This window comes from Ammospiza caudacuta, chromosome 3 (assembly GCF_027887145.1).
Source record: "Ammospiza caudacuta isolate bAmmCau1 chromosome 3, bAmmCau1.pri, whole genome shotgun sequence".
Classification (NCBI taxonomy): Eukaryota; Metazoa; Chordata; class Aves; order Passeriformes; family Passerellidae; genus Ammospiza; species Ammospiza caudacuta.
The window spans coordinates 114972125-115043423 of NC_080595.1; the positions used below are offsets into that span (position 1 = coordinate 114972125).

Consider the following 71299-nt stretch of genomic DNA (forward strand, 5'->3'; position numbering starts at 1 on the left):
CCACGGGGCAGATCTGAGCTGAGGTCATGGCAGAGGACCTTTACCAGCCACAGGACACAAGGACAACAAGAGGGTGGCTGAGGACACGATGATGTGTGAGGGGGAAGAACTGCTCCAGGGTGCATGTGGCTGCTGACCCCTCTGGAAACATGGGGTGGGAATCAGCCTTGGCTCTGCAGCTGTGCTCCTGACAAAGGAAGACAACCCCATGGAGGGCTGCAAGGCTGTCTGGGCCATATACAGGGGCCTGCAGGTCTGTGGGGGGTCATGCTGAATCCATCACCCTGGAGGGTCAGCAGAGAATCTCAGAATCTCTAAATCCCAGAATCCCAGAATCCCAGAATCCCAGAATCCCAGAACAGTTTGGGATTGGAAGGGGCCTCTGGAGATCACCCAGTCCAACCTTCTTGCTAAGGCAGGATCACCTGTAACAGGTGACACAGAAACACAAGCAGGTGGGTTCCTACTTTTTTTTAATGTCTCCAAAGAAGTAACTCCACACCCTCCCTGGGCAGCTGCTTCAGTGCTCTAACACCCTCCACATAAAGAATTGCTTCATCATAGTTGAGGTGGAGCTTCTTGTGGTTTATTTTATGTCCATTTCTGCTCATCCTGTGGCTGGGCACCACTGAAAAGTGCCTGGCACCATCCTCAGGCACCCTCCAAGCCTGGGTGGTGCTGAAGACAACCAGGACAGACACCAAGCCCAGCAGGCCTCAGCCAGGTGTGCCTGCTCTTAGAGACACAGAAATGAGGAATCCCTTGCAGATTTGCCAAAATTCCCCCTCGCCAATTCCCATTTTCCCTTCCCAATTCTCCTCCAGCTATAAGGGCAGGAGATGGAGGTGGAGCTCCTCAGGTTTGGGGCTGGGAAAGAAAAAAACAGTGTCAGGTTAGATGGAGTGCTCTGAGCTTTAGGACAGGGCCTCAGCATTTGGTGGGCAACATCTCTTTGCTAAATGAGCTTCACTTCCTATCCCTGTGAAAAGGGAAGTTGCTCTTTTAGAAAGCTGCTGTTGTCCACCGCTGAGGTGGGAAGGAGGAGCTACCATGAGGTGCAGCAGAGGCTGAGCAGTGCTGCAGTGTCTGCCAAGTCATCCTTGGAGCAGGGGGACAGCATGGCAGCTCCAGACAGAAACCTGCCTTTGCTCTGACACACATTCCCACTGCTGACAGCAGGGAAAGCCAGCAGCTGCAGCCACCTGCTGCACAGGCTGTCCCAGGGATGGCCGCAGCTCAAAAGCTCAAAAGCAAGAATTCAAAATCAAAATGACTGAATGTGGTGTGGTTTGCCCTGCTGCATCCCAGGGAGTATCTAAGATGTCTGTGTGTCACCTGGAGCACATCCCTTCATCCTTGGGCCTCCTCTGTTTCCTTCAGCCTGGGGGTCTCATAGCCATGAGATGGAGCTTCTGCAATCCAGAAGCCCAGAAAATTTGCATCCTCAGCCCATGAATGTCCTCTGAAAGAAGCTGGAGGGGGAACCCTGAGAAAGCTTGTGAAAAAGGGCACTAAAAAGGGAAAAAGTCTCTCATTTGCAGCTCCCAGTCACTCCAGATGGGCTCCATCTGTCCCTGTTCCCCCAACCTGAAAGCACAGGCTGGGATCTCACCTAGACAAGCAGGGTCCTTCTGGTGGTGGCTTCCACCCTGCTCTCATACATCAGCCCCCAGATGTTCTCCAGTGTCTTTGCAGGCCCTGACATGAGTGTGAATTCATGGAATTATAGAATCACAAAACAGTTTGGGTTGGAAAGGGGCCTTAAAGGTCATCCAGTGCCATCCCCTGCCATGGGCAGAGACATCTTCCACTGTCCCAGGCTGGTCCAAGCCCCGTCAAACCTGGCCTTGGACACTTCCAGGGATCCAGGGGCAGCCACAGCTTCTCTGGGCACCCTGTGCCAGGGCCTCACCACCCTCACAGGGAAGAATTTCTCCCTAATATCCAATCTAAACCTGCTCTCTGTCAGTTTGAAGAAATCCTTGGGAAAGCCTCCCTGCAGATGACCCCACAGCCCACCAGGATAACCCCACAGCCAGACTTGTGCAATGGTGGCCCCTGCACGGCCTCCTCACTCAACAATGCCCATCCCATGGCGTTTTATCCATTTCACACTGAACCAAAGGCATTCCTGTTGGGATTTCTGCTGCAGAAACACCTCCAGCTTTGAACTGGGTCCACTGAGAGGATGAAGGTACCTTTGCTTTCCCAGCTGGTTCCCAGAACTGCTTCCCCATGCTGCTGCTGCACATGGGCAGCTCATTTCCTCTAGACTTTGTTTTCATGGGCTGGCCACGTTTTTCTCTTCCCTTTTAGGAATGAGTAGTCTCCTTTACCATCAGAACCTCCCTGTTCCGACTCCTCTAGCAGATGAAAAGCTTATTTACAGTGTCCTGCTGCTCTTGGAAGATGCTGGTGTTACAACCAACCCACCAGACTCCATTTTGAGAGTTCATTTTCAGAGCTCTCCGAGGGCTTTTTGAACTCTAAGGCAGCATCTCAACTACTAAAACTGGCAATATTGGGGTTCCTTCCCCTCTTAAAAATTTGGTGGCTGCATCCAAACCCCTGGTGATCCCCATTCTACAGGAGCTGTGGTGGTTCCTGGATTGTATTTATCCATGTATGTTTATTATGTTTATTTAAAATCTATCCTGATTTCACTGGCCCTCCTGTTGGATCTTTTCTTTGCAAGAGACAGGCTATCTCTTTTTCACTGATTTGAAGAAAAACAGAAGATTTTCCCTGATCCCAGCCCTGTGTTTGGGATAACACTCAGACACAGGCACCTTCACCACCCTGAGTTCAGGGTGAAGATGGCTCCCTCTTGTTTCACTACCATTATTTATTATTAAATCCCATTGGTTTTGCAGGGATATCTTCAAGAATTGGGATGAAAATGCAGGTTTTGCTTGATGGCAATTGGGAGATATTCTGCTAGTAATTGCCACAAAGACATTTTGTCTGGATCCCGTGAGGAAAAGCCTTTTTGGACAGAGAAAGTGACTCCAGGCCAGTCCTCCCTGCCAAGCTTGTTCTACACCCACAACATGACTATTCTTGACTACTTGCAGCAGCCAAGACCTTGTCTCAATATTATTTCCTTTCTCATGCTCGTAAAGAAAGAAGAAACCCATTACTTTTTAATCCTTTACGCCAAAATTAGAAGATTAACTCAATTTTCAGAATTAAAATAATATCAAAACATCCTTAGGGTGCTCAAAGGAGACAGAAATGTGGCAGAACAAAGCCAAACCTCACAACCAGGTTTGTTACAGAAAGTCATTATTTATGGCACTGAATTGATGGGGTTGATCCACTCTCAGGTTACCTCACATTTGATCTGGCCTGAATTTATTGCCTCAGAGATGGAAGAATCTTATTTCCTTAAGTTTCTTGCTTTGCCAGTGCCCATCCTCTGCCTGGCACCAGCACTACTGCACTAAAAGAACCAGGATTTCTTCTCACCTGGTTAGGACCAGGCTTGTACAGAGTCCCACATTCACAATTCCCTTCCACTCACAGTTATTATTCCTTGGCAGACCACTCAGTGACTTTTAGAATGCTTTTTCCAACTTTTTCACCACAATTTTCAGGGGGAAAAAAGCATTCCATAGGAAATCACCACCTCTCAAAAGGTTCTGTCACACAAACCCCACGAATATTGGCACCTTTCACTGGAAAAAAAGAATATTAATTGTTCAAGTCTGCTGCATTAATGTCTCAAGCAGCTGTGCTCTTCTTCCTCTGCTTCTAAAATGGTCAAGGCCAAATATGCAAGAGACAGCCAGGAAAAAATTTGAGATAAAAGTAAATTTAAAGCTTTTCTATCAATTTCTCTGCCTGCTTAGATTGGCATCACTTCTCCCTCTTTCCATCATGCATTACAGGTGATGCCTTGATTTTTCCACAGGTCGAATTTAACCTCTATTCAAAGCCCACTTCTCAATCATCGACCTCCCACAGACACATTTTGAGAGGTTCTGCCCCAGATTTCATGGTCCCAAGTTGTTCACAGAACCCTGGATGCCCCCAAGGCTCAGGTGCTGGGCAAGGACCTGTCTGGGCTGAAAGAAGTCTGGCAGATCCTCTGCACCAGGAATTTTGTTATGGTTTTCCTTTCCTACCCCAGGTTTCATGGAGAAGAGAGACCTTCCATAAATGAGGAAACACCATCCTGTAGTAAATTGGGACCATGGGGACCTGGGCATGGGGCCAAGCACCTCTCTTGCCTCTTGGCTGTAAGGTCCCTTTATCAAGGGACAAAGAGTTTTTCACCCAAACTTCATCCACCAAAACCATTCCTGATTCTGCCATCACCGAGGCAGACCAGACATCCTGGAGGACACTGAGTAATTTTTCATTCTTCTCTGCTCGTTAAGTAGCAAAGAATTCATTTGTGAGCCATGTGTTTATTATTTCTACTGTGTCTCCTACGTGCCTGACACACAGGACCCCAGGGGTGCTGCTCGCTGCTTTTTGATCAGCAACACATTCCATGATTTCCAGAGGAGCAGAAATCATCAGTGAGATTGGGTCACATTTGGAAAATCATTTTATAAGTATGTAAGTAAATAAATGAAGAGGGGGGAATGCAGGGGGATGATTCTGAGAAGTGCATTTCAGTTCAGAAGCCACGTGTATTCCACAGGGTGGTAGAAATGTAGGACTGGCACTACGAAGGTCATTAATCACAGAGACCCCCCCCCCCCCCAAATTGTACTTCAAAGCTCTCAGTGATGGAAATTCCCACTGCTTCCTATCAGTCTATCCCAGCCCTCCAATTCCCAAAGCCTTCAAATTACTTCCTAACAGCCACCACTAATTTCCTTCACTGAAAGACTCACCACTGCCTGTCCTGCCCATGGTGGATGTACCACCCCTGGAAGTGTCCAAGGCCAGGTAGGACATGGCTTGGAAAAACCTGGGATGGTAGAAGGTATCCCTGCCCATGGCAGGGAGTTGGAATGAGCTGACCCTCAAGGTTCCTTTCCAACACAAACCATTCCATGCTTCCATGGTGGGCTGCAAGTTTATTCCCTCCCTCTTTGCTGTGTCTCCAGCAAATGAAGCAGCATCATTTCTTGCAGTAATTCCACACAGTTCAAACTTCCCACACCTTTACTCAGCCATGTCCCTCTCCTTCAGGCATTTATCACTGGGTTTGAACGTTTGAATAGGCAAGGCCACAACATTTTTGAAATTAAAATTGACCAGCATTAACAAAGACAAAATTGCTCTGTAAAACCACAGAAACATTGTTCTCCTGCTCAGTTGCAGCTTTTTCTTGGAAAAAATTATAATTGAAACCCATTTTTTTACTTTATTACAAGGAACTGCTGTGGTTTGAGCTGGGTTTTTGGTGGTGGGGGAGATATTTTTGGTTGGATATTGTGATGGATTCAAACCTGGTATGGAAAACAGGCTGACCTGTGAGAAGCAAATGTCTTATCCAGCATGAAATATTGGAATTCTGGTTTACATTCCTATTTATGTTTAAGCTAGAGCCATAACGCTGCACAGCCTGCTTTGTGATGTCCATTGGTGCAACTGCTCCTTCCATAAGCAGCATCAGGACCCTGCTTGCCAAGACCTCTGCAAGGGGGAATTTCATCCTTTTTTACCCCCACAGCTACTTCTAATCTTGCAACGTGGAGTCAGCCTAATGAAAAAATCTGACTTGCACCACATGGAATTAAGACATGGATGGAAACTTTGGGGCTGGCAAGGATTCCAGCAGGATTTAGCCCCAGGTGCCCTGTAAGATTTTTCTGCCTGTGATAGAACCCCTGCAGGAAATGATTGACTGCAGGGGAACTCACCCACATGGAGGCAATGCTTGAGTGCCTCCAGAGGCTCGTGAACCGTGGAGGAGCAGTGAGGAAACTCCTTTTTTAACACAGATGGAATGGAAAGAATGAGAGAAAGGAAGGAAGGAAGGACGGCAAATAATGATGAAGTAACAGCGTGCCCAGGAGCTCCTGCTCTGCTCAGCACATCCCTCTGAAATCCATCCATGTGAATCCTCCCTTTCCACACCTGCCTTAGATGACAAAAAGCCTGGGCTGTTTCTGAAAATATCCTCAAGGTCATTTTCAGATGCTGATATGCCCATCAAGGTGCCACAGAGAATTAAAGGTTGAAATATGGGTCAGGAATAAAGCCACAAAGCAGAAATAAAGGAGCTGATAGCTGTGTTTGAAAGGGACACACAGCCCAAATTATGAGGGAATGGGATATCCATCCTGGGATATTGTGGGTTTAGTTATGAGGAGCTGGGAGCACACCATCTAATCTGAAAACAGCATACCAGAACACTCCATGCTGATTAAATTGAACATGGGAAATCGTTGAAAGAGAAGATGAAGCATAATGAGCTGCACTTTTGCAAAATTTTCATTTAAATATGCCTTGGGTGTTTCCTTCTCCACCAGAAAATTCAGGGTTTGACTTTGCAATCCTCACAATAGCCCTGTATTGGCAGAACAAAACAAGAATGGGCCAGAAGGGTTTTTTCTCTGACTTTTGGGCACCAGTACAATGAAAAGGCTGCAGGAGGTCTGGGAGAAGAAAGCAGAATACGAACGAGAAACCAGAAGCTCTGCAGTCCCCAAATCTTCTGATAAAAATGACTTAAACCTTGACAGAATGACTGACTGAGCATATTAATGAGGGTGCCTGGGCTGCCCTGCAGCTTTCCTTTCCTTATTCCTCATTTCCATCTGCCTTCTCCATCTCCATCTCCAGCAGGTCCCCGAGCCGGGACCATGTGCGTGCGCTTTGCATGCAGCAGGAACCCTGACTGCTGGCAGTGCCCTGGTTTTGCACTCTTAAAGATTCATAATCAATTAAATATCAGAGCAGCCCATCACGAGAGGCAAGAAATAGCCCCAGATTATGAATGGGGTAATTAAAACACTTTGAAGAGCATTCAGTGGGGCATCATTGGCCACAAAGCCCTGAGGACACACCTAAGGAGGTCTGAGATGCAAATACCCCACAGCACAGCAAGTGCTGCTCCCTCCCAAAAGTGCCACAGCAAGCACAGATATTCTGAAATATCTGTGCTTCACCTTAGAGCTCTGCAATTTTGAGCCTGACCTAAATTTTAATCAGGAATGGAAGTTATAGGCTTAGTGCAGGTTCTGGGAAGTGACCAGGGTAAAAGCAGCAAGTCCACTCTTCTTACAGCTCTGCTGGAGATTTCCAGCTTTGCCAAAAGCATTGTCTACAGCCAGCGTTAACTTTGCAGTGTTTTTACCATCTTCAGTGGAGGAGCTGGTGAAAACAAAATATTGCATCCAGTGAGACCATCTAAACCACCTGTGGGGTGGAAGAAAGCAAAAACTCTCAAAAATTCCAAATATGCCTCTCCACAAACAGGGAATTAAAGATTTGACCCTTCCCCGCACTGTCTGCAGCACCCAAAGTTGCTGTGTTGGAAGCTGAGTACCCAAACTTCAACCTCCCCTCAACTTCAGAGCTGAGTCCCTGATTTCACCTTCTCCTGCCACTCTCATATCCAAGAAATTCAGTTGGATGAAACTCACTGACTCCTGGCTATCATCTACTTTCACTATTTTTAAGAGGAAGAAGGTTGACCTGTGCCTGAGAGAGAACCCACTGGGTGAACGTCTGACTTGGTGCATCAGTCCCACCTCAGAGCATTCCCAATTCCAGCACTGGGAAGCTGCCAGAAGGAAAGACAGACACACCCCCTATCCTGGTCCACAGCAGCAGTTTGGCTCATTGGACATCCCACCCTAAAGGCTTTAATAATCACTGGGCCAAATCTTTAAATATGTTGGAGGAATATGCCCAGTGGAGCACCAGACAACAAACAGGCAGCAGGAAGGAAGGAAAACTGCTGGGAAAAATCATTTGCACTTACCTTGAGAGTCCTGTGTTCAGATTAAATCATATCCCACTCAATCTTAGCTGTCCACCAAAGTCGAAAAACCCCTTCCAGATCATCAGCTTGGGACCATCAGCTCCTTCTGATGAGTTCCAATCCTTGGAGCATGCAGAAAGAGAAAACCTTAATTCTTCTTGTTGTCGTGTGTTGAGTTGCTGTTGGTGGTTTCCTGTTGCCAACAGCTGAATGACAAATGGAGCTGGTTTGCTACACTTAGAGCACTGGAGGGCTGGCAGTGTGACCACACTTCTCTCACTCTACTAATATTAGAACGGGGTCTACCTTAGAGGAACCCACAAAGGCTCCTCAGGCTGAAAGACGTGCAGTCCTGCTGCAAACAGGGCCCTGAGCTGCCCTCATTCAGGCTGGGGTGATGTGAAAGTCAAGTCCTGGAGCCTCAGGGTATAAAGCTGGTGTGAAAATGGGAGGAGAAACATGGGTCTGGGGTTGTGTAAATTGGCCCATTCACAGCTCAGAGCAGCCTGAGCCAATGGAAGGGGTGGGGTTATTTATTGCACTTGACTTTCAGAGAGCTTATCACCAGTCAGGTTCGAGTCTGAGAAGTTTCTTTTTTTGTAATCAGCTGGGTTACGGGGCTGTAACCTCACTCACTTTCCATTTGAGGTTCTGTTTCTGCTTCAGGTCTCACCTAAAGAGACAGGCCGTGTTCTTCCTCCTTTCTTCAACGAGTACAAGACAGCTGATGCCATTTAGGGCACAGGGGGAAGAGCACAGGAGACAGCTGACAGCACATCCTGGTATCTCTCTATTGCTTGTGTGAGAGATTTTGTGAGATCTGCCTTCCCTGTGTGTTGTGCCATTAACTGCTTGTGGTTCTGCACAAAGCTCTGCCTGTGCTGAGCACCCAGAGCCCATCTGGAGCTGCTGTGGGTGAGGCCCAGCTCAAACCTCACTGCTCTGGGGCATTTCACTGCCTGCCATTCCCAAGGAGAGCACCAGAGAATCACAGAATGGTTTGGGTGGGAAGGGAAAATAAAGATCATCATGTTCCACCATGCCATGGACAGGGACACCGTCTACTACCCCAGGGTGCTCCAAGCCCTGTCCAGCCTGGCCTTGGGCACTTCCAGGGATCCAGGGGCAGCCACAGCTTCTCTGGGCACCCTGTGCCAGCCCCTCACCATCCTCACAGCCAAGAATTCCTTTCCAATGTCCCATCTAACCCTGCTTTCTGACAGTGGGAAGCCATTCCCTGTGTCCTGTCCCTGCATCCCTTGTCCCCAGTCCCTCTCCAGCTCTCCTGGAGCCCCTTTAGGCCCTGGAAGGGGCTCTGAGCTCTCCCTGGATCCTTCTCCTCTCCAGGTGAGCACCCCCAGCTCTCCCAGCCTGGGTCCAGAGCAGAGGGGCTCCAGCCCTTGGAGCATCTCTGTGGCCTCCTCTGGAATCGCTCCAGAAGCTCCAGGTCATTCCTGTTTTTACCATGCAATGCTGTGAAGCTCCATCATCCCCATTTCCACCCTCATCCCCAGAGTTCCAGACCCACCAACTCATCTGAAGGCCAGAAAGATGTTGAGTGTCACCTCCTGATCCTGCTGGATTATGGATAAAGTCCCTGTGTGACCGTGTTCACAGGGGTCCCAGGATGAGGGAAGAGATGAGGATGTGACTCCATGTTTCAGAAGGCTGATTTATTATTTTATTACATATATATTATATTAAAACTATACTAAAAGAATAGAAGAAAGGATTTCATCAGAAGGCTGGCTAAGAATAGAAAAAGAATGATAACAAGGGCTTGTGGCTCGGCTCTCTGTCTGAGCCAGCTCACTGTGATTGGCCATTAATTACAAACAACCACATGAGACCAATCACAGATGCACCTGTTGCATTCCACAGCAGCAGATAATCAATGTTTACATTTTGTTCCTGAGGCCTCCCAGCTTCTCAGGAGGAAAAATCCTTAGGAAAGGATTTTTCATAAAATGTGTCTGTGACACCCCTGCCCGTTGAGACAAGGAGAAAGGAGAACCAGCCAGAGCCTCATGAAACAGGACAACAGGGATCCTGTCTGAGATTGGCTGAGCAAAGTTTATCAGCTTTTTTTTTTTTTTTTTTGAGATGAGGGATGAAAATATTGTTTAAGAGAAGGTTGGATCTTCATTCTTGATCCTGCAGTTTCAAGGATCACCACTGGCTGAGATAACACCCTTTTTCTGATGGATTTCTGCAGGGGAAGCTGTCTGGAGGCAAATTCCAAAGTTTGGATTTCTCTGGAATAATGGACATTGGGAGTGCTGCAAACATTTGATTTTATGGCTCATTCATCAGTCTGAACAAACAGCAAAAAAGAGGAATCTAACAAACAGATTTCAATTGCTGTTCGCATTTTAAGGTCCCCAAAATACTCTGTTTGATTTAGAAATGGAAAAAAATTCAAACAGCTGGAGTGAGAGAAAAAAAAAACAACATAAACATCCAATTATTGGTCTTTCATTTTATTGTTCTGTGTTGAGGAGATTGTCCAGATTCTGTTTGTCAAGCCACCAGCTGCTGAGGTAGAACTGTGTTCCCTGACCATCACTTCCAAATCCAGGGAATTCCACCCAGCTCTTGCTGCAGGAGGGAGCAGAAGGTGAAGTGACAAGGGAGGGAAGCTGCAGCTTGGACTCCCCCATTCATTCACCCCAGCTTAAAGCAAGAGTCTGAGATGGGCTTTTCTTACCTTTCCTTCCTCCCAAAGCCTAGGATACAAGTTCAGGGCAATCACAGCATTTTTAAAGGTCCCTCCAGTCCTGTGGGTTCCGGTGATGAAGCCTTACTGGGTTGACAGAGGTTGACAGAGACTGAAAGAGGAATTTTTATTCATTAGCACTTCTGGAGTTAATTTACAAGAAATATTTTGAGTGAAAGTAGAACTGAAATCTCTTTTTTCCAGCAAAGAAGAGAGGTGGAAAAAACATATATCAGTCTTGATATTTTTTAAATTATTTTTATTTTTACGGATTGCTGTAATTAATTGTGTTAGTTGGTTTATCAATGGAAAGCCACTACAAATCAGTCAAAAATCTTTGGACAGGGTCTTGCTTTTATTTGGAAATTATTTCTAGTTCTTCAGGTCTTGGGGAAAATTTTTTTACTTGAGGGAGAAATAATTCAGTAATACACGCACAAAGTTAGTTATGGAATCACCAAATGGATTTACTTTTACCTTTGAAAAAACCAAATGGGCTGAAAATTCCCACCATGATTTTGATAGGATTTCAGGCACAATTGTCCTTTGTTAGGTCTTTGATGTTTGACTTACCTGGGAGAAACCCATAGAGAAAATAAAGTAAATACCCCAAGGAAGGATCCTGATCTAGTGGAAGGTGTCCCTGCAGATAGCAAGGGGACTAGGTGATCTTTAAGGTCCCTTCCAACCGAAACCCTTCAATGATTCAATGCAGACTGACCCAGGCCAGTGCCAGGTCCCTCAGAGATCCATGGAGATGAGCAGCCAGGTGGCCACAGCTGACCCTGCAGCCCCTGGGGACACCATCAGGGTGTCAGCATCACCTGGGGACCTGCTGCCCTCTGGAGGTGCCTCTGCCGTGTTCCCAGGTTGATTTGCTCCCAGGTGATCCTCCAGCCATGCCAGAGGACTTTCCTGGTGCCAGTCCCTGTGGAGAAGGTGGAGGCTGCTCCTGCCCAGGACAGGATGATGATGGTTGGGAGCACCACGGCCTCCTCTTCCCATGTTTGGAAGGCTGAGCTCCAGGGAACTGTAGGATCACAGAATGGTTTTGGTTGGAAGGGACCTTAAAGACCATCCTGTTCCACCCCCTGCCATGGGCAGGAACAACTTCCACCTTCCCAGGTTGCTCCAAGCCCCATCCAGCCTGGCCTTGGACACTTCCAGGGATCCAGGGGCAGCCACATCTTCTCTGGGCAACCTCTGCCAGGGCCTCCCCACCCTCAATATCTCAATATCTTCCCAATATCTTATCTAAATACACTCTCTCACAGTTTGAACGCTTTCCCCTTTGTCCTGTCACTCCATGTTCTTGTCCCAGCTTCCCTATTTGTTCCCTTTGGGTACTTCAGGAACTTTTCTCTACAGGGACTTTGCTTTAGGGGAAAAGCATTTATTGGAGGACCAGCTGAGGAGAAACCATTGATGCTTCTCCAAGATTCCAGCAGTGGTCCCACAGAACGGCCACACAACCCTGCCAGGAGATCCAGGTCCTCCATGCTTTGTTAGCAGGATACCTGCAGGGAGAAACCACCCAAATCCAGCAGAAAGGGCAAGAAGCAGAAGGTTCAAATCCAAACTGAGTTGAGCTGCTGCTGTTGTGATAAAGGAATGGCCATTTCTGCTCATTTTGGGGGGTAAGAGGCAGCTCAGAAAGTCCAGGTAAGATTTAGGGGGCTCCAAGGCACCTTACAGAGTTTGTGGTGTTCAAATCAGCAGAGAAGTCTGGATGCTCCATCCCTGGAAGTGTCCCAGGCCAGGCTGGACAGGGCTTGGAACAACCTGGGACAATGGAAGGTGTCACTATCCATGGCAGGGGGTGGAATAAGAGGATCTTTAGGTCCCTTCCAACCCAAACCCTTCCATGATTCTACAAACTACCACTGCAGCAATCTCCAGCCTGGGCTTTGAAAAACCTCATCCCAGCAAAAACTCAGGCTTGGATCTGTGTGTTCCCAAGGATTCAGCAGTCCTCTGGAAAAGCTTCTGTGCCCAGGGATGATGTGGGAACTGGCAGTCTCTGGAGCTCTGTGGGCCGCAGAAAGGATTCTTTGTGTCTGAGGAAAAGGAAAAAATACTGAGCCACAGGTGTGGACAGTGATGGTGTTGCACAGTTTTATTTTGACTGATCACACCTAATTTCAGGTGTACATTGCAGGTGGTTGGTGTTAGAGTATCACCAGTGGGAGCACCACTCTCCTTCAGCAGCTCCCCACCAGTGTTTTTTGGATGAACACAATTTATCCAAGATAAATCCAGGCCAAAAAACATTCAAACCCATGGACTGGCTTCAGAGGGATGTGGCCGCATCCTTTCACTGCTATCTCATGGCAGCTCGTTTGAAATCCATTACGCAACCAAATTAAAAAGAAACATTTACAGAAGAGGGAGCGGGTGACAGTGTGTGGTCTGTTCCTGTGAGGGGACAGACAGACAGACAGACATCCAGTCCTGAGAGCAACGCCTCTGCTGTAAACTCCTCCTGACAGACCAGGGCTCTGACCCTGTCTGGCCACATCCCTGAGATTCAATGCCCCTGGCTATCAAATCTGGGTGGCTGAATCCAACTTGTTTGTCAGGAAGGGGCCCCAGTTGTGGTCATTCCCAAGCCATGTCCTGGGATTGCTCATCCCACACCAAAACCAGGCCGGGGGCTGTTTCATTCTGTGCCTGTCTGATCCCTGGTGCTGCTCGGTTCACGGGCACAGACTCAGTTTCGATTTGGATGAGATGATGCTGAAAATGTTGAACCTCCACGAGCTTGATGGATCAGGCTCTGCTCTGTGAGACCCAGAAAAAGGAAAACAGGAATGGGCAGGAATTAATGCCCAGGAAGTTCCACCTGGACATGAGGAAGAACTTTCCTGTGCAGTGACTGAGGACTGAACAGATTGCCCAGAGATGGAGTGGAGTCTCCTCAATGGCCATATTCCAGAATGATCTGGACACAAACCTGTGCCCTGGGATGGGGAGGCTGGACCAGCTGACCCACTGTGATCCCTTCCAACCCCTCTTGGGATTCTGGGATTCCTTTTGCTGCTAAAAGCTCCTACAAGTCTTTATCAGACAGTTTTAACACACAGCCAAGAACTCTTCCATCTCCCTTGGTACCTCTCCATCATCATCAGCCTTCAGGTGCCTCCCTGCAGCACAGTGAGAGCTGATCACCAGGCTGAGTTTGCATATGCAGATCTGAAATCTGACAAAAAAAAATGGATGCTGGCAAAAAAAAAAAAAAATTTTTGAAAAAAAAATTGCATTTTCATCAGAAATGTGGAAGTGCTGCTGTTCATTCCGAATCTGCATTGCTGCATCCAGGACACCCCTTCTTTTCTGCACTCCAGATTTCCAAACCCTGTGCAGGCACAGCCTCTAAATTCCTGTGGGGGTCTGGGGTACCCCTGGCATTGGAAGGGAGGAGGGAAATCCCAGCCCTCCCATGCTGGAGCTCAGGAAGGGGCTGTAAATCTCCCTGGTGCCCTCGCGGGTCGTTCAGGCAGGAGGGGGAAGGGCGAAAAAAAGGGAATAAAAAGGCTGGGAAGGGGTTTCTCTCACAAAAGCTGAATGTGGGAAGGGGCCTGCATGGTTGGGGGTCGATGGCAAGGGAGGGAGGAAGTGGCAGAAGGAAGTGGTGGAAGTAGGGGAAGGAAGGAAACAAGGAAGGAAACGAGGAAACAAGGAAACGAGGGAGGAAATGTGGGAGGAAACAAGGAAGGAAGGAAGTGTCGGAAGGAAGTGTCAGAAGGAAGGAAGTGTCGAAAGGAAGTGTCGGAAGGAAGTGTCGGAAGGAAGGAAGTGTCGGAAGGAAGTGTCGGAAGGAAGGAAGGAAGGAAGGAAGGAAGGAAGGAAGGAAGGAAGGAAGGAAGGAAGGAAGGAAGGAAGGAAGGAAGGAAGGAAGGAAAACCCCCTCTGTCCCCTGCTTTTGATTCTGGACCCCACTCAGCTGGGGCACTGCCTCTCTCTATCCCTCCGCTGAAGCAGCTAAAATGGTTTCCAGCCTCTCTGGGGCAGCTGTGGAAGCAACAGGAGCTTCCCCAGCACAAAATTCAGGCACAGGCTGGTTCCTGAGCTGGTTCCTGCCCGGGGATGGATGGTACCAGTCAGGGGAGCACCACCTTGGGGCTTCCTAGAGATGCTGATGCATCCTTGCAAAATCCCCCTTGGCACCTGGAAAACGTCATCCCAAAGCTCTCCCGAATGCCAGAAGACTCCAAACTCTTTGTGGGGCTGATATCCATGGAAAGAAACACGATCAGCATCAGGTTGGTGTCGGGAAGAGCCACAGATTCCTTCGGGCATCTCCTGCAAGCCTCGAGGGTACCTGCCCTCCTCTGGACCGCTGCATCCCTGCTCGAAAGCATCGCGGATGTTCCTCCCTCCCTCTCCCGGGTGCCGGAGGATGTGTTTAGGACCCGGGCTGAGCAACTCCTCCTCCCTTCCAGGTCTCTCCAGGGTTATTGCTTGGTGGGAGGTAGGTTCAGGACTCGGTGGTATGAATGAAAGCGAGAGAGAGAGAGAGGAAATCGGCGCTGAAAAGCTCAAACTGGAATAGCTCGCCTGTCTCCAGGCAACAGCCCTGACGCAACCGCTGGGGAAAGAAAAAAAAAAAAAAAAAAAGAGTCCCCTAAATGAAAAAAAAAAAAAAAAAAAGGCAAAAAAAAAAAACCCCAACAAACCAACCACCACACGCACAGATTGCTGGAGCGAGACACAGAGGAGGAGGAGGAGGATGAGACAGGCTCCGGGAGGAGGCACTGGTGACACCGCTCTGCGAACACCAACTTGGGGAGCCGAGGTGCAAGGAGGGAGCCGAGATGTCCCTGCCATAATCCCGATCCGACTCCAGCCCCGGTAAGTTTTGGTGCTGGTGGTGGCTTGGGGGCGACAGGGACAGCCAGCACGGAGCTGTGGGGGACCCCGGGGTGGTGGGCACCGCACCGGGGACTGGCGAGCCGCTTCTGCTGTGATCGGGTTTGCAAAGTGTCCCCCCCTGCAAGCGACATTCCCTGGAGATGGCTCTCCATTGACTGGGAATGTCTGAATCCTCCTTTCCCGTGATGTTTGTGGGTTTTCTCTCAGCTGGGAGCAGCGCGGAGCTCCTCACCCTCTCCAGGAGAATTTTTCTGATTTTTTCCTCGCTGGGTGAGGTGTGACAGGGGAGCGGATGCCCTGGTTTCGGGACCATCACCTGTTGCACCCTCTGCCCCCAGCCTGGGATGTGCTGGAGCCCCGGAAACCTTTTCCGAACCTGGAAAGGTTGGTGGGGTTGTGCAGTGCAGACATGGTGGGATGAGCCTCGCAGGGCGTAGCTACCTCTGGGTTTTGAATAAAAAAAAAAAAAATAAACCTGCTCCCCCTGGTTTTTGAATGAAAAAAAAACCCTGTGCTGAGCAGAGCAGGTTTCCACCTGCTCGGGTCTGGCCCTCGCACCTCACGTTTACACCGAGAAGGGGAAAAAATATAAAATAACAGAATCCAGACAGAACTTCTTCAGATCCCTTTATAACAGCTTGGGGCTAATTGTTAAAATAATAGCGCCAGCTTGCAGCACGAGTGTTTGTGCCCGAACAGCCCGGGGTGTGCAGCATCCCCATCCCACAGCCACAGCCACCTCTTTAAGGACATCCCTCCCTGCATCCCTGCGATGCTCCCCCTGTTATTCCACAATCCGGAGCTTTCCTACATCGGAGACCTCAGCAGAGGAAGCGGGGGGGGGAGGTGGGAATGGATGAAAAGCAAGTTCCTGGCTTCCAGCGAGGAGCTGATTCCTCTGGCTTTGTCTGCTCGTCCCCTGCATCCCAGGAATTCCCCACTTTTCCAGCGGGAACGAGCCTGTTTTGGCTGCCGTGCTTTTGCTCTGTGCCAGCCATCATTTCAGCACACGGGAGCTGCTGCTGGGTTTTTGCATCCCAAATCTTCTCTGCTTTCAAATTCCCATTAAATTCCCCTCCCCATCCTTCTTGGAGGGGGTTTGTGCACCACAAAAATCCACCAGAACGGGAGGAATCCGGCTTGTAACAGCCCCGCAGCCATTAGGTGTTGGCAAAATGTAGCAGAGACGCTGCAGGGAAAAATAAAAAAAAATAAAAATAATCAGCCTCAGAGCAGCGTAGCCCTTCTGGGGGGAGGGAGAGGAGGGTCTGTTTGCAACCAGCTGATCTTAAATGGTTTTAAATGCCACAGTGCAGCTCAGCACTGGGAAAAGACAGGTCTGAGGACAGGGGTTGGGTGATCATGGCTTGGATAATTGGATGGGACAGGGGGCATGTAAAGGGGATTAGGGGGTCACCGAGGGGCTGACCCCACTCCCCTGATGGTGTTAACTTGGAGCCTGGGGGTCTCCAGCGACCCTGGCGTTGTCCCTGCAGGGGCTGAGCTGGGTGCTGGGCAGATTGGAGCTCAACAAAACAAAACAAAACAAAACAAAAAGGTTGGGTTGTTTTTTTTTTTTTTTTTTTTCCTGTAAACACACCCTTGCATGCTGCATGTGGGGGAAAAATAGCTCCCCGTGCTAGTCTCCTGGGAAGGGAGCATTTCTCAGTCTGCCCTGGCTCATTCCCAAGGAATCCCAGCCCTTTTCATTACCCTGGGCACACAGGCAGAGCAATGAAACGTGGCCATGCCTGGGGTGGCAGTGGGAAAAAAGGGGGAACAACCAGCTGTGCCAAGCCACAGGTGCTTTGGGGGCATCTCTGGGAGCAGCTTGGCTGTGCCACCTCCAAATTTAGCTCCAAAATCTGCTGGGAGCATTGGGCAGTGCATGGAGAAGAAACCTTGCCCATGATCCATGGCTCCACAGAGCTCAGAACACACCAAGGTGGACATGGTGACTTCACCAAGAGCCTGAAAACTTCCCTTTGCTCCTGCTCCTTAATCCTTTTCCTCCTGAGAGGAATCCTACCTGGTTTGCGCTGGTGGGTTGTAAGCACTGACCCCATTCAGCTCCCCAGTTTGCAGCCACTTCCAGCTGACTGGAAGACTGGTTTGCTGGAATGCCAAGGATTTCCACACAAAGCCTGGAAATCTGCTGATCCAGGGGAGCCTGACTGGTCTGAAAATGGAACTGCAAGGGTCCCTGTGAAGCAGGCAGCAGCCCCAGCCCTGCTGCCTCACCAGGAGCCTGTGTGGGGGATGCAGGAGGGATGAGGTGTAGTCGGGCAGGAAGGTGCAGATGTGTTTATTGAAACAGGTTCTGACTCTGCCTGTGATGCTGGAAATGAGCCAGGGAGAAGTGCCTCGGGGCAGGGAGTGCAAACTGGTCCCCTCTAATCTCACAGAATCACAAAATGGTTTGGGCTGGAAGGGAGGTCCTTCCATAAAGCTCATCCACCCCCTGCCATGGACAGGGACACCTTCCACTGCCCCAGGTTGTTCCAAGCCCTGTCCAGCCTGGCCTGGGACACTGCCAGGGCTGGGGCAGCCATCTCTGCATCCCTCCACTCCTCTGATGGATTTTCTGCAGCCCCCACTGCCCTCCCCTGCTCCCTTGCAGTGTTCAGAGCTCTTTCTGGAGGCCATTTGGGGGAAGGAGGATGTGCTGGAGCAAACCCTCATCTTGCTCCAGGTCATATGTGAATGGAAAGCCCCTCTTTTTCCCTTTTCTCCATTTTTCTGTGAATGCCATGTCCACATTATGCTTTTAATGCCCATTTTGGTCCCATCAGTTCTGTAATTTTTCCACGGAGAAAGGAAAAAGCTCACAGACAGGAGTGTGGCCAGTAGGTCTCCATGTGCTCAGTATCACTGAGGGCTCTGCCATGGCTCCTCCAGCATGGGCAGAGCCCTTTCCATCTTGTCCCAACCATCCTGAGTAGGCAGAGAGCATCTTGATCCTCACACACCAATTCCAGCCCTGGAGCTTGTCCTGGCTCCTCGGGATCAGACAGCTCTTCCTGGTGCTGGGATTTTGTCCTTTTGAAGGGAGGGAAGCTGAAGGTCACCAGAGACCATGCTGCTTTTCTGCAGGGGAGGATTTCAGCTGCTATAGAAGAGGATTGGGTGGGTAAACACCGAATAATAAAATCCAGGGAAAACAGCTCTCCTCGGGGTCAGTGGGATGCCCAGGGATTTGTTCTCCACCTCTGCAGGGCCCTTGTGCAGAGCCAGCAGGATAAGGGGGGCTCTGGCAGAGTGAGGAACCCCCAGCTCACCAAATCCACACAACACAGCAGCTCCTCTCCTGACAGAGCTCATTCTGGCATGGAGAAGGGAATTAATGATGTGCAACCACCCTTAAAGGGATCCACCAGCTCCAGGGAGCTGCAGTGTTGATCCTGATGGGTCTCTCCTTCCCTCAGCCCATTCCTGAGGCCTCTGAGTCTCTGTTGCCCTGAGGATGCTCTGGAACATCCATCCAACTTCAGCCTTACTCCATTGCTATGGCAACCCCTTCTCACAGGCATCTCCTCCTCCTCTCTGCCCCTCTCCCAACCTGCAGCAGACACCCAGGGGGGGTCAGAGACCTCCAGGGGGGTCAGTCACCCCCAACCCATCCCTGTGTCATTGCTGTGTGTCTTGGTTTGGAAAGACAGGTGTCTGCTAAGGAAGGCAGGAGCCTCCCCTGAAATGGAGAATGCAAACCCTCCTCACCCCTCTGAATTGCTATAAATTTTAAATTAAGGGGCTCTCAGGCAAAAATATGGGAGCAGGAAATAACAGTTCTTTAATAGGGAAAAGAAAAAAAAAAGGATAAAATAAACAATGCAGCATGCTAGAACAACACTGACAGAGTCCGAACACAACCTGACACTCTGTGGGTCAGGGTGTTGGTGGCAGTCCAATTGGAAATGTGGCTGCAGCCCTCCTGGAGTGTCAGGGGTGGTTCTGCTGGAGCAGGGATCCTGTAGAGATGGAGAGAAGGATGTATTCTTCCTCTGAAGATCCAGGGAAAGAAGAGACAGCTGCTGTTCCTCTGGGGAATCCAGTGGAGAAAGCCGTGCTGGTGTCTCAAAAACCTCTGGATTATATCTGGGTAGCAATGCTCGGCTCCTCCCTCTGGGCGGAGCATCTTCCAATGGGATGCTGTAGTTCTCATCAGCCATGCAGTGACATTCAACAGTCTGTTATCAGCAGATGTCTCTCCAGAGGGAGGAGTGATTGTGGTCACTCAAAGAGAGACATAAAGCAAACTGCCCACTTGACAAAGGTAATCTGCCATACAATGGTAATGGAAAACAACTTGAACTGAAGATTGCTTCAACACTGTGCATGGAGAGAGGCAAACACTGCTCTCCCTGCACACCAGGCACTGTCCCCCACCTCTCACTCCACCTCGGTGTTCCTTCATCCCACCTGTCCAGGCTCAGGGTCCGCCTCTGCTGCTGGGAGCTGCAGAGCTGGATGGGGGATGCTGGCAGCTTGGATTTACTCCAGGGGTTTCCTCTGCAGGACCAGGGGGTGTCTGAGTGATCCCTGTGCAAACCTACAGAGCAAATGATCAAGGGAAGCACATCCCATACTCCATGGATCACAGGGAGTGTCCGTGCACCCACTGGAGTGGGAGCACGAGCACCCAGATGAGACCTGGGGACACCAGAGGTGAATTCTGAATTCTGTACATCTCTGAAAACCCTCAGAGCTTTTTCCCTGAAGGCCAGTTGTACAGACTGACTTCTCAGTGAGAGGGAAACTGAGGCACAGAGGGGCTAAGGTGCTTTCTGAAGGTCATTCACAGGCTGAAGCGTTGCCTCTGCCCTGTTCGCTCCATGCCAGAAGTGTCATCTATGGTGTGTGTGTGGCAAAAGAGCTTCTGTCAGCTGAGATTTTCTCTCCTATCGAGGATTTTTTGCCTTCCCTGCTTGCAGAGGAGCAGAATTCCTCTAACACACACTCCTGCAGCCACTGCTGCTCCTCTGCAATAAGAAATGGTGTTACAAGAATCCACAGCTCACCAGGAACAGTGAAGGAAGAAGAATTGCTCTCCACAGCTCCTCTTGGCTAATTGTTGAACTCCCAGTTTAACATTCCTGTTATTTCTCCATCCCAGGCTGGTGCTTCTGCTGATCCCTTGGGGTAGGTCAGTTGACTTCTCCAGTGGAAATCTAACACCAGAAAGAAATTAAAGGGGGTTTTTGTTGTTGTCTCAGTAACCTATTGTGTTCTGTGCTTTCAGGATTCATCTAAGGGAAGGGGGGATTCATCTGAGTGAGGTGTGAGCCAACCCTCCCCCTGTTTTGGGGTTGAACTCGTTACCCCTAATTAGGAGTGGCACAAGCTCCCTGTGGCAGGTGTGATAATGAGACAAATCAAGGATTAATCACTTAAATCCCCTCTCACAGGCCGGCCCAGGGGGAGCCAAGCCTTGGGCAGGCAGATTGGGAGGATGTGGATTTGAGCCAGGGGCAGGTTTGTTCCTGGGAGTTTGGGAGCTCTCAGGGTTTGTGTTACAGCACAAGGGCATTTTTCTCACACTTACAACTTTCAGATCTCTTTCTCCACAGCAGGTCCTTGATCCAAGTCCAAGATATTGATAGGAAATTAGAGGTGGCTTCCTTCTGCCACTTCGGAGTTTGGACAGGCTGGAGAATGCTGCCAATTTAAGGGGCGTCCCTGCAGAGGGAATGAGATTTTTCATGTTACACCAGGGAGATAGAGAAGGATGGGCTGAATCAATGCTGCTTTTAGGGCAGAAAAACCAAATCTCCTCCAAAGCTGCTGGGAGTTGTGGTGACAGGGAGGGGGAGACGTCAGCAGGGTTGTGACAAAGGGGATGCTCCAAGCTGCTGTTCTGTTTTCATGGTCCAATGCTCTAAATGCTATCTGAGCTGTGCCCAGGGCTCAAATACCAGGGGCCATTGCCACCCTGAGGATTCCACACATGCTGAGAAACAGGACAAAAGAGTTTGTGTTGGGCTCTGTTTTGTAGCTGTGGCATTCAGAAAATGATAAAAATATGATCTTTGCTGGGGATTAGCAAATCCAGTGTGGAACTGCAGCAGGCTCTGGGATTGCTGGGTTTGGGCCACCCTCAGCAATCTCCACAGAGGTCTCGTAGGATAGAGAAAAAAAATCTCAGAAATGAGGTCTTTAGAGTCATTACTTGTTTTCCTTTATTGATTTGGGGAGGCTGGAGCAGGAGGAAAGGTAAATTCATCGACATGCCCTGAGCCCTGCAGAGAACTCTTCCACCCGAGCAGCCCAGTGCTCTCCCCTCTCTTTTCCAACAGAAGGAGGAAAATTGTTGCTGTTCCAGGCACGAGAGCTGTTGGCTCCAACCTGCCAGAGTGTCTGTGTGTGCTCCTTTTCCCTGTAAAACTCTCATTAACATAAATAGGAGCAGGAAGGAGACCACAACATGAGTAATCCTCCACCCCCACACTGTCTGTGTGTACGCTCTCAACTCCTCCTCCAGCTCGTGTGCCCCCCACACAATTGTTGGGATAAGTCTTGCTCTCACTCAGTGTTTATTTTAAATCGAATCTTCTTGCTGAAAAGGTTGGAGAGGCGTAATTATGGTCTGGATTTCAGAGCTGCACATGCCTCTGTGAGAATGGCAGGCAGAAGAATGGCTGAGTGACTCTAGGAAGCTGCACACATCCTGCCTGGTTTTCCAGGCACCTCACCAGGCAGGCAGAGGAGTGTTTTGGTTTGTGCCTGACGTTCAGAGGAGAGCTCTGGATCTATTCCTAGCTCAGCTAGAGATGAGCACACGACCTTGAGAATGTCTCCTATCTGATCCTGCTGGCAAATGAACACAGAAGCTGCCTGAGCTTAACTCTTGAGGAATTCTCTGCCCCTCCAGGTCCCAGGGTTTGTCAGACCAGCTGTGGGCACAGCTTCCATGGTGCTGACAGGAGGAGGAATGGGGAGGAAGCTCCTGGTTTCCCTGTGCTGCTGCTCCTAAGGGTGTTTGCAAGGGACCATTCCCACTGGACAAACTGGGCATGGCCAGTAATGGAAACCACAAGTCCAAATCTCCCTGGGTATCTGAGCCCAGACCATGCCAGCACCCCAGGGAGTTCCTCACCTGGCTGGGACCAGTAGGCCAGGAGGGAGCTGAATCCTCAGTCTGCAGCTTTGGCAAACCCAGATCTTAAACTGGAGGGTAGTGTGGTGTGGGGAAAAATAAATCCTTTTTTTCCAGTTCTCCTTTTGACTCAAACTCCTGGGAGAAGTTTGGGTTGGCAGAATCACAGAATGGTTTTTGTTGAAAGGGACCTTAAAGATCCCACCTGCTACCATGGGCAGGGACACCTTCCATTATCCCAGGCTGATCCAAGCCCTGTCCAACCTGGCCTTGGACACCTCCAGGGATCCAGGGGCAGCCACAGCTTCTCTGGGCACCCTGTGCCAAGGCCTCCCCACCCTCACAGCCAAGAATTTCTCCCTAAAATTTAATCCAAACTTCCCCTCTTTCAGGTTGCCCTATTTCATATGGACCTGATTTGCCCAGATGGGGAAATGTGGGTTTGCCAGGCAGAAAATCAGCAAAACCAGACATCCCAACCTCCAGGAACAGCCACTGCTGTCTCCAGAGGACTTTGGGGTCTGGGAATGTGTCCTGGCCTCCTTGGCCACCCTTCTGTGGCCCCTGGAGTTAAGATTGGAGGTGTAGGTAACCAGAGCTTTGCTGAAAGCCAGAGCCTGTCTGTTCCTGCCCCAGAGCACTCAGATAACCGAGGTGAGGTCACCCTCCCCTGCAGCACCTTGGCACTGAGCCTCTCCCAAAACCCTCACAAGAGCTGTCTCTCTTTCCTCACTCCCTTTTCCTTCTCAAAACCAATCCTTTTTCTTTTTCTTCTTCTTCTAGGTGTTCATCCAAGGCTGGTGTGGTGCTTGAAGAGAAGCCCACACCTCAGCTGTCCTCCAGGGAGCTGTGCTGAGCACCTTGTGACACCCTGGTCAAACCTTGAGGGTTCTCATCTCCATCCCTGGACCTTCCCAGCCCACCTCTATGCCTTTGGACTCCCAGAGAGGATGGCTGTGCCCCAAATCCAAATAGAAGAGGCCCTGGACAGCATGGATGCTGGCTCTGGGGGGGTTCCTCCTCCAGATGATCACCTGAGGACCCTCAAGGCGCTGACAGAGAAGCTGAGACTGGAGACCAGGCGCCCTTCCTACCTGGAATGGAAGGCAAAGCTGGAGGAGCAGGCTTGGAAGAGCCCCCAGGATGAGGGGGACAGGGAGGACGAGGCCACCAAGGGCAAAAAGAGCCCAGGGGAGACTGTGCCCATGAGGAAGGTGCAGCTGCACCTCAGTGGGAGCCCTGCCCCGGACAAGGGGACTGTCACCTCGGGGAGGATAGGTGGCTTTGAGAGCATCGACGAGGCTTTGACGTGGCTCAGGAAGGAGCTGGTGAGTGATTGCCTCTCCCTGTCCCTGCTAGCACAGATTTTCAAGAAGGATAAAAATGAAAGAGTGGGGGAACTCCTTGTTGCTACCTGCCTTCAGCCCCAGGTGGAAAAGCAACAATCAGTCATTGTGTTTTTCATCACTTGTTGTATTTTCCATCACTCATTTTGTTTTCCACACCTGGCTCTTCCAGGCCCATCTTTTGTTGTTTTTTCTTGATTCAAACCCAGTCCACATTTCTGTCATCCCCCCATCCCAACCTTAGGCCTTGACTCCCACATCTGCTTATTTATGGTTGTTATGTGCTGGATATTTCACAGAAAAGGAGGGGACAAAAGTCCTTTGTCTTTTCTAGGAACCTGTGCTAGGAAAATCCAGAGAGCCAGGGCTGGAATTCACCTTTTCTCTGTCACTTTGCTATCTTGGTTTTTGGCACAAATTTATCCTGGGCCTGACCCAGCTCCCAGCTGAGCTCAGGAGTCAGCACAGCCTGGGGATAATTCCCAGGGGGATGCACCAATCCTGACAGAGCTCAAGAAATGTTTGGAAAACACTCTCAGGCACATCCAGTGATTTTGGAGTTGGCCTGTGCAGGGTCAGGAGTTGGACTTGATGATTTTGTGGGTCCCCTTCCAGCTCAGGGTGTTCTGTGATTCTCTGGAGGTTGATAGGATGGGTATGTCCCTGTCAGGGCAGCTGGAGACTGAGCTCAGGTGCTCCTCACAAGAGTAGAAGCAATCAGACACCAAAACCACACTTCCCTTCTCCTCACTGGCATGAAAACTCTTTATTTTTTGGCCCAAATCACTGGAAGTGACTCATGACACATGGCTTTGTTTCTGTTGCCCATTTGGAATTTTGCCCGTGAGTCCCAGCAGGAATATTTGCAGCAGGAGCTGGGACCTCATTTGTGGCCAACACTTGTGAAAATGTTCCTGTGCAGACACTGTTTTTGAGAGAAGCACTGAAATCTTTGAGGAAAGTTTCTGACAAAAATAAATAACAGTTTTAAAGATTTCTTTGTGACTTTTGCTTCAGATAATGTTGATTTGTCAACTTTCTGTTGCTGCATTCACCCAACTCTGCTAGTCCCCATAGGATTTATTTACAGAGGTGGTTCTGGATATTCTGGTGAGTTTGTTTCTTAGAATCATGCTTTCAGGAATTCAGGACTATTAGGAACAGCTTTGAGATGATCCCCTACAAGCTCTCAGTGCTTTGGAGAACCTCAGCTCCAGATCTCTGACCTGAATCTGGGTGTAATCTTAAATTCACACTTGATGGAAACTCTGAATCTCAAGATGATCAAAGAGAGTAAGAAGCAGATTTTCCTTCTCAGAACCCTGGATTTGAAAAGATTTGGGGTTTTCTTTCAATCTCTGCCCATGATGGAAGTACAAATTGTCTCAGAGTCTGACTCTACCCCTCAGACTGGGGTGTGGTATCTAAACCACCATCTGTCAAAAACTGAAAGTTTGAATTAAAGACGAGAAAAGGCCAAGCAAACCCTAATTGTTCCTCACTTTCCATTTCCCAGCCACTTAATTACACCAGTCTTTGCTGAATCTGGACGTGACTGGTAATTTAGAACAATTTTCCCAAAAAGAGAGAGCAATTTTTTGACTGACCACAGGGTGAAATAGCTGAGCTGGAGGCACGAGTGTGGGTAAGAGCTGCCAGCACAGCCAGGCCATCCCATCACATGGTGCTGGAACAAAAAGGTGCATTTCACATTACATTTCAAGGATGAAATGTAGTTTCTTGTCAAATAAAGGAGCAAGCTTCCAAAGATCCCAACACAGACAAGATTTTTCCTCTTGTTGTGGTAGCAGAGCCATCAGGGAGGCTCCAGAGCAGGGCGATGCTCAGAAAACAACCAGAACCTGGGCTGATCCCCCAGTGTGGGCATCGTGGGAGGGGGAATTCTGCCTCTCTCAGGTGAGACCCCACCTGCAGAACTGCCTCCAGATCTGGGATCCAACATCAGAGGGACCTGGAGCTGCTGGAGAGAGTCCAGAGGAGGCACCAGGATGAGCAGAGGGATGGAGCAGCTCTGCTGTGAGGAAAGACTGAGAAAATTGGGATTGTTCAGCCTGGAGAAAGCTTCAGGATAACCTACTTGTGGTCTTTTACTTCCTGAAGCAGCTTACAAGAAAGATGGAGAGGGACTTTGGTAAGGACCTGGAGGGACAGGACAAGGGACAATGGCTTCCTGCTGCCAGAGGTCAGGGATAGATGGAATATTGGGAAGGAATTGTTCCCTGTGAGGGTGGCGAAGGCACCCAGAGAAGCTGTGGCTGCCCCTGGATGTGTCCAAGGCCAGACTGGACAGGGCTTGGAGTGACCTGGGATAGTGGAAGTTGTCCCTGTCCATGGCAGGCTGGAACAAGATAAGCTTTAAGGTCCCTTCCCACCCAAACCCTCCCATGATTCTGTGATCCCACAAAGTGGTTATTTAGGGTCTGTAGGATTCCCCTTGCCAATGAAGAGGCAAAAGCTGGTGAATGTGGGGATTCTTTCCATGCAGGAAAGAAGTGCAGCAGCCCTGTCCTTAGGGAGTGAAATGCAGAGTGTGCATCTCCATCAGCCCCAACAACCCTCAGCACAGCACAGCTCTCAGCCTGTTTGGGCTGGGTTGTTTCAACAGCTTCACCCTGGAATGGTTCTGGCTTGTCCCAGGGAGCTCCTGCCAAGCACTTGGAGCTTCAGGAGTTTGCACATGATGAGGACTGTTCCCATCAGGCAGCTGGTACAGGACCACCCAGTTCTGGATTTAACTCTGTCCCAGCCAAAAGCAGCAGAGGCAGGAGAGTAAATTTGGTGCTGTTATAGAAGGGTTTAGGCTGGGAAAGCCCTTTAAGATCACTGAGTCCAACCACTCCCCAGCACTGCCAAGGCCAGCACTAAACCATGTCCCCAAGCCACATCCACACTGCTTTCAAATCCCCCCAGGGATGGGGATTCCTCCTCTGCCCTGGACAATGCTTTTGCTGAAGAAATTTTTTCCTAATATCCAATTTAAACCTCTCTTGGTGCAATTGGAGGCCATTTCCTCTTGCCCTCCCTCTCTCTTGTCACTCCCAATCCACACAAAAGCCATCATCTGACACTGCAAGGAATTTTCCTTTGTGTTTTCAGAGTGTGCTCTGATTTCACTTCAGCCAGGTTCAGGCTGCTCATGTTGAGCAGTAAAGCAAAAGACAAAACCCAAGGTTTTATTGTCCATCTGCTGTCAGAACCCAAGACATTCCTCTAACTGCCCTAAAAGTCCCAAAACCCTGGCAGGAGGCTCAGAGACCTTGGCACAGAGTCAAAGACACCTGTGCCTTCAATTGTAACCCATGGAAACAATTACCAACCTTATGGGAAAAGTTAGAAGCCACAAAAATTTGAATTAAATTATAGTAAATTTATCACAAAGTGAAAAAGTAAAAATTTCAAGTTTCTAGAATAGAAGTTCAAAAAGCAAAATAAACAATCTAAGCATGTCCTGTCTTTCTTCTTCTTGTTGTCCTCCATCTTCTGCTGTGACAGTAACACTTTTAAATTAGTTTAAGACAAACTGTCTCACTTAGGTAATAAGTATTTGAAAATTATTGTAAATAAAGTACATGCAGTTTTAAATATAAAAAGATAACACCGTCCTGAGAGCAGTCAGTGTGTGCCTCAACCTGACCTGCTGGATAGACTCCACAAGTCCAAAAGAAAATGTATGAGATAAGAGAAAATAAACAGCCTTAAAAATCAGAGCTGCAGAATCCCAACTTCTTTGAGTGCAAAGCTGAGAAAAAAGACTTTTTAATACCCCAAGAGCCATTCCAGCAAGAACAAACCCAAAAATCTGCTTTTCTGGGCCTGTCACCTCAGGTGACCCGTGCCAGACCCAGGTTTGTGGGACTGACACAAACCCACAGAGCCTCAGCTGGGCCCTGCTGAGAACCTGCCCCCGAGAAGCTGATTTATTCAGACATGCAAACTGCTCTTGTTTTTGTGCTGAGAGGCTCTGTGGAGGTGTAGGAGCAAATTGCAGCTCTCAGCATGTGCTGAGCTGCCCCGGGGCTGGAGCATTGCCCTCCCCAGCTCCTCCTGCCTCCTCTGTGCCCTTGTGTTTGCCTTTGCACTGTCAAGTGTGGCAGCTCCTCGTCTGTGCTGAGAGCAAAACCATCACCAGGCCAGGGAGGGTGACAGACTCGACGGCTGGAGGGGTCACACTTTGCTCTTTGCTTTTTGAAATTTGCCAGATTTTACAAGTTATGAAATTAAGCACTCAAAGTCCTCTCCCTCCTAAGTATGGCTAAAGTGCAACCCTGTGAATAGAGACATCTTAGAATAGTTCTAACTTTGTCCTTTTAGGAAAAATGAGTTTTCTATCTCAAATTCACCAGTTTGGCACTGAAATTTGAGGGATGTGAGCCAGAAATGCAGGAAAGACCTGAAAAGAAACACAAATGTCTGGGAAAACATAAAACACCTGTGTCCTATTGGTCAGATTTAAAATAAAATTAAATATTAAGTGCTTTTATTTCCATTTGGGACACTCATATTGGCTGAACAAGTGTTTGAGTGAATTTAAACAATGATGCAGCACCAAATTTCCTCATTATAAGGGTGGAAAGGCCCTGGCATAGGGTGCCCAGAGAAGCTGTGGCGTCCCCTTTATTGGAAGTGTCCTAGGCCAGGTTGGACAATGCTCGGAGCAACCTGGGACAGTGGAAGGTGTCCCTGCCCATGGCAGGGGGTGGAACAGAATGAGTTTTAAGGTCCCTTCCAACCCAAACCATTCTGTGACTCTGTGACCTCTACTGTTAAATTGCTGAAACTAGGGAAGAGTTTAGGATTTATTAGGGAACAGGACCATCCCCAAGGGTCAGTTTGGGTGCAGCCACTCTGTTTTGGGGAGAGAGGGAGCCAACAGTGAGGAAAAGTGAGATTTGGGACCCACAACATGGTCCAGCTGGAAAAGAAAGCTCTCCTGGTGGTGGTGGTGAACTCTCAGGCACTCCAGAAGGAGGAGGGATAACTCAAACCATTCTGTGACCTCCACTGTTAAATTGCTGAAACTAGGGAAGAGTTTGGGATTTATTATGGAACAGGACCATCCCCAAGGGTCAGTTTGGGTGCAGCCACTGCTTTAGGGAAAGAGGGAGCCAACGCAGCTTAAACAACAGTGAGGAAGAGTGAGATTTGGGACCCACAACATGGTCCAGCTGGCAAAGAAAGCTCTCCTGGTGGTGGTGGAGAACTCCCAGGCACTCCAGAAGGAGCTGGGATAACTCATCTGGGGCTGTGGGCTGCACCACAAGGGCATGAGCACCTACAATTAGATATAACAGGGCGGCATCTGAGCACCTCTGAAGAAGCCCCAAACTAAAACACAGACAATGTGGACTTGTCTAAAGGGTTTGGCAAAGATCTGACAAGTGTCCTGTGCTTCTTTGTGCTGGCACTCAGGAAAGTGCCAATTGACATTTCAGTTTCTTTTGATCTTTTGGAAAGAAGAAAGGGCTGGCCCTGTGGGAGCAGCTGCGTCTCCACAGATGAACCCCCTGAGCTTCATGGGCCAGGCTGGGACTTCATCCATGGGATTCTTCTCTTTTGGGAAGAGAGGGAAATCTCAAAGAGCTCCTCATCTGCATGCCTCGAGGTGCTGCCTGCTGAAAATCCCCAAAAGCAATGCAGAGAAAAGATGGGCTGCTGGAAATGGGAAAATTATTGGTCTTCCTGTCTGTTGAAAGGCAAAATTGAAGGTAATTGCTTGTAGCAATTTAGGATGAGCCACCTAGACTGGTAATCAGGAAAAAATATATCCAGAGTTTTCTCTCCCTCACCCCTGTTACACATCCCTGGAAGACTTTGAGGCTCAATCCAAGCAGAAAATCCCTCCCAGGTTCCTAAGATCTGGTGGTCCAGCTTTGCATTTAAATCCAGCAGTTACTTCTCTGCCAGGAAGGATCTGAATTTGGTTCCTTTTCCAGCCTGGGAAGTTCAGCCTGGCATCCTGTACTCTCCAACAACATTCCCCACCCATGCTGGTGAGAAACACCTGGGGCTGGGTGTGCAGAGAGGAACAAAATGTGTTAAAATGTTGGTTTTCATGAGCAAGACACACTTAAGGTTTTTTCTGCCCTGGCCATGAGAAGATCAAAGGAAATCCAAAGCCTGGCTTCTGCTGGATGCTTCCCATGGGTTTCTCCAGGATGCTGCACCCATGTGTGGGATCCTGCTGCTGCCTCACATGGACAAACTGGACTGTGGTATTCCCTCCTGGGTGAACCCTGCAAACCAAAAACCCCACAGCTCCCCGTGGTGTGGCCCCTGTAATCCCATTATTCATTGCCAGGCAGATTTGTGGAGCTCTGCTGGCCTGACAACTCTGCTGCTTTTAAAGGGACATCACTCATCCTTTCCAGTGATTGTTTGGTCCTCAGCATGGAGCAGGGGGAATGGCTTTAGTATTTGTGTAGAGCCTGTGGGAAAGAGAAGAAGAATGAGGATTTCTGGCTGAAATTCCTCTAAATATTCTGGGATGGTTTGAACAGAGTAGTGTTTAAGGGATTTTGGGTTCTGGCTGAAATTCCTCTGAATATTCTGAGGGGGGATTTGAACAGAGCAGTGTTTAATGGGACAGGGATGCAGGACAGGGGGTTTGCATCCCAAGCCAAGCCCCAGGGATGAGTGTGGGGAGTGAGAGTTCATGCCCTGCAGAGCAACTCGACTTTAGCTCTCCACCCTTTGCACAGCTGCCTCCTCAGGAGCTGTCACCAAGCAAGGAACTCCCAAGCCCTTAGGAAGACAAGGCAGCCTTCCAAGGAGCACAGGCAGTGCCAGCCCTCATCCCATCTTCCATCCCGTCCTTCTGCACATCATCCCCTCATAGAAACATGGAATTGTTAAGGAAAAGCCCTCAAAGATCACTGAGTCAAGCTCTTAACCCAGCACTGCCAAGTCTACCACTAAACCATGTCCCCAAGTGCCACATCCACATGGTTTTAGTCAACCACTGCCAGGCTTTGTTCCTTATCTTCATTTTCTAGAGGGCTTTGCCTTCCAGCTTGTGGGAAATCAAACAGATTCCTCAAAAGAGGGAAAACAAGAACCAGTCAAAAAATGTAAAGCTGGTTTGCAAGAGAAAAAAAGCACCTATAACTCACAGCTCTCTGCACAATGGCTTCATAATTCTCTTTTAAATGATGTTGGGTTTTTTGTTTTTTTTTTCTTTTGGCAGCAGAGGCTTTTTTAATCCCACATTCTTCCAAATATTCAATGAAAGCCTTTGTTGGCATTTCTTAGGTAACTTGATACACCAAGAAGAAAGAATGACCCAGGGTCACTTCAATAACACCTGTGATCATCTCCTGATAAAATGTCAGCGTTTGTTGTGAGACAGGGCAAACATCAACAGAATAGGGTTTTTTTGTTTTTACTGTAACACAGGTGGAAGAATAAAAACTGCCAAGTGGCATTGCTCTGCTGGGAGCGCAGGTTATGAGGTCTGAGAAGAAATAGTGGGGCTTTTTTGATAAAGGTAAATGACCACAATTTGAGAGAGATTTCCTGAGAGAGAGAGAGAGAGATTCACTCAGAGATTGGTACAAAGGTGACTTAATCCTCTCCAGACAGCCAAGCTGGAGTCTTATTTCATCAGGCAAGGTCCTCCAGGATACCTCTGTAGTGTCAGAGAATCATCAAATGGTTTGGGTTTGGAGGGATTTAGACATTAGAAAAGAATTCTTCCCTGTGAGAGTGGTGAGGCCCTGGCACAGGTTCCCATCCCTGGAAGTGTCCAAGGCCACGTTGGATGGGGCTTGGAGCAACCTGGGATAGTGGAAGGTGTCCCTGCCCATGGCAGGGAGTGGGATTGGATGAGATTTAAGGTCTCTTCCAACCCAAACCATTTTGGGATTCTCTGCTTGCCTGGAGGAGGAGGGATTATGGCAAAAACTAAAGCAACCCTGAGGCTGCTTTGTTTCACACCATCCTTGCAGCAGCCCTCGGAAAGGGGTAATGGAAAGGTCTCATGTGGGAATATCAGGGTCCTTGTGGGGTCTCTCAAGGAGAACTTTCCTTCCTCCCTTCCCTTCTGCATCTTCATGCACAAGCCACCAGGCTAGGAATAATTTACTTCCTTCCCCCAGAGCTGCATCTGCACCCACAAACTGAGCAGTTCATTTCCAGGCCTGGAGGGAAACCGATATGGTCTGATCACATCCAGGAAAGGAAATTTATCCTATAACACAGAGTCACAGAGTCCTAGAACTGGCTGAGTTGGAAGGGGCCTTGGAGATCATCCTGTTCCAGCCCCTTCTGGTAAGCCTGTTCAGCTTCTTTTCTTTGTAGCTTTTGTGGTTTTGTTGCTTTTCGGTGGCTCAATCCACAGAATATGGATGGAGGAGGGAAGTGGGGTGGGAAGTGGGAATTGTCTTGATTTGCTTTTCCAGCCCTGCCTTTTCTTGTTTGCCAGGTTGATTCCCATACCGAGTGTTCACTCCTTCCTTCACTACCCACAGCATCCTGTGGCAATGAATTTTCTTCATTATGAGCTAGAATTTCTTTTTTAATAAAAAATCTCTTTCCTTTCATTACTTCTGAATCTTCCACCTTCTCAAGCCAGGTGCCAGGGGAGAAAAAAATACCTCCAAAACACTTAGATCATTGGCTTGGAGGCTGTAGTTCTCTGTCCTGTGGGAAACCATGGAGATCCCATCCTGAGAGCCACTTCAAATCACTGAGATAAAATAAACCACAGGGGAGGTGGACTCCGTCATGGGCCAGCTCTGATTTATGCAGGCTGGAAACCCAGACTGTGTATTTGGGGATCAGTTATTTGGTGTTCTTTTAATTGGCCCTTTCCACCTCTAATTGCTCTGTCTCCCTGTGGCTGCTGCCTTATGAGCAAAATTAATTTGGGCTTTGTTTAATGTTGAGATGGAGGCTCTGAAGCCTGACAGATACCCAAGCCAACAGCCTTGGCACAGCTTTAATTCCACTTTCCTGGTGCTCCTGTAAACATGAGCAGGCACAGAATTTCTCGATTGTTAAAAATTCCCAATTCCAAGCTGGTATTTTTTTGGGATGCATTGTTGGCTTGGAAGATCCCTGTCTCCCCCACAGATTTAGCACCTCTAGATGAGTTCACAGAATCAGCTAGGTTAGAAAAGATCTTTGAGACTGAGTCCAACCTATGACCCGACACCACCTTGTCAACCATGACATATTTTTTAAAACACCTGAGACTTGTCTTGGTTTGGAAAGACAGGAGTCTGCTAAGGAAGGCAGGAGCCTCCCCTGAAATGGAGAATGTAAACTCTCCCCACCCCTCCAAATTGCTATAAATTTTAAACTAAGGGGCTCTCAAGCAAAAAGTATGGGAGCAGGATTAACAGTTCTTTAATAGGGAAGAAAATAAAAGGATAAAATAAATAATACAGTAAACTAAAACAACACTGACAGAGTCAGAACACAACTTGACACCCTGTGGGTCAGGGTGTTGGTGGGAATCCAATTAGAATTGTGGCTGCAGTCCTCCTGGAATGTCAGGTGTGGATCTCCTGGAGCAGGGATCCTGTAGAAAAGAGTGTAGTCATCTTCCAAAACTCCAGTGGAAGAAGCAGCTGCTGTTCCTCTGGGGAATCCCGTGGAGAAGCTGTGTTGGTATTCCAGGATCTCCAGATTATATCTGGGTAGCAATGCTTGGCTCCTCCCTCTGGGCGGAGCATCTCCCAATGGGATGCTGTAGTTCTCATCAGTCATGCAGTGACATTCAATAGCTGTTATCAGCAGATGTTCCCCCCCAGAGGGAGGAGTGGGTGTGGAAGAGATAAGGCAAACTGCCCACTTGACAAAAGACAACTGCCATACAGATGGCCAATAGAATACATCTTGCCTTGTTGCAGTGTGATTTCAGGATTTACCTTAGAACCTCGGGTCCTTCCACTGATCTTTCCTTCCCAGGTGTGTCAATCACCTCTCTTTCCCTTCCCTGACCCTTCCCAGCACTGTCTGTCAGTCCTGGAGTTCCAGAAGGGCCTTGAGTGACTGGCAGATACAAAGGATGCCCTCTACCCCCGGGTGGACATTGGGCCATCCAGGTGTCCTTTGTCCCTTAAGATCTCCTCTCCTGTACCTGGTTGGTGGCTCCCTACCCCTTCCCTCCCCCTGTCCCTGGGGTTAAAAGGAACAGTAACCACATGGTCAGGGAGTTCTGTTGGAGCTGTTGTTGGACTCAGAGGCCTGTGGGCCAGAATAAAGCTCTGGATCCAAACCCTCCATCAGAACCGACTCCTTTCCTTCACCATCACCTTAAAGCTTCTACACCAGAGGTAACCTGAGGAGCAGACCCTGTTACAGGGAAAGCTCCATCCCAGCACCATCAGAGCTCTTGCATGCCTAGACTTGTCTCCACTTGCCCAGCTGCAGCAACCAGCTAGCCAAAAGTGTCTCTGGAGTGAAACACCACAGTGGCCTCTATTTGGTTCAGCAGCAAGGGCCAGACAAGCCAAGGCAGATCCCATCCAGCTATATTGGGAATATTCCAACATTGCCTTGCAATCTGGCACAAGCCTCGAGCAGGGAGGCAGCAAATTCACCACTAAAACCCCTCTCCCCTCCCCTTTTCCAGGCAGAAATGCGCCTGCAGGACCAGCAGCTGGCCAGGCAGTTGATGCGGCTGCGCAGTGACATCAACAAGCTGAAGATCGAGCAGACGTGCCACCTGCACCAGCGCATGCTCAACGACGCCACCTTCGAGCTGGAGGAGAGGGACGAGCTCGCCGACCTCTTCTGTGACTTCCCCCTGGTCAGCTCCTTCAGCCTCTCCACGCCCCTCAAGCTCATCGGGGTCACCAAGATGAACATCAACTCCCGCCGGTTCTCGCTGTGCTGAACGGGGAGGGGAAGGAGAGGGAAGGATGGGGGAGGAAAGGGGAGAGGGCTCTCTCTGCCTCGAGAGGCCAACGAGGAGAGAGCTTCACTGGGGAGCTGGTCTTGGTGGCGGAGTGGAGATTGGCACTGGAACGGCCTGGGGATGCTCATGGGGAAGGCAGGACCTGCGTGGAAGAAGCGTGGAGAGCATCCAGACCCAACACACACACTCAGCTCCTTTGCCAAGCCCCTTTTCCTCCTCTTCCTCCCACAGGACGCAGCTCAGTGTGGGTGGTTGTGCTCAAAAATCAAAGGAGGGGTCAAAAATCAGCCACAAAGCAAAATCCCTCTTCCCTTCCCCTCCTCCCAGGCTGGAGCAACATTGCTTTCCTCCATGGATGTTCCCTTGGGCACCAGCCCTCAGCGTTTGCTGCTCCAAGTGTGGGATCCATGGGGCTGTTTCAGGTGGGAAGTTGATTTCCAATGGGAAGGAGCCCTCCCATCAGCAAAGGACTGTGGGTTAAATGGTACCAGCCCCAAGAAATGGTGAGAACATGTGTTTGTTGGATTACTCCATAGAGTCCAGGGCACTACAGCTTCATTTTGCCTGTGGTATAGATGATGGACTCACCATGGGCACATTCAGACATTCCAGCTGACCAGAAGTCTCCTGTGTGCCCTGGAAGTCATACCCAGAGCAATACATGTTTCTGATCCTGTTGGATCCTGTTGTCAGCCCCAGACCGCCTGTGGTTCACCCTGCAAACAAAGAAATGTTTCCTGTCAGAGAAATCCCCAAGCTGACACCCCCCAACAGCAGCACCAGCAAACCCTGGATCCTCTGTAGCAGCACACATCCATCAGAGAGAGGGACTTCAAGAGGAGAAAGGGGATTTTTGGGTTACAAACTCAAAATGGGACTTAAAATTAAAGGGAGAAATTGCTGTGATGAGCTTTGGACCTGCAGCAACACGGAGGGGTCCCTCCCTGCCCAGCAGAATGTGAGATGGATGCTGTGTTTTCTTGCCTTTCAGTGCACACAGCTGCCCGTACCTGGCATGGGGGGCAGAGACCTCTGGTGCTGCCCAGCAAGGGACTCCTGAGGTTTTGCCATGGCAATTTTGGGACACCTGGCACCCAAGACAGTGCAGATCAAGTGTGGATGCCTTCAGGCTTTTGCCCCTGTGCCCACCCCGCTCCTGACCCTGTCAGAGTGGAACAATCCTGCTCATGGTGCCCATACCCATGGCAGGAGGGTTGGAATCAGATGATCTTTATGGTCCTGTCCAACCCAAATCATTCTAGGATCTCAGCCCAGCTCAGCTCCTCCCCACGTGCTTGAGCAGGAGCAGCTCTTGGCTGAGCAGACCTGGCTGTGCCCAAGGCCTGGGGAGGAGCAGGAGGAGCAGCCCCACTGCTCTGGAAGCTGTGGCTGTGTCGATGTGCCTGTAGCTGTCTGTGAGCTCTGTGTGTGTGTGTGTGTGTGTGTCAGTCGCTGTGTGTCCATCTGAGCCCACAGGATGCCTCTCCCACGAGGCTCCAGGTTGGGTTCTTGCCTTTGTTCCGAAATGCGATGGGAACCGCGATCCAGCGAGGATCCGATGTGCCTGGGAACATGCAAGGAGGTTGTCACACCTGGAGCTCCACAGAGAGCTCTAGATTGGTGCAGAGAGGACAAATAATTTGGGTTCCTCCACAGGTCTGCACAGTAGGGATGAATTAAGGGGTTCACAGATATGTGGGACTGAGGGCTTTGAGATGAGATCAGTCCTTCATCCCCACAACCCCTGGGTGATGCCTCCCCATCCACCCCAAAGCTCCCTCATTTTTCTGCTAAGGAAAGAAGAATTTTAGGCACCAGAGCTTTATCTATACCATCAGCACCGCGCCTGGGTGCTGATTCTTGTGCTCCCCAGGTGAGGAAGGTTTATTTTGGGTTGTGACCAGGCTGTCACTTGGCCTCTGGACAAGACAACCAGCCATGGTGCCATTCAGTTTACTAGGAACAGCCTTACTTCCCCATGGACATCTTGGAAAAAAAAAAAAAACACCTCATTAAAATTCTTTGTTTACTTTTTCATAAAAATAAATCAGTTTTGTGCCTCACATGTTGATTTTTAGAGATGTTTTCAATCAGAAGAAAGACATTATGGTTTTTCCATGAAAATAATGCCTTGGAAAGGGGGATTGGTTCTCTCTAGGGTCAAATGGAGTGGAGTACAGGGTGGGCCTGCCTTTGGGCTCTTGTCTGGAAGCCAAAAGCAGGGGTTAATTCAAGCACAGTCTTAGTGGATCATTACACGTGGCAGTAGAAAATCAGACGTCTGGGTTCCAGACATTTATTTTCTGCATTAAGGGGGAAGAGGGACGAGTGTAACTGCCAGCTGTTTGTCAAAATGCACAAATTTTTAATTATTGTCTGTATTGTCTGTATTTTTAAAATTGTCTGTATTGATTTCTGCCTCTGGTCTCTCAGTGTGTTGGGGAAGCACCAGGATGGTTTGTTCCAGGGTTACAGGTGTGCCAGATTTTTTTCCTGGCAGGTTTTTTGTATCCACTCAAGCCCATCAGCTCCACCTGGCAGTCCAGGAGAGATGGGAGGAAAGTGAGGTTGGAGCACATATGGTGTGTTTGGACAAATCCTATGGGAAAGAATGCAAAAAAAAAAAAAGTTATGTTTAATTTTAGTTAGCCACTGAGTGAAAAGTGGGTCCAGGCACTTCAACTATATCAGGCTAGGGAGGAAAAAATAAAATAGGTCTGATTTTTGCTGAATTTCATTTAAAATTAAAAGTCACCCAATTTTTAGGTCAGATTTGAGAAACATGAGGACAGGTCATTTCTCCCACCACAAAATTCCCAGACAGGAGCCTGCAGGTCTCAGCTGTCCACAATGAGATGATTCAAACCCTCGAGTGCTGGTTCCTCTCCTGTGGCTTAGAGCCACATTCCCTCTCCCAGATGCCTGGAGAGAAAAGCTGGGGGAAATCAAGGTTGGTTCTGCTGAAGTCCATCCAAAAAATGCTTCTTTGTAGACCAACAAATCAAAGCTGCATCTCCATCTGGAGCACCAGTGGCTGCTACTCCTACTCTTGGAAGCAGGAATCTTCTGGGCATTGATTCCAATGCTGTCCTCAGCCACCCAGCAGTGAGACACATTGCTTGTGAAATGGAAGAGCCAGCTTGAGACTAATCCATGGGAATAATTAACTACAGTTTTAATTTAGGTGGCCAGGCTGGAGGACCATGGATTTCTCCAGAATAACTGGAAAATAAATTTCAAACTATTTTTGCTTGCCCCTAAAAGCTCAATGCAAATTTTAAAGAGGGGGAATCAGTTTAGCATTTTAATTGTATAAACTTTGCTTTTACTCAAAATTTATATACATCACTTAAAATTCTTTGCTTAGGAGGAAATTGTTCCCTGTGAGGGTGGTGAGGCCCTGGCACAGGGTGCCCAGAGAAACTGGGGCTGCCCCTGGGTCCCTGGAAGTGTCCAAGGCCAGGCTGGACAGGGCTTGGAACACTCCGGAATAGTGGAAGGTGTCCCTGCCCCTGGCAGGGGTTGGAACTGGATGAACTTTAAGGTCCCTTTCAACCCCGAACCATTCTGGGATTCTGCAAAAATAGTTCTAAAAATTTTAAATTACAGCTGAGACATTAGCACTTCATTTTTATTCAAACATTGTCTTGCTGTTAACTGTTAAAAATTTTTCCTTGAAGGAGCCCTAATGAAACTTTTCTAGTTTCTCTTTTCCAGCTAGACCAAATCCCTGAAGTTTTAGTCAGTCCAAAGCTCTGTACTTTTTACCATGAAAAAATCAGTTAAAATTAATTGGCCTGGGTTTCTTTTTTCTTTTTACTTCCTTTGGGTCAATTAAGAGGAAGAACATAGCAATTTTACCCATTTTACTTCACTCTCAGCTGGCTTCTCTCCCTGGCATGAGCTGCCACGACCTGGTAATGGACAGGACCTTGCTCCTCTGCCACAGCCCCACAGCAGAAATGATGAAAAGGATCATTGTTCCCAGGAAAGTGTCTCATTCCTCACTCTTTTGGCATGGGAAGTGATATCCCATAATCAGTGAGTGTTCCAAGGTCTCTCACAATCACCTCCATAAAACCATAATTAAATTCAGTGGAGACTCTGCCACACTGGGTCCCCTTGCACCAGGAAAGCCAAGGAATGACACATTTAAGGATTTAATGACTGAATTTTCGGGTTGGCTCTGCTACACAGGATTTCAACTGTCACAGTTTAACCTTTTTTATAGATGTAGATGATATAGATATGGATACATATGGGAATGAATCCCAGCTGGAGTATTCCCAGCAGCTCGTGGGTTTATTTCACAGCCTGGCACTCTCTGCTGAGTGGGTTTTCCTTCAGATCAAGGCAGACAGAAGGAGGGGGAAGGAAAACACAAGGGATTGCAAGGAGGAGGTGGCAGGCTCCACGCCAGGACCGGAGCCAGGCTCGCTTCCCCCGCTGCACGTTTTACAACCAAGTGTTGTGTCTAGGGGATGGGAGTGAGACATCCCAAAACCCAGCAGGAACCACCCCTCTGGCAGCACTCACAAACCAGATGCAGCACCCCAAAGATGTGCAAACCACTCCAAAAATCCTCTCTCATCTCTGTGTGACACGGGAAATCTGGGAAGCTGAGGGCAGCACTTCCCTGTCCTCTCCAGGCTCAGGACACTCCTGGGTCCTGGATGGTCACACTCACTCCTGGGAGCCCCAGGTTCCAGTGGTTGGAAAGTTAAGGTGAAATGTAAATGTGGAATTCAAGGTAAGCAACAACTGAATTTGGGCAAAACTCCTGTTTTCATCTTTTCAATCTATTTTATGAAGAAGGATCAAGAAACCACCTTCATTCACCCATCATTCAGAGTAGCCAAGACCTGGACTGGATGATCACACTCACTCCTGGGAACTCCAGGTTCCAGTGGCTGGGAAGTTAAGGTGAAATGTAAATGTGGAATTTAAGGTAAGCAACAGCTGAATTTGGGTCAAACTCCTGCTTTCATCTTTTCAATCTATTTTACGAAGAAGGATCAAGAAACCACCTTCATTCACCCATCACTCAGAGCAGCCAAGACCTGGACCAGATAATCACACTCACTCCTGGATGGTCACACACACTCCTGCGAGCCCCAGGTTCCAGTGGTTGGAATGTTAAGGTGAAATGTAAATGTGGAATTTAAAGTAAGCAACAATTCAATTTGGGCCAAACTCCTGCTTTCAGCCTTTCAGCTTTTCAATCTATTTTATGAAGAAGGATCAAGAAACCACCTTCATTCACCCATCATTCAGAGCAGCCAAGACCTGGACTGGCCCCATCCTTGCAAAAAGTGGATATTACAGAGCCCCTGTGGTCAGACAAATCATTCTGGTCACTGTTGCCACCAGCACCCAAATGTGTTTTAAAATTCTCTGGGGCAGCCACTGAGAGGGGCCTGCAGTGCCAAAGTTGTGGCTGTCCCATCCCTGAAAGTGTCCAAGGCCAGGCTGGACAGGGCTTGGAGCAACCTGGGATGGTGGAAGGTGGAGGTTGGAATGAGATAATCTTTATTTTCCCTCCCAACCCAGTCCATTCTCAGTGAGGAATGATCAGTGCTTCACCACTGCTCCTTCCCTGAGCCCCCTCTCCCTTGTGGCTGTCTCAGCTCCCCCCAGAGGGGGATGAGGGGGAGGAGGGAGGTTATTGCACAATGTTTTTGTTCCACTGACAGCTTCCCTCTGCCAGTTGGAACAGGCTGCTCATAAATTTCGGCTTTCTGGAGGGGTTTCAGGAGTTTTGCATTCTTAGATCATTGTCTGCCTTTCCCAGCAACAATGGGGGCAGGAAGGAGCTGCTCCAGAAATGCCATGTGCTCTAGGGGGATCTCTCCTGGATGGGGATGGCTCACGGGGGGACAGAGGGAGTTGTTTCAGCTCCCAGCCCGGGTAGCCAAGGAGGCAGCTCAGTGCAAGCAGGAATGCTGCTGACAGTGCCCCGTGGAGATCTGCAAAGGTCAGCTCCTTCCTGCCACTCCAGGGAGAGGACTGGAGGGATTATCCTGTGGTTATAAGGTGGGAAATGAGATGTGGGATTGTCAGGATCTCTAGCTGGTCAGAGTGACCCCAAGAAGAGTTAGAAAGTCTGTTTTCCCAGCCTGGTGCTTGAAGAAGGAGTCAGGGTTCTGCATTTCTCGGTCTCAAGGTTGTTTATTGTATCTTATCTATAAAATTCTTTCTCCTGTCCAGCTGAGGTCTGCTCAGCAGGACAGTTCCAGGCACCCTGCCTGCCCTCGGGGTGGTGTTATGTCTTTATACTTAAAACTATGTGTATATATATATATATATATATATATATATATATATATATATATATATACATATATATAGTACGTATACGTAGTATACAGTATATATAAACTACATATATATAGTTTTATAATAGAAACTACGTATGCAATGTTTACAATTACTTCCTAATACCTATCACCTATGTTAGACAGTGAGCTTCTACTCTAAACCAATCCAAAAGTGCCACCATCACAGCAGAAAATGGAGGCTGAGATGAAGAAGAAAGGCTGGACACACCCAGATCCCTCCCTCTTGCCCCCCTGAATCCCATTCTAAAAACCCCAAAAATCTGCTTTTTCACCTTGTGATAAATTCACTATCATTCTACTTAATTTTTCGTGGCTAGCAGATCTTCATCTAAGGTTGGTAACTTGCTCCATGGGTCATAATCAAAACCAGAGGCATTTTTGGGCTCTGTGCCAGGGTCTCTGAGCCCCCTGGAGGGGTCTGGGCTGCTCAGGACAGCCAGAGGGATGTCCTGGGTGCTGACATGGGATGATCCCTGCTGTGGGTGCTCAGCTGGAGATGCAGCTGAGCCCCTCCTGGGCTCCCAGGTGGGAACACCTTGGCAGGCTCAGCACATCCTGCACCACCCTGGGAGCTGCTGGGACTGGGATTTTAGAGAAAATCTTGTCCTGCAGGCGAATTACAACTGAAATCCTGTTGCAAAGCTCCTAACCAGATCAGAGGGATCAAGTTCTCAATTCTCTCAGACTCATCCTGTGAAGGCAGCAGCTTTTCAGAGTGTACTGCTCCTTTCCCAGGCTGCCAATTCCAGCTCAAGCTTTGGTGCCTTGAATGCCCTGCCAAAGGTGGGCTCTGCCTGCTCCATGAAGTTCCTGGCATAGTGTGGCTGCAGCCCAACCGGCAGGTTGGGTTCAGGAGTTTTGGGAGCCAGGAATCATCCCAAACTGCCAGCCTGGGTGCTGCTACCTTCTTTGGGGGCATAAGGGTTTAACCATATTGTGAGAAATAGCTGCTCACTTTTCATAGTTTAGGAAGGTTTATTAAACCTTATCAAAAATACAACAGAAGACTGAATAAAGAAAAAAGGTTATGGCACTTTTAGGGAGCAAAAGATTTTCCCCTGCATGTGTTCAGCCTCCTCACAATGGAGGTTTTCCCTTTTTAACCCTTTAACTCCTTCCAAAGTTCTGTCCATCAGTCCTTCTTCACTGTCCAGCGGTGGAGATCTCTTCCTCAAATCCTGGTTGGAGCTCAGATGTCACCACAATGACAAGCCAGCCCTCCCAGGTGTCCCAACTCCAGCTGTCCCTTGATAACCACACAAGGGGGGTACAACATAACTATAAATCTACAAAACTTCTCTTAACCTATATACATGATATTTGCCCATTAATTGTGAGAGTCAATCACCACAATACTTATCTATCACAATACCAACCTGTCTGGGCTGCACCAGCTGGAATGCTGGGCACAGGAGTGACCCTGGTGCTGTTCAGTTCACCCAGAGAGCCAAGGAAACCCAGCTAGGACAGAGTGCAAGAATCCTTTCCTACAGAGAGCAATCACTGAGGACTCAGAGGTCTTGCAAAGGGACAATTCCAGTGCAAAGGGGCAATTCCAGTGCAAAGGGGCAATTCCAGTGCAAAGGGACAATTCCAGTGCATTTTTAAGCCAGGGCTGTAGAGGATAAGTTTTCTTGACTTGTGACACACAAACCACTCAGGGATCTTGCAAAGGGACAATTCCAGTGCAAAGGGACAATCCCCCAGTGCATTTTTAAGTCAAGGCTGTAGAGGCAAAGTTTCTTGACTTGTGAGACACAAACCTCTCCCCCAGCAGTGGAATCACCCATTTGGATGGGAACAGCAGGAGCCGTGTCTTCATCAGCAACCAGGACTCATTCTCTGGCCTGAAGCCAAGTCCCCAGTCTGATCCAGCCCATATTATTAATTACAAAACAGCAGCCACACCAAGCCGCATCTTAGGAATGTCCTTGATCCGTGAAAGCTCCCAAATTTTGCCTGGGAATTGTTGACCCATGCCAGGAGCTGAGGTGACCACTGAAATCCAGCACCTGGAAATGTTCCTCAGCTTTTTGGTTTGTTTCTCAGCTTTTTGGTTTACTCCCAGCCCCAGTACAGCTCCAGCAAAGTCCTGAAGAAGTTATTTTCCTTTCTCTGGGTCTCTTCCAAGCCCACTCAGCACAGACAGAGGACCCCAGCCCTCTGAGACCCCCATTGGCCAGCTCCTTCAGAAAGGTGCCTTTAAAATCTTAATTATCTCCATTAGCTGCCAGCCTGCCCCGAGTTACAGTCCCAGGGATGCCAGGAGGTTTCCTAGTAACAGCATGCAATCAGCCAAAAATAAAAAAAGGGAATTATTTATCAGAGAGCTCCTTGCCATGCAGGAGGAGAGGATGGCAGAGGAAGGATGTCCCAGGGGCTCTGCAGGGAGGAGCTGCAGCCTCCAGCACCTCTGTGAAGGATGACAGAGGTTGTGGTGCTCCTGGAAATCCTTCCTTTGGGCCAAAAAAAACAGCCACCAAAAAATCTTCCTGGGTGGAAAAAGCCAGGGTGTCACACAAGAGCCCCTGCCCTGAGCTAAAAAGAACATTTCAAGCTCAAGGCTGGCTGTATATACTTTTCCTGGGAAAAGCCCTTTCTGGAGTTTTTTTTTTACCATTTTCCCATCCCACCTTCAGGACAAGCAAGGCCAGGGACTGATTTTGGTGCAAAAATCTTGAGATTTGCCATGTGCCACAGGGTGAGGTGAAATTTTCCTTGTTGTTCATGATTTCTTCCCAGTTCTGTCAGGGATGCGAAGGATTTAGCACCAGGATTTGATCCCTGTGACCATGTTCACTGGGGTCTCAGGATGAGGGAAGAGATGAGGATCTGACTCCATGTTTCAGAATGCTTGATTTATTATTTTATCATATATATTACATTAAAACTATGCTAAAAGAATAGAAGAAAGGATTTCATCAGAAGGTTAGCTAAGAATAGAAAAAGAAAGAATGATAACAAAGGTTTCTGTCTTGGGCTCTCTGTCCGAGCCAGCTGGGCTGTGATTGGCCATTAATTAGAAACATCCAACATGGGCCAATCACAGATCCACCTGTTGCATTCCACAGCAGCAGATAATCAATGTTCACATTTTGTTCCTGAGGCCTCTCAGCTTCTCAGGAGGAAAAATCCTAAGGAAAGGATTTTTCATAAAAGATGTCTGCCACAGAATCCTGAGGGATTTCTTCACTTCCTCAAAATGCCAGCTTTCCTCCTGAGCCCAATTCAAAGCTATTGGCACAGAAGAAGAAAAGCTTTGTGTGCTTTGTGTGCTTCCTCTCACCTGGAATTCCATTTCTGCAGAGCACCTTTTGCACCAGCCTCCAGAGAACTAAATTTGGAGTCTGTGAGTTCTGGTCTTCTCAGTCCAGAAATTAATTCCCACAGGACATGCTCCATGATTTTTCCAGGGTCCAAGGTGAGGCTGACCTCCAGAGCTCTCCTAATCCTCCTTTTTCCCTTTTTTAAGGTGTGTATAAATCTTGGAGACACCTGAGGATGGGCAGAGATCAGACACCAGGAGTTTTTTGTAGATGACAGGCAGCACAATTCCACCACAGAGTTCCATTAGAGCACTCTCATCCAGTCTCATGCATGTAAATACATTTAATTTCACTAAACAGCCCCTAAAATTTTATTTCCCTGGCTGCTGGTTATTCTCCCTCCCAAACATTGCTGTTCTGTGCAGAATCTTGGAGCAAGTCTGGCCCATAGAAACTGAGAAAAAGAAGGGAATTCAGCCTCTGCCATAATCACCCTTTGTGAGGCTGTCCCCCATCCAACAACCCACACATATTTTCCCTGAAGTGTGCTGTTAAAACACTCACAACCCCTTTTTTTGTCACTCTCAGCATCCCCGGCCACTCTCTGCTCCAGCTGCTCCTCAGCCCTCCAGCTTTCATCCCTAACTACCCCAGCCTTGCATTCGCACTCTTCTTTCATTTCCCCTCCTTATTTCCATTTCTTGTATGCTCCCTTTTAACAGCTCAGCTCGCTAAGAAGTGTCTTAATTAGCCAAGGAGGCTTTTGTGCTGAAATTCCTGATTTTCATGAGCAAAGGCAGGGTTTGTTCCCAAGCTCTGAATGAGTTTTCTTTAAAAATAAATCAGCCAGCTGTCTTGGACACCTTCTCCCCTTCATGGCAACCTCAGTTCCCCAAAAAGCTGCAGTAAACTCTCCTGAAATCCAAAGTCCTCAACCTAGAGCTTCTCAAGCTTCTCTCCTGGTGCAAGTCCAGTTATTTCACAGCTCTGAGAGCCCCACCTGCCACCACTGACCCCAGTTTTGTTCTGCTCCTTTTTCTTTATGAACAGCAGGGCAAACACTCTGGTGGGGTGGACAGGACTGACCAAGGGCTCCCTCCATCTACTCTGCCCTTGTGTCATCCAGTCTGGAGCACTGAATCCACCCCTGGAGTATCAGATAAGGACATGGAATCATTGGAGCAGGTCCAGAGGAGGCCACAGAGGTGCTCCAAGGGCTGGAGCCCCTCTGCTCTGGAGCCAGGCTGGGAGAGCTGGGGGTGCTCACCTGGAGAAGAGAAGGATCCAGGGAGAGCTCAGAGCCCCTTCCAGGGCCCAAAGGGAATTATAAAAAAGATGAACAACTTTTTACATGGGCAGAGAGTAACAGGACAACAGGAACAGTTTTAAACGAGAAGCGGGGTTATTTAGATTATATCATAGCAATAAATTCTTCAGTGTGAGATTGGTGAGGCTGCCCAGAGAAGCTGTGGCTGCCCTTGAATCCCTGGAAGTGTCCAAGGCCAGGCTGGATGGGGCTTGGAGCAACCTGGGATAGTGGAAGTTCCTGGGACGGAATGGGATGAATTTTAATCTGCCTTCCAACCCAAACCATTCCGTGCTTCTGGATTTATCATTCCCTGGAGATTTTTAAAAGCCATCTGGACACAACCCTGAGTAACCTGCTCTAGTGAAACCTCAGACTAGGTGACCTCCAGTGTCCCTTCCAACCCAAACCTGACTCTGACCCGAAGCCAAGCTCTTGCCCTTGCCAGAAGTTCAGTTGCAATCCTTCAGCTGCTGCTCATGGGGCTTTCAGGTGGGCTCTCTGCACACCCCAGATCCCCCTGAGTGTGTGTGTGCCCATCCCAGCCTGCACACGACACAGGGATGTGCTTTTCCTGGATGTCACCCTGCCTTCCTCCCACCTTTCAACACAGTCAGGAGGAAACAGAGCTTTTAATGATCTCCAGCCTGGCGGATCTAGCTCAGCCTCGCATTGTCACAGACATATTTTATGAAAAAATCCTTTCCTTAGGATTTTTCCTCCTGAGAAGCTGGGAGGCCTCAGGAACATAATATAAACAATGATTATCTGCTGCTGTGGAATGCAACAGGTGGATCTGTGATTGGTCTCATGTGGTTTTTTCTAATTAATGGCCAATCACAGTCAGCTGGCTCGGACTCTCTGTCCAAGCCACAAGCCTTTGTTATCATTCTTTCTTTTGCTATTCTTAGCTGGCCCTCTGATGAAATATTTTCTTCTATTCTTTTAGTATAGTTTTAATATAATATATATGATAAAATAATAAATCAAGCCTTCTGAAACATGGAGTCAGATCCTCGTCTCTTCCCTCATCCTGAGACCCCTGTGAACACGGTCACATCGCAGCTCCTTTCTTTCCCATCAGATCCCATCAGTGCAATGTTGTCTCTGCCTCCCCCGCTCCGCTTTGTTCCCCTCGCACCGCGGGGCTTTGATCACCTGCGGCTTTTCCATCCCCATGCGCAGCTCCCTTCCATCTCCCGGACAGCAAAGAAAGAAAAGTCCCCTTTCAGTTTCTCCCCGTTTTGTCTCCGGGCTCTCAATACCCGCCTGGAGCAGCTCTGCCCCATCCCCTTGAGCATCCCGCTCGCACAAAGCGCTCTTTGTGCCGGTCTGGGCTCCGGCCAGCCCGGCCTGCAGGCTCAGCTTATCCTTAGGCAGAGCCAGCTTTACAACCTCCTGCAGAACCGTGAGTGGGTCCTGGCATCGCTCGGGGGTGCTCGGGGAGCCTTTGTCTGCTGCTGGCACCTCCCTCAAACCCTCACTTTTCGCTCTCCTGGATTTTGGAGGGAGCAGATTTGCTCTTCTCTGCCCCTCTGGGACAGAAGATTCAGGTTTCCACCTTAACTGTAAGGGACGGTATTACTCCTTTTCCTATTCCTAGGGAATTTCTGAAGAAGCCAGGCAAGGGATATGCCTGCAGGATTCAGGCTTGCCCTAGAGATCCCTTACATCCCCTCTTGAATCTTTACATCCCATACTGGCAGATTCCTGTAATCCCCCTGAACCTTTACATCCCGTACTGACACAGATTCCTGCCATTTCCCCTGAACCTTTACATCCCATTTTGGCAGAGATTCCTGCCATTACCCCTGAATCTTTACATCCCTCCCCCCTGAACCATTACATCCCATTTTGACAGAGAGTCCTGCAATTCCCCTGAACCTTTACATCCCATTTTGACAGAAATTCCTGCCATTCCCCCTGAACCTTTACATCCCATGTTAAAAATAGGTTAGAAACTGTTGTAGAATAGTTGATAGATGGTTAAGCATGTGCTGTTAGTTTGGCAATTATATTTTAAAAGGGGGTTAAAAGGGTAGTTATAAGAAATAAAATATATTTTTCATAAGAAATATGGTACTCAAAGTACCATAATACCCCTAAGTAAAGTGCATCGCCCCCAGAGAAACGATCCAGCCTGGACAGAACTGTAATGGGCCAATCAAGCGCCTTAAACCTTCATGCAAATAAAGGATCCGAAGAGAAACCAATCCAAAGGGACAAAAAACAGGATAAAAAGGGGATTCTGACCCACTGAACCTGTGCCACTCCATCGGGGCCATCGCTGCTGAGCAGCCCCAGTGCCGGCTTTGCATCACTCAAAAAATTCCTTGCCCCAGCCCTCACTGCTGAGAAGCGCCCGTTTTTTCACATTTTCACTCAAAGATGCTCCTGCTGCCGTGGTACTGTGCCACCCCTCACTGGCACCAGCCCGAGGATGTTGGGCTGCCTGGGCAGGATTTGGGAAGGTCTGGCCAGCTCAGAATTCCTCAGGGGCTCATCCTGGTATCCCAGAGTGATTGCCAAGGGGAGCGGGGGGAATGGCAGGAATTTCTGCCAGTATGGGATGATAAAAGTAAGAGCAGACTCCTGGTACTAAAGCGTGCTAGGAAAATTAATCTACAAACACCAGCGGTTTATGTCCAAAAAGGAGACAGAGTAGTCCATTCTGGCTTTATTTGAATAAAGGGAGAGGCTATGGGGCATTCCCTTGGATCGCTCAAATTTGTGGAGGACACAGCCTCCTTTTTATAGCAATTTCCCGGCCACATTTCCCTTCTCTCTTTCCCCATTGGCTGAGGTACTTGAGAGATACAAACCTCCCGATACACCTGATAATAAAGATTTCCCTCTAATGTATAACCCTCCCTTTTAATTTTTAATTCTCACTGAATTTAAGGGTTTTCCCCACTGTCTCTTTCATCTTTCAATATCCAATTTAATTTATCAGCAAACCTAAAGTTTATTTGTAAAAGCAAATATCTTTTTCCATTCACCAATCAGTGGAATATTTCCCATTGCTTCTTTTATCTCCCAGTGCCAGTTTTATCTGCCAGCAGACCCACAACTTGTTTGTAAAGACAAATCCACTATTCCTCTCAAGTGATTCCAGCATTTATTACAAGAAAAAGAAAGGGCTAAAGCAAGGGGGCTTGGGCTAAGCAGGAGATGGAGTGACACAGCTTCCCTGGGTCAGAAGCCCCTTTTGATCCTCTTTTTTGTCCCTTTGGATCGGTTTCTTTTTGGATCCTTCGTTTGCAGGAAGGTTTAAGGCGCTTGATTGGCCCATTATAGTTCTGTGCAGGCGGGATCATGGTGCACTTTACTTAAGTGTATTATGGTACATTGAGTACCATATTTCTTATAACTACCCTTTTAAACCCCTTTTAAAATATAATAATCAAACTAACAGTACATGTTTAACCATCTATCAACTATTTTACAACAGTTTCTGACCTATTTTTAACATGGGATGTAAAGGTTCAGGGGGAACGGCAGGAATCTCTGCCAATATGGGATGTAAAGGTTCAGGGTGAATGGAAGGAATTTCTGCCAAAATGGGGTGTAAATGTTCAGGGGGATGGCAGGAATCCCTGTCAAAATGAGATGTAAAGGTTCAGGGAGAAAGGCAGGAATTTCTGCCAGTGTGGGATGTAAAGATTCACGGGGAATGGCAGGAATCTTTGCCAAAATGGGATGTTAAGTTTTAGGGAGAATAGCAGGAATCTCTGCCAAAATGGTATGTAAAGGTTCAGGGGAGGATGTAAAGGTTCAGGGAATGGCAGGAATTTCTGTCAAAATGGGATGTGAAGGTTCAGGGGAATGGCAGGAATCTCTGCCAATATGAGATGGAAATGTTCAGGGGGACGGCAGGAATTTCTGCCAATATGAGATGTAAAGGTTCAGGGGGGGATGTAAAGGTTCAGGGAATGGCAGGAATTTCTGTCAAAATGGGATGTGAAGGTTCAGGGGAATGGCAGGAATCTCTGCCAATATGGGATGTAAAGGTTAAGGGGGGGATGTAAAGGTTCAGGGGAATGGCAGGAATCTGTGCCACTATGGGATGTAAAGTTTCAGAGGGAATGGCTGGAGTTTCTGACATTATGAGATGTAAAAGTTCAATTCACCCCTGTGCGGGTACCTGGAGGGCTCCATGCCCTGCAGGGGCTGATTCCCTCAGGGAAGGAAAGGAAATCCTCATGGGTGGATTCAAGAGCTGCTTTTAAAATGGTTTTCCTGTGTGGAGTGAGCTTGGTGAGAGGGATCAGAGGTTCTGGGGGGATTCCCTCTAGCCTGGCTTTGCTTGGAAAGGAAAATTCCCCTCTTCCTACTGATTTATCCTCAGCAGGCACTTCCATATTTCAGGCAAGGCACAGACTGGACTCCAGGCTGGTTTTAGCCAGGATGCTCTGTGAGTCCCAGAGGGAAAAAATGCTGCTTCATTACTCCAGAAATGCCCTTAACCCCAAAGGACACCACACCTGGCTGTTATTGTAGGGTTTTCCCTCAGGGGAACACCCTGATCAGTAATTGCCAGGTGGTTGTTGCAAAGATTTTTGCAGTCACAGGCTGATTCTTTTTTTCCCCTGTGCTGTTTGCAGGTGTAAATCATCTCCTTAGGGGAATCAGTCCAGGGTATTTACCCATCTCTAGGACAAACCTGAATCCTGAGGCTTCTCCAGAAACTCCCTAGGAATAGGAAAAGGAGTAAAATTATCCCTTACAGGTAAGGGGGAAACCTGAATCTTCTGCCCCAGAGGGACAGAGAAGAGCAAATCTGCTCTCCCCAAAATCCAGGAGAGCAAAAAGTGAGGGTTGGAGGGAGGTGCCAGCAGCAAACAAAGGCTCCCTGAGCAGGGGAGGGAGCGAGGAGCTGGCTCCGAGGCTGCTGGCCGGGTTGCCATGGATTTTGTGCTAATCAGCCCCTTCCTTGCCGGGAAGCAGAGGGAACAGGGAGGATTTGGAGCGTGCAGGAGCTGCCTCCCTACCTGAGCCGTGTCCTGTGACCATCTGCCCAGTGGATGTGCCAGAGCAAAGGGCCAAAATTAACTGGTGCAGGATATTTTGGGAAATGATGTCCCTGTGCCTCATTCCTGGCTGTGGCTCAGACCTGCCCTGATCCTGCCACATTTGGGGTGTGGGTGCTGGGAAGGGGAAATTTGGGGATTTTGGGGTGTCTGTGTGAGCTGTGGGACATCTGCAGAGACCAGAAAAACCTCCAAAACCCTCCTGTAAGAGTACAAAGCAGTGTGGAAACCTGTGTGTGTGTCTCACTGTGCCTGGAACTCCCCAACATTTCACTGTAATTTTCAGGATGTTTTTTTAAACAGACCAGAGGGGCAAAGCCAGGCTCTGGAGCTGAACTGAACCAGGGGACGTTTACATTGAATATTAGGAAAAATTTCTTCCCTGGATTCTGCCACATTTGGAGTGTGGGTGCTGAGAAGGGGAAATTTGGGGATTTTGGGGTGCCTCTGTGAGCTGCGGGACATCTGCAGAGCCCAGAAAAGCCTCCAAAGCCCTCCTGTAAGGGAGCAAATCAGTGTGGAAACCTGTGTGTCTCACTGTGCCCCTGTGTGGGGGCTGGCACTGTGCCTGGGGCTCCCCAATATTTCATTGTCGTTTTCAGGATGTTTTTTTGAACAGACCAGGGGGCAGAGCCAGGCTCTGGAGCTGAACCTGAGCCAGGGGAGGTTTGTATTGAATATTACGAACAATTTCTTCACTGAAATGGTGGTCAGACATTGGAACAAGCTGCCCAGGGCAGTGCTGATATCCCCAACCCTGGAAGGACTTAAAGATGGATGTGGCACTTGGGGACATGGGTCAGTGGTGGCCTCGGCAGTGCTGGAGGAATGGTTGGACTTGGAGATTTTAAAGCTCTTTTTCAACATAAATTATTTCCAATATTCCTCCACTTCAGAATGGCTTTTCATATTTGCAGTCTCTTAAACCTAGATTTATATATTTAAAAAAAAACCCAAACACAAACAACAAACAAACCCACAAATCCTTAAAATTCAGATAACATGAAAAACATAAAACAAACTACTCAGTAGCCTGAAGAATATAAAATATAATAAAATATAAATAAAGTTAAAATAATATAAACTATTTTATTATTATGAATAAAATTTTATATTTTTAATAATAAAATTTTAAAATTTAAAATAAAAGTTTATTATTTATAAAGTAAAAATATTGTAAAATATTTTATTATACAGACTTCCCAGGGAAAGGGTGGAATCACCACCCCTGGATGTGTTCAAAAACCACATGGATGTGACATTTGGGGATGTGGGTTAGTGGTGGGTTTGGTAGTGCTGGGGGAACTGTTGGGCTTTATGATTTTCGATTTTTTTAATTTTTGATAATAAAATTTTATATTTTAATAATAAAATTGTATTTTAAATATAAAATTTTATTATTAAAACAATAAAATAAAATACTATATAATAAAAAAGAAAATAAAATATTATAAAATATTTTATAAAATAAAAATATTACAAAATAAAATAAAATATTATAAAATGTTTTATTATAGAGACTTCCCAGGGAAAGGGTGGAATCACCACCCCTGGATGGGTTCAAAACCCCTGTGGATGTGACATTTAGGGATGTGGCTTTGGTAGTGCTGGGGGAACTGTTGGTCTCCATGATTTCAAAGGTCTTTCCCGCTCTAAATTATCCAAGGATTTTATGCTTTTATGCCCATTCCCTGGGGTGGGGCTGCACACCAGCCCTGGGCACCTGTCCCCCATGGTCTGTCCCAAGTTTCTGTGACTTTCAGCCACCTTGTCCCCACCTCCTGGAGCCTCTGTGGCCACAGGGGATGCCCATGGACAGGGCACAGCCCTGCTGCCCCACTAAACCCTGCAGGCTTAAATTTAAATCACTTTGCCTCTGAGTCACCCAACAAACAAATTAAATAATGATCAAGTATTCTTAAAGCACACAGAAAAAAAAACAAACCTCTATTATCCAAAAAAAGGGATTGTACTTTAATATCAGCCCTGAAAATGGCACAGCTATGTTTACAGGGCACTCTGTGCACAAACAGGGGCTGGTGGAGTTTTGATGTCTGTGGGAACAGGATGGAAAGTGTCCTCTAGGGATGTAAGGATGGGAAAAGGCTGTGAAGAACTGCAGCAGACCAGAAATGTGGGAAAAGTGTCCCGTGCCAGCCCAGGCAGGCTGCAGGGAGGAGATCTGTGCTGCCTGTCCTTGGGGACAGCAGGTGAAGGGCATCTCCTTGGAACTGAGACAACACCTCCAGAGCCGCTGCCAGAACATGGATCCTCATGGCATATTCCATTCCCAAATCCCCTTTTCCTCCTTTAATTCCTCCTTTAACCAGCATTCCAAGCCTAGTCCTTGCTCTCTTTTCTCCCAGGGAGGATTCCTCCTCTGTGACGGTGTTCACAGGGGTCCCAGGATGAGGGAAGAGACGAGGATCTGACTCCATGTTTCAGAAGGCTTGATTTATTATTTTATCATATATATTACATTAAAGCTATACTAAAAGAATAGAAGAAAAGGTTTCATCAGAAGGCTGGCTAAGAATAGAATAGCAAAGAATGATAACAAAGGTTTGTGGCTCAGCTCTCTGTCCTAGCCAGCTGACTGTGATTGGCCATTAATTAGAAACAACCACATGAGACCGATCACAGATGCACCTGTTGCATTCCACAGCAGCAGATAACCATTGTTTGCATTTTGTTCCTGAGGCCTCCCAGCTTCTCAGGAGGAAAAATCCTAAGGAAAGGATTTTTCATAAAAGATGTCTGTGACACTCCTCTCCCTTCCTAAGCATCCCCTCCAACACCATTTTTCCTCTGAAACACCCTCAGCTGTGGGACTGAGATAAGGGCACATCCTTGAAAAGGATGCAGATGTTTTTCCTCCATGCTGCCTTCCAGCTGCCTCCAGGACCCCCTGCTCCAGCCCCTCTGGAGGGCTGAATCCCTGCCACAGAAAGCTCTGCTTGAGTAAGGAGATGCTTGCTGGCTCACGTTCCAGTTTCTCTTTCCCCAGCATCCCAAACAGTCAAATATTTGCTTTTCCCTGCAGCATCTCTTTGTACAGACAGGGATGAGGGGGAGTGGGAATGGTCTCAACTTGCCCAGCCCATCTGTCCAGTGTGGATCTCTTTAAAAGAAAGGACATAATTAAAGAAGAAATACAGAATAGCTGTGCTGGTCTTGCTCTGCTGTTGAGTCGCGTTCCCAGGTATTTCTCTGCTTCATTTAATGCTCATTCTGCACTGGCTGTATCCCAGGAAATCCCTCTTGGCTGCTGTGGGGTTTGGAGCACCACAGACATGTAAATTCCAAGTCTGCAGAAGGGCAGGAGCTGATTTTGGCACTGCAAGGCTGATTAGGGTTGGAAACCCCACTGCCCAAAGCTCTTCTGGCACCACTTTCCTTTTTATTCCTGGATTTTCCATAATGACCTCTGAGATACTCCTCCAATTCTGCTGCTGCAAAATCCAGGACTGCTAAGGAGCCAGGATGGGCTTAAAACCCACAAAACTGGGCTTAGAGGCCCCTGAGCTTTTTAAAACCACAGCAAAATCTCCCAATGCCGTCACTTCTGTGGGCTTTTGCTTTGCACTCCGAGGTTGTGAGTCACAGACATCTTTTGATGAAAAATTCTTTCCTTAGGATTTTTCCTCCTGAGAAGCTGAAAGGCCTCAGGAAAAAATGTAAACATTGATTATCTGCTGCTGTGGAATGCAACAGGTGCATCTGTGATTGGCCCATGTTGGATGTTTGTAATTAATGGCCAATCACAGCCCAGCTGGCTCAGGCTCTCTGTCCGAGCCACAAATCTTTGTTATCATTCCTTTCTTTTCTATGCCTAGCCAGCCTTCTGATGAAACCTTTTCTTCTATTCTTTTAGTATAGTTTTAATGTAATATATATAATAAAATAATAAATCAAGCCTTCTGAAACACAGAGTCAGATCCTCGTCTCTTCCCTCATCCAAGGACCCCTGTGAACACCGTCACAGTTGTGGAGTTCAGGTGCCAAAGCCCAAAATCCAGAGGTTTGGATCACCCTGCACAATCCCATGGTTCTCCATCCAGATCCTGCAGGATGAGTGGCAGCACCCCAAAGTCTTTGCTGGCCCTTCAGCTGGGGTAATCCTCATCATGGCAACAGCCAAGGATTTCACTGGGGAGGGATGAAGGCATCCTGCCTCCTCAGGGTCTCCTTTTGGAGGACCTCATCTTCACCCTGCGCCCCACTTTTAAGCTTCTGACATCAGTGTGAGGTTTTCCTGAGTGAGATTTCATCCAATTCCTATGGATAGACCAACCCTGCATGAATTTCTCTCATCCCTTCCTTGTGAATCTCCACAACCCCTGGGGAGGATGCAGCTGTCCAGGAGCCAGGAGGTTTTTAAGGTTTTTGCTCAAATCCAGGCTGGGAGATGAGGTGCTTGGGCCAGTGCTCAGCCTCCCCAGCCAGGAATAGCCATTCCCCACCACATCCCCATGGATTCATCCCTGGAATGAGGCTCACTGTGCTCCCAGTTCTTCCCTAAGGATGCCTGAGCTGTGGGGCTGAGAAGAGGGAAGGACCAGAGCCACTCTGGTTTTTGAAACAGCGGCATCATTTCCAAGGTCAACAGCTTCCAAACCAAGTTAAAAACAACCCCAGGTGAATTCCCTGCTCCTCCTCCTTCTCCCCCAGCATTCCCAGTTCCCCTTTACCCAGCAAAAGAACCCTGAATAAGCATTTTGCTCTGAACATTGAAGGGAGGCAGGGAAGGGGGTAGCTACCCCAGGCAAAACTGGGTTAATTCAGCTGGGAAAGGTTTTTGTCTCCCTGTAGGAGCATTGGGAAGGATGGAGAGCAGAGATCTCTGAAGGCAGGTGGTGGAACCTGGGGTTTATTGCAAAGGGCCTGGGTACAGCTCAGAGCAGGCCCGAGAGAAGAGAGGGGGAGTGAGGATGAGAGGGTCAGAGAGTAAGGAGTAAAAAAGGTAAGAGAGCAATGTTCTTGTTACAATACAATAAATCTTCTTCTGTGTTGAATATTCTAATTTTCACTAGCCAATCTAGTACAATATACAAATCCTATAGCATTTACATACTCCCTATAAATAAGTGTTACATTTAAAATGTGTTACATTTTAAACCCTACAAACTCCTCTTTGGGCCCATTCTGCTGAGCTAGTGGGGTCTGCTCTGCCCCTTGGACCTGTCTGAAAGCAGAGGGTTTTGTTTCATCAAAAGGATACCATTGTTTTCCACTTGTTCAGTAACAAAGGTATCTAAAAGCTTTCATTTCAATCTCGCTTATAATTTCTATATTCTCAAAATCTTTTGCCTGACAATCATATTTATAAGGCTTTCCTGTTTCATCTTCCCCAGCATCTCCCCACTGCTCCTCCATCAAGGGAAGGGAGTGCTCCTTCCCCTCTCCATTGGTATTCCGAGCTCATTTGCTGCAGTGGGAGCTGCACAGCCGCCAGCCAGGCTGGGAAGCACATCTGCATGGTGATGCAGTCAGAATTTCGGGTCTCCAAATCAATTACTGACCTTCTGCTGCTCCAGAAATTGCTCAGGATGGATTTGTATGCTGGGTGTGGGGAGAGGGAGAGGCTCAGCCTCATTTTCTCCTTCTCTGCTTCTCCTGCTGCCTCAGAGGCAGAGCTGTGGTTTGCTTTTTGGGTCTGATTAATTGCGCCTTGTAGAAATTTCCCAGTTGTCCTGGTTTCCCTTCTCCTGGTGTCAGTTTGGATTGCTGATGCACAAGCTGCTTTTGGAGTGTTTATTTTATTCCTACAGCACTTGAGGATGATGATGATTGTGTATCCTGCTGTCACCCAGCCCCTCTTCCCCCCAAACAACTCTGGAACCTCCTCACCCCAGCCAGACTGGATGGAGCAGTGAACCTCAGAGATGTCACATTCCCACAAATGTTTCTCAAGTGCTTTTCCATCAGTGCAGTTTTCCAGAGGAGACTGAGAGGGTAGGACTGTTCATCCTGCGGAGGAGAAGGCTCCAGAGAGATCTCAGAGCCACTTCCAGAGTCCAAAGATGCTCCGGGAGAGCTGGAGAGGGACTTGGGACAAGGGATGGAGGGACAGGACAAGGGGGAATGGGTTTAAACTGGAAAAGGGGAAATTTAGGTGGAATATTGGGAAGAAATTGTTCCCTGTGAGGATGCTGAGGCCCTGGCACAGGGTGTCCAGAGAAGCTGCGGCTGCCCCTGGATCCCTGGAAACTTCCAAGGCCAGGCTGGACAGGGCTTGGAGCAACCTGGGATAATGGAAGGTGTCCCTGCCCATGGCAGGGGGTTATATAGAGATAATGTTTACTTTCCCTTCCAACCCAAATTATTCCATATTTCCAGGATCTAACATATGCTGGACACTGACTACATCCACAGCAGTGAAATATCCCATGCCTGGTCCTATGCCCTGACCCAGGACAGCCCTAGATGTGTTAAGTAGCTACAAATGAACTGGGTATAACAACTACAGACCCATCTTCCCCCAAACCCTTTGGAGCAAGGGATGAAACCCTCAGGGAATCAGTTTTAAACCAGCAACATGAATTAGCTCTTGGCACAGTGGGCATCAGAAAATATCAGGATGTTGGAGAATATTGTAGCAGTGAGCCTTGAATGGGGAATAATGAGCATTCACTCTATGATTGCAGAAGGCTGATTGATTGCTTTATTTTACTATACTATCCTATTAAGAAAAAAACATTGGCCTTGTAGACAGTCTGATACAGACAGACAGATCCAATTGGTCAATTGAAATCTAAACACCACCACCAGTGTCTAATTAAGAAATCACCTTTTGGTAAACAAATCTCCATAACACATTCTATGTGTGCACAACAGCAAGTGCAGCAAGTGGAGATAAGAATTGTTTCTCATTCTTTTCTTTGAGCTTTCTCACAGTTTCCCAGGAAATCTGGGAGGGAGCTGTGTCTCTCTCTGTTCAGAGGATGTGTGATCACCACAGGGGGAAGGGTGAGAAATAGCAGCAAGGCCATAAATGTTTGTTAAAGACCAGGCTGTGGCGTCCTCTTTGGCATCTCTAACTCCAGGAATTATCTTCTCCAGGGATGAGGATGCTAAGGAAGCACCCAAAGATGGGCCCATGGAAAGAAAGCTCCTGCCCATGGATTAACAAGATCTCCATTAAAAGCGTCTTTTTGGCCAATGTGGGCTCGAGGGACTGTGCTGTGATCCTGGAGAGATTTCCTACATCCACTCCTGCCTGCACCACTCTGATCCTCACAGTCCCTCTTGGGGCTGATGCTCCTCCTCCTAAATTGTGTGGAATCACATCCTGAGGGACCTTGATGCCTTGAGAAGGCTGAGCTAGAACCGAGACTAGATGGAGTTAAAGAATAAAGTAGGGATTTATGAAAAGGCCTCAATGGATCCACCTTGGGCAGGACAAGAGCCCAGCCAGGCCTGCACCCAAGATGAACCCAAAATAGTCACAAAATGGATGACCAGTCATAGGATGTCTCATTTTTATAATTTCTGGTCCATTTGCATATTGGAGTTAATTGTCCAATTGCAGCTTTAAGTTATTCAGCCCCATCCTTCTTATTTTTCTCTCTTCAGTCCATGGTGTTTGCACTTTTGGGCCTGAAATTTGGATCAGTTATCTGTGGTCCCCAGCTAGAGAAGGAATTGTTTTGTCTCCCTACTCTGTGCAGAGAGCTCCCCTAATATGAAGCTCAGAACTACACACTGAAGCAACACAGAATCTGAAAAACACAAAAGCTCAAACCTGAGGGTTCAACCCCACAGCCCATCTGGGGAGCAGGGAGGCAGATTGGGGAAGGCAAAGACATCTCACAGTGCCCAGAAATCCTGCAGGGAGGGAGACCTTGGAAAACTGAGGAGGCTGAGAGCTCATGGGACCAGAATTTCCCCCAGGAGCGGCAATCCAGCTTGGTGTGCATCACGGCATTCGCTGAGCCATGAACAGGCAGAGCTTGGTGTTGTTTGTCTCCATGAGCTGGTTATTAATCCTTTCAGCCAGAAAGGAATGATTTTGCATTTCCTTGGTACTATGGAGTGCTGGCAGGAGAAGAAAAGGCAGGAATCTGGGCTCTCCCTTTGTTTAGAGAGGATCTGGACACGCAGCCATAGCCAGAGGCTGCTCAACCATCCTCAGGGATGCTGAGGAAGCAGCTGGGGGGAGTCTGGTCACTGCCAGCACTCAGATCTTCCTAAATTAGAGGGGTGAAGTCTGATCTTTTCAGGAAAAAAATAAAAACAACAAAAAATCAACCCAGCCAGCAAGGAAATCCAAGACTGTGTTCCCTCAGAAATCCCTACACACACAAACAAACCTGCCCACGCACACGGCGCCAGATAAATAAATAAATACAGGGAGGTTTCTTTAGTTCTCTAAGGGTTTTGCCCTCAGCTCACTGACAGAGATCAGAGCATCCCCTGGACAATGTCAGTGCTTGGATCACACTCCCAGCTGCTCCTGCTTGGGAGCTGCTCCTTTCCTCAGATGAAATATCATCTTTGTATGACTTTGGATTTGATTATTTCAGTTTCTATTAAATCCTCTCCTTGTTTTCCTGGTTGCTTGGAGCTTGCAGGAGAGGGAGGGTGGTGAGAAATGCTCTCATCAGGTGAATGTCAGTGGTTGCAGGGTGGATTTGGAGGAGAGAGGAAAATACAAGAGGAATCAAAGCACAAAAGGATCCCCAAATCTTTGTGTTCGCCCCATCCCTGGGGTGGGGAATCCCGTGCAGGGAATCTCACCAGTGCTGCTGCACCCAGGCCTCAAACTGAGTGAACCAAAGCTCCATTGAGGTTATTCAGATTCTTCTCCTGCATTGAAATATCCTCCCTGCAAGTGTTCCTTGAGGGAGTTTCACAGAGCATGGAATGGTTTGTGTTGGAAATGACCTTAAATCTCCTCCAGTGCCACCCCTGCCATGGGCAGGGACAACTTCCACTATCCCAGGGTGCTCCAAGCCCTGTCCAGCCTGGCCTTGGGCACTTCCAGGGATCCAGGGGCAGCCACAGCTTCTCTGGGAAACTTCAAACAGGACCTCACTACTCTCACAACCAAGAATTCCTTCCCAATATCCCATGCATCCCTGCCCTCTGGCAGTGGGAAGCCATTCCCTGTGTCCTGTCCCCTCATGCCTTGTCTCCAGTCCCTCTCCAGCTCTCCTGAAGCCCCTTTAGGCCCTGGAAGGGGCTTTGAGGTCTCCCTGGAGCCTTCTCCAAGTGGACACCCCCAATTTGGATCTACAAGGACATTTCTGTGATCACCTGAGTCATCTCAAACCAAGTGCAAAACCCGGAAAAAGCAGAAATGGCCAGTGCCCAAAGCAGAGTGAAGAGGAGGAACCTTCCTGGCTTTGCACACAACATTTTCGAGGATCACAGTTTCCATCAGCACCTTTGGAGGTGGGGGCAGGACATCCATTTCCAGGGAAAGGTCTGATAAGGCCTCTCTGCCTGCAGAGATGAGGGAAGGCAGAGGATTCTCTGAAAGGGTTTCTGCATCCCCACCAACCTTTGAAAAATCACCTCTGATCAGGAAAAAAGGCAAAGAGGCTCCATGAAATGGGTGAATCTTTTCAGAGCTCACGTTTGTGTCCCACAGCTCCAAGGCTGCTTTTAAGCATTCACACAAGACTCCAAGATATTCCCACAACCCTTATCTTTTCTGCTTCAGTCCCTTTTATCTCCCAGGTGCAATTTTTCACTGCTTTCTCTCCTCTGACCCTGTCTGCTCCCCGTGGCTGTGAATTTCCCCCATTGTGGCCTGATTTGGAATGTTCCAGGTGCTGATCAAGAGGGCAGAGGCACATCCTGGTTGCTGGATCTGTGCTTTAAGGAACACAAAAAATGTCAGGCACTGCCATCCCTGCCCTTCCTTCAGTGCCAACACTGAAACAACTCCTGCCCTTCAGCCAGCAACCAGTTTTGCTTAAAACCTTCAAAAACCCCCTCTCTTTGAGAGCTGCACCCCCAGGATCAGACATGGCTGTGATTTCTCACCTATTTCAGGTGACCAAACCTGTAGGCAAGCAAGTGACAAAGATCTGCAGGTCATGTGGGCTGTTTTCTTTAGAAATTCCCCAGAAATGGTGTCCCAGAGCCTGGAGCTGCCTGCTGGCTCTGGTGTGGTTTCATTTCCTCACAGTGTTGCTGTGTAAACACCGATCAGTCCAAATTATTCAAATCACAACTGTGGAGCGTGGAAGGAGCGTTAATGAGGAAAAAGAGGGAACAGATTGGTGGAGCAGAACGTGTCCCTTGGCTGGAGGTTGGTGGCTCCCATCCAGCGCATGCCACTCAGATCCCTTGTTCTGCCAGAGCCCTTGGAAACCAATCCTGCAGGGAGAGAGCTCTGGGACAGCTTGTCCAGCCCCAGGGGGCCTGGATGGACAAACACCAGGGGATATTTCCTGTCAGGAATGTGAGTCCCTTGCAGTCTGACTCCAGCATGTTATGGGTTGGGAGGGACCTAAAAGCTCATCCCACTCCACCCCATGCCATGGCCAGGGACACTTTCCACTATCCCAGCCTGGCCTTGGACACCTCCAGGGATCCAGGGGCAGCCACAGCTTCTCTGGGCACCCTGTGCCAGGGCCTCTCCACCCTCTTGAGGAACAATTCCTTCCCAATATCCCATCCATCCATGTCCTCTGGTAGTGTGAAGCCATTCCCCTTGTCTTGTCCCTCCATCCCTGGTCCCCAGTCCCTCTCCAGCTTTTCTGGAGCCCTTTTAGGCCCTGGAAGGGGCTCTCAGGTCTCTCTGGATCCTTCTCCTTTCCTGGTGAACACCCCCAGCTCTCTGAGGACAAGTTTCCAAAGCCCAGGACTGTGAAGATAATGGAAATGACCATTTCCCCACCCAATTCTGGAGTACCAGAGCTGCATTTATTCATCACTGCCCCTGCCTGGCTCTATTAGACCAGGGAGAATATGCCAGACCTGGGGAACAGGCATCCATCCTTCCCCAAAACTTCACACAACAGGGCCAGGCCCTTCTTCATCCTCCTTCGTGGCCTTGCCGGTGTTTAAAACCCACCTGGACATGGCCCTCAGTGACCTGATGTCTTGGTTTGGAAATACAGGAGTCTGCTAAGGAAGGCAGGAGCCTCCCCTGAAATGGAGAATGTAAACCCTCCCCACCCCTCTGAATTGCTATAAATTTGAAATAAAGGGGCTCTCAGGAAAAAATATGGGAGCAGGAAATAACAGTTCTTTAATAGGGAAAAGAAAAAAAACCGATAAAATAAACAATGCAGCATGCTAGAACAACACTGACAGAGTCCGAACACAACCTGACACTCTGTGGGTCAGGATGTTGGTAGCAGTCCCATTGGAAATGTGGCTGCAGCCCTCCTGCAGTGTCAGGGGTGGTTCTGTTGGAGCAGGGGTCCTGTAGAAAAGAGTGTAGTCTTCCTCCGAAGATCCAGTGGAAGAAGAGACAGCTGCTGTTCCTCTGGGAAATCCCGTGGAGAAGCTGTGTTGGTATTCTAGAATCTCTAGATTATATCTGGGTAGGAATGCTTGGCTCCTCCCTCTGGGTCAAGCATCTCCCAATGGGATGTTATAGTTCTTATCAGCCATGCAGTGACATTCAATAGCTGTTATCAGCAGATGTCCCCTCCTGAGGGAGATGTGAATGTGGTCACTCAAAGAGATAAGGCAAACTGCCCACTTCACTAAGGTAATCTGCCACACAGATGGTAATAGAAAACATCTTGCATTGCAATCTGGAACATCTGATTTAATTAGACCTGCCCTAATCAAGGCATGGGGTGAGATGAGCTCCATGAATTCTTTCCAACCTGAATTATTCCATGATTTTAAATTGCTGCTGTGGTTTGTATTAATAAAATAACTACCAGCACCAGGCCAGGAACAAACTCTCACCCTGGGGGCTGCATCTGGTGGTTGGTTTCTTTTTAAAATAAACTTTTCCAGATCATTTTTGAGTCTCAGTGGCACCAATACCTGGAATAAATGGGAACCACTCACACAGGTCCTGGCAAAGCCTTGCAGGAGGCTCTTCAAAGGTGGGAATGGGATAAATGGGAACCACTCATGCAAAAAGGTCCTGGCAAAGCCTTGCAGGAGGCTCTTCAAAGGTGGGAATGGGATCTCTTGGGAGCTGCTCAGATTCAGCAGTTTTCATACTGGAGCAATTTTCCAAAAGCAAAGCAGGTGTTACAGGTGGAAAGGCTAAAGTGAATTCTGAGGAGGGGCAAATTTGCATCTTTCCATGGAAACCTCTTGGACCATGGAGAAAGCCAGACAGAAACCACCTGCATCCATTCCTGCATCCCACTGCAGCATAAAGCTTCAAGTCAGGACCTGAGGCTGATGTTTAAACTACCTGGAAAACATCCCAGACATTAAACACTTAGAGCTGCTACAATAGGGTCAGAATAAGAGAAATTACACTTGGGAAGGGAAGGAATAAGCCCATCAATCTCCAGCGTCAGGAAGAGCAATTTTAAAACCTTCAGGGGCAAGAATTTCAAATTTGGCTGGAGCACCATGAAACGCTGTACCCAAGGTGTTTGGCTTTCCCTCCTTGCTTTGCTGGCAGTCCTGTTTTCCACCTGTCTGGCCCAGAAATGTGGAAAATCTGGGTGTTCTGCATTGTGGTCCTGCTTCCTTCTCCTGTGAAATATGAAAGGACCCCTTGTCCCCATCCTTGCTTCAGAGGCAGCAGCATTTTGGAGGGACAGGAGCCAAGGCTGTGTCCAGGAGCTGGAGGAGGTGTTGGCATTTCCCAGAGACTGACAGGAGCCCTATTTTCCACCCAGGCTCAGCTCAGCTGGGAAAGTGCTTTAAAATGGACTCACTTCACAAAAATGGGGCAAATCCCTGCTGCAAGGTGCTGATCCTGCTAAAAGCTGATATGAAATTGTTGGGATGCTGCATTATTTTGTGGCAGTGAAATTCAGTGCTGGTGAATGAGCAGAAGGAAACAGCAGATAAATTCAGGAATATTTTGAGGCATAGCCAAATCTTTCTTGGTGAAGGATATTTTAGCTTTGCCTCCTCCTGTTGTGACAGAACAAGGGGTGATGGGTTTAAGATGAAGAAGGGTTGATTTAGATCAGATTAGATTAGATTAGATTAGATTAGATTAGATTAGATTAGCTATTTTTTTACGATGAGGGTTGTAAAACACTGGCAAAAGTGAGAAGCTGTGGCTGCCCCATCCCTGGAAGTGCCCAAGGCCAGGTTGGACAGGGCTCAGAACAACCTGGAAGGTGTCCCAGCCCCTGGCAGGGTTTTTGGGCTGGATCACCTTTAAAAAGGTCATCTCTTCAAATCCAAACTATTCCATGATTCCATAATTCTCTGCAATCCATTCTCCAGCTCCTTAAGCCTTGCCTGGTGTGTTCCTATTAACAAGGCTTTGTGGTTTGCCTTTATAGGGATAATTTCTCCCAAATGAGACATCTGAATCCTCTCAGCTGTGCTTGGCTCCAGCTTTGAGAGTGGTGAGATCAACTCATGCAATTCCAGGGACTCCTGTGCCTCCTCCTGGTTTCCCACCACAAAGGAAACCAGTCCCATCCCTGTCCCCATGCACCTGATTTCCATCTGCCCATGTTCTGCTCTAAGAAGCTCTTTGCCCTGGAGCTAAACCAAGGTTGGGATTATATTTACAACCCCCAAATGTCCTCTACTGATGGCTAAATAAATCCTTGGGGTTAGCAAGGATGTTCTCCAGGCTAGTACAGGCTCCTCTCCTCCAGTCAGACCCTGCACCCACATCAGTGAAATGGGTCAGGGCTGCCCCTCAGCCTCTAAAACCCCAAATCAACCCCTTCCAGATGCAGACATGCAAAAAAATTTGTCTTTCCTACAAACTTTCAGGAGTCTTTTTTCCTGGGAGCACGGTGGGTTGATGGAAATTAAGATTCCAGGAGCCATGGGGTGTTGTTGAGGTCAGAAAAGGGTACTTTTTCCAGTGGGATGGATTTGGGGAGGGAATTTGCCCCACTGATCCCATCTGATATAAGTCTGGCATGAAGCAAACCCTTCCCTGCTCAGGGACCCACCTTCCCCACCAACACCACACAGTAAAGGTGGCCCAAGGAGCCTTGGGCTTCCACCAAGTTAGAGGGCAAGGAGAGGAGGGATTGCTGCTCTCCACCATGAAATGTGTCCTCAGGCAGGTCCTGATCTCATTGAAGCTGTCCCTGCTCATGGCAAGAGGTTGGAATAAATGACCTTTAAAGGTCCCTTCCAACCCAAGACACGCTGAGACTCTGTGAGAGCCTGGCTTGGCCAAGGGAGCTGCACATCTGAGCCCAAACAGACCTGCCATGGGGAAGCCGTCCTGGTTCCCAGACTCTCCACCATCCTTCCCTTCAAGGTTTGAGGCAAAACCCCTTATTTTGCACGCGGTGGGACCAAAACCATGTGAAAAAGTGTCACAACCTGTTGTATTTGTGAGGTTCCTAGACTATAAGAGTCTAAATGAGAGATGTGGGACCCTAGGCAGCTCTCCAAAATGCAGTTTATTCCATCCAAGGTGTTACAGCAGTCCAGACTTGTGGGTGACAGAGCTGTGCCTACAGCTGTGCTCCAGCTGCAGGCAGGCCTGGAGATCCTTTGGTTTTGGTTACATTGCATTCTATACTTTTCTTTGCTGAGCATCTTAATACAGTAGAACCAATCTATACCTTAATTATTATCTATAGCCTATCATAACTCCTATAATTACCATATTCTTGTTACTGTTCTTCAATCACTAAAAGTTAGTACATCACAGTTTAAGCTAGAAGTTGGTATTCAGTTTCCTTGCAGTGGAAAATTCTGAGACCTTTTTTCTACTTGCAACATTGGCAGGCTTGTTGGCCTGTGCTATCTTTCTGCTTGGTAAAAACATCTTGTTTGAGGTGGATTTATCCTTTGCTCTAAGTCATAAAAACCCCTTCTAACTAACACACCCTTTGCCTTCTTGGTTATTCAGTAAGACTCAGCATTTCTTCTGTATCAAAACTTGCTTCCATCTCTTTTCCTTCATCAGACTCTACATTTAAAAATCTTTCTGCTAAGCACACATATCTGTGAGACTTTCTTGTCAAACTTTCATCCTTCCTAACACCAAAGGAAAGAAATGATGAATCTGACTCCATGTTCTTAGAAGGCTAATTTATTATTTTAAAATACTATATTATGTAAAAAAATACTATATTAAATTATACTAAAGAATACAGAAAGGATACAGACAGAAGGCTAGAAAGATATTAATGAAAAACTCGTGACTCTCCCCAGAGTCCTGACACAGCTTGGCCATGATTAAGTCAAAATAATTCAGCAGAAACCAATCAATCACCAGTTGGTAAACAATGTCCAAACACATTCCAAAGCAGCAAAACACAGGAGAAGCAAATCAGATAATTATTGTTTTCCTTTTTCTCTGAGGCTTCTCAGCTTCCCAGGAGAAGAAATCCTGGGCAAAGAGATTTTTCATAAAAAATGATGGTGAAAACAACCCAGCTGGAGATGTCCATGATCTGCCACACCCATCTCCCAGCCTTCAGGAGCCCTCTCTGCTGACACAAACACAGTAATGACCCCCACTCCATTTGCACAGAGCTTTATATAAGATTTATATGGGGCTTCCCCTCCTATCAACCCCACATTCCCTGAAGGAAGCATGGCAGGGACCCAGAGCTCCTCAGAGGGCAGGACACAGTTCATTAGCGTGGAATTGCAGGAGCAATTACAGCAGGAAAGCTGAAAGGAACCGAAACAGAAAGGTCAGCCCCAGCCCCCAGCTGCCAGGTCGTGTCCAGTGTGTGGAAATGCAAAGGGAAGTCTGATGGCTCCAGGAAGGGTAATTAGCTCTCAGTGATGAGTGGGAGACTGGGGACAAAGTTAGTGCAGCATAAATCATCTCCTAAACAAGCCTTGTTTATTTATTATGGGCTCCCATGACCTGTGCCCTGAACTTCTCCCCCTCTGCTCCCTTATCCACTCATCTCTGGGTTTTTTCCCGGCTGGGTGGAAGGCTGTGGGCTGGCAGGCCCTTCAGAAATGCAGATAAGGAGATCTGCAGAGTGCCTTGAGAGGTTTTTCCAATTATTTCCCTGCCCTGAGGGAGCAGAAATTACACATAAATCCAAGCTGGCAGTATAATGTGAGGTTCTCAAGTTCCACACCCACATCATGTCCATTGCCTTCTGCCCCAGCTGTCCTGGGGTTCCTGTGCCACAGGATGAGGAATCCTCTTTATCCCTGCTTGGTCCCATGGCTGCACACCCTTATCTCTGTCTTTTCACCCCAGGATGATGCTTGTGATGTGGAGAGAGGATCCCAGAATGGTTTGGGTTGGAAGGGACCTTAAAGATCATCCAATCTCACCCCTCTGCCATGGACAGGGACACCTTCTACTACCCCATGTTGATCCAAGCTCATCCAACCTGGCCTTGGACACCTCCAGGGATGGGGTAGCCACAGGTTTTATCAGAATTCTCCATTTCCATTCAAACCCTGCAGGTGTCATCAGGAAAATCCTCCTTTTCCCCCCAAAAAGCCCATTATTTTCAGTCCACCACCCCCTTGTGCACAGGTACAGCGAGTGTTTGGGTCAGTGGGATTCAGCCTGGCCAAAGCTCTGCCCAAAGCTCAGGGTGAGCAGGTGCAGAGCAGGAGCACAGCCCTGAGCTTGAAATTAAGTAAATTCTTTAATTATGTCAGGTTTCTCAAAAAAAGGGACAATTTCTAGGGAATGTGCTTAAATATATGTATTTAATGAATATCTTGAAGCAAGCAGGGGATAGTGAGATCTCTGAGGGCAGAGTGAGGGGTGTCCAAGGGGTTGGGATTGGGGCAGGATGGGCTCTTGGTGGTGCTGGGAGAAGAAAAGTGACTTGTCCCCTGCTCAGCCTGTGCTGTGAATGGGATACAAGGGTCCAAACCCTGCAGGTGTCATCAGGAAAATCTTCCTTTTCCTAAAAAAATGCCCATTATTTTCAGTCCACCACTCCCTTGTGCACAGGTACAGTGAGTGTTTGGGTCAGTGGGATTCATCCTGGCCAAAGCTCTGCCCAAAGCTTGGGGTGAGCAGGTGCAGAGCAGCAGCACAGCCCTGAGCCTGCCTGCAGCCTTTCCTGTGCCACTGAAATTAAATCAACTCTTTAATTATACCAGGTTTCTCAAAAAAGGGACAATTTCTAGGAAATGTGCTTAAATATATATATTTAATGAACATCTTGAAGCAAGCAGGGGATAGTGAGGCCTCTGAGGACAGAGTGAGGGGTGTCCAAGGGGTTGGGATTGGGGCAGGATGGGCTCTTGATGGTGCTGGGGGAAAGTGGCTGTCCTGTGAATGGGACACAAGGGTCAGCCATGGGGCAGCTCTGCCCTAAACTATGCAGATACCCTATAAATAGATGTAGTTTCCTGCTGGAGCCTGGTTGCTGCTGTTTCAAGCCAGATCTTGATGCTGGAGTCCCCAAGGAAAGTGGAGCGTGACCTGGAACAGGCAAGAGTGGCCCTCAGTGCTGCCCAGGTGAGCCCAGCACCAGCTTTTCACCAAGGCAGAGCCTCTGTCACCATGCTAGGGAAGGCCAAGATGTTCTGGGATTGAAGACAACTCATCTCCTTGTTGAGATGTGATAATTCCCTGTCTTTATTCCCTTTGACTTGCTGCATCTCCCTGGAAGAGGAGTCCTGCTGAAAGGTGAAGTGCCTGTTTCATCCAAGAAGGGAATTCCATAATCTCCATCCATTTTTTAAAGTAGCCCAGAGAATTATTTGCCAGATTCCGTTGGCTTTTTCGAGCCCGAGGTAGTGGAAGGTGCCTCTACCCATGGCACATGGTTGGAATGAATTTTTAACATCTCTTCCAACCCAAACTGTTCTGTGATTTTGTGATTCCACCTTGGAGCAAGGATGTCATCATCACATTTTCTGAAAAATCCCCTTGCTCAGGAATCTTCTCCTGGGAAGCTGGAAAACCTCAGAGAAAAAGGAAAACAATAATTATCTCATTTGCTTCTCCTGTGTTTTGCTGCTTTGGAATGTGGTTTGGAGATTGTTTATCTAACAGGTGGTTGTTTGCTTGGTTTCATGTGAATTGTTTTGACTTAATAACCAATCACAGTCCAGCTGTGTCAGGGCTCTGGACAGAGTCACAGGTTTTTCATTAATATCTTGTTAAGCCTTCTGTAAGTATTCTTTCTGTATTCTTTAGTATAGGTTTGGTATAGCATAATATAATATAACATAATATAATATAATATAATATAATATAATATAATATAATATAATATAACATAATATAACATAATATAACATAATATAACATAATATAACACAATATAATATAATATAATATTATAATAATATAACATAATATAATATAATATTATATTATATTATATTATATTATATTATATTATATTATATTATATTATATTATATTATATTCATATTGAGGGACACCTTCCACTGTCCCAGATTGCTCCAACCTGGCCTTGGACACTTCCAGGGAAGTGTTATAAATGTATAAACAGAATATTTCCAGCATAACTAATTCAGAATTAGAGTTCTGGGAGCCAAGACACTCTGCAGGTGTCACTCTCTGCTGCGGCTCAGACTGGGTTAAACTCAGCTCAAACTGCCTGGTTTTCACAAAGCCATTCATAGACTTAAATTTGAGGGCTGGTGCCTCTGACCTCAGAACCCCAGGGAATTTGTGCTCCTGTTTTGATTGGGATTGGGGTTTCAAGGAATGAGTGCTGCTGCACCCAGACCTCATAGAAATCACTGGAGCCATTTTTAGGCTATGAATAGCTCTTAAAGAAGAGCTTTGAGATACTGACCTGCCCCTTTGCTGCCCAGCTGTGCCTCTAACCCATCATTTTCTATATCCAGACACACACAAACACAGCTCTTTGTCCCCTCCAGATGAAGCCTGGCTTTCCCTGAGCAGCTGGGGCTCAGTGTTTTTCTCCCTCTGACCTGTAAATCCATGAGCACTGTGGCTGAGGAGGTCCCTAAAGGTGACACAGAGACCCTTTGCCAGCTCCTGGCACAGCTTCCACACTGTTCAAGTTGGGTTTAAGACCCCTCAGACAGCCCAGGCTCTCCCTAGAGCCTTTTCCCTGAAGGTGGCCACTCTCAAACCACCCCATGCACTCAAAGCCACCCTCAATGTCCCCCCAGGTCCCCATCCATCCCTTACTCCCCTCCTCCCTCCTCAATCTGCTCAACTCTGAGCAAAACCACTGAAAAGGAAAGCGTGTTCCCAGCTCCAGCCCACAGGGAGAAGGTCTGGGGAGCTAATTATAAACTCCTGCATCAGAGCCATCCATAATTCAGGGAGCTGAAATGGAGCTGGAGAGGAGTGGCAGGACAGGGCCTGTTCAGTGCCTGAAGCACCCAGGGTCAGGGTGGCCAAATCACTGGGAATTACTGGGATGCAGCTCTGTCTCCTCTGCATTTCCAGGGCCGGACCCCAAATTCAGGCTCCCCATCCTTCCTCCTGAAGGTGAAGGTGTCAGGATCCTGTCTCTTTCTGGGTTTCAAGCCACCAAACTCCAGATTTCCTCCCAAAAAAAACCCAAGTCCCATTCACCTACTCTTCCCACACTCAGCCCTGCACTTTTCTCTGCCCTGGGTGAGGTTTTGAATTTGTTAGACTGGGGTTTTATTCATGAGGTTGGGGTTGGAGTATCCACATGGCCAGAAATGCTTCTTTCTTCCCATCCTTGAGACATTGGGCTGGGGCTGCCACATCCTCCTGAGCATCCCTTAAAACCAGAGGGAAGGAAAACTGGAAGGAAGAAGCCTGAAGCTGAAGTTAGAACAGCACATGGGGTGTATTTTACTAAATTGTGAGTTCAACCCACCCTTGGATACATTTCCCATCAGCTGAGCTTCTGGGTGGATGCAGCAAAACAGAGGAATTGCATTTGTTGAGAAAGGTAAAAATGGGATGTAGGTTCCTCATGCCACAGGAGGGGAGACAAGGGAACACCCCAGCCACAGCACAGAGCACTCCATGCAGTTAAAATTCCAGTCAAAACTCACACAGTGCTCAAAATTATTGTCCTGACTACACTGAGATATGTCTCCATCCAGATTTAGCCACTCTGCCAGCTGCTAGGAAGAAAATTAACTCCATCCCAGCCAAAACAGCTGGAATCAAGGACCTTAGAGCTTTTCCAAGCTGTGATTCTATGAAACAAGGGCAGTCTCCAAAAATCAGGGCCCTGACATGCTCTGAACATCCTAAAGTGTGGCTGGGATCAGCTCCAAAGGGTGGTTGTGTAATTTGGGGTGTCCCTGCTGCAGTGAGAGCCGTTCCCTGCAGCACTCCCAGCTCTCAGCTGAGGCTCTGGCTCCCTCTCCTGACTGCTTTTACTGGTCCAGCCATCCTCTAAAAGCTGGTGGGGAAGGCACTGGGATTGCTTTTCACCCATCAGGTCCAGGTCAGGGTCATGAGCAAAATCTCTGAGTGTCTCAGGTGTCCCCAAAATCCAGTTGTGGAGATGGTTCACCCACTGAAGCTTCTGAAGGAATAACAGGGTGCATCGTGCTTCCAAAGCTCCTCCAAAAAACCCTGCTAAA

At 48.1% G+C, this 71299-nt stretch overlaps 1 protein-coding gene across 1 annotated transcript; it reads left to right on the forward strand.

Moving 5' to 3' along the window:
* The first annotated feature begins 15263 nt into the window (after positions 1-15263).
* FAM167A (family with sequence similarity 167 member A) lies at positions 15264-34779 on the forward strand. The gene is made up of 3 exons (XM_058802700.1): positions 15264-15458; positions 23356-23900; positions 34516-34779. Exons 2-3 carry the CDS (start codon positions 23523-23525, stop codon positions 34777-34779), a joined length of 642 nt encoding a protein of 213 aa, XP_058658683.1. The 5' UTR covers positions 15264-15458; positions 23356-23522.
* The last annotated feature ends 36520 nt before the right edge of the window (positions 34780-71299 follow it).

Excerpts from the sequence above, each read along its gene's own strand:
- FAM167A (XM_058802700.1), top strand. The coding sequence starts at position 23,523 with ATGGCTGTGCCCCAAATCCAAATAGAAGAGGCCCTGGACAGCATGGAT. Across the intron at positions 23,901-34,515 it reads CGTGGCTCAGGAAGGAGCTG|GCAGAAATGCGCCTGCAGGA; the intron begins GTGAGTGATTGC and ends CCCCTTTTCCAG.